The following is a 53,264-nucleotide window of genomic DNA, read 5'->3' as shown; positions in this document are numbered from 1 at the left end:
ACTGGTATATCAAGTAGGGTGGAATGGTAAATGCACCAAGGGAATCACAGTTTATGTAAGAAGGGAGTCATGTATGTGACAATTCGTGTACCTACAAACCACTGTCTTTTATATAGGTACACCATATAAAGATCAGTGGGCTAAATATATCACCCAGTATACCAATAAGCAGCCTGGTTAGACTGTACCTCTTATGTTCACCAAAAACTTTTCCAGGATCAGGCTTTCTCCCTTATGGATCATAAGTATGTACACAGAATGTTTTCAAAGACACCAGCATTACTACACAGATATAAATATCTAAAAATAAAGTTTGATCTCACCCATTTGGCCAGAGATTATCCCAAACTCAATGCTCTGCACTAGTGTCAAGCCTCCCTACATAGTTTAGTGCAGCGGGGGTTGGTGTAGTGCAACAGATAGGCAGGCACCACAGAAAGTTCAACACAGTGTCTTTATTCTCAGACTCGCATACAGGAGTGATAAAATCCGGATCGCAGACGGGTTTTAGCCAATACAGTCCATGTTCAAAACCCGTTTCCGTGGGCACTGGCACCACCATGTCTTTTTGGTGCATAAGCCGCCTTGAAGTGCCGGGCTCAGTGTTAGGTCCACACAGGCCTGGTGCACAGAGCCTCCTGCTCTGCAGCTTGCAAACTCCAAACTGACACACCCCAGACAAAACTGACAGACTTTAAATGGAATTGTGGCCATAGAGCCACTTCCAAAACCAGGAGTGGAGAGAGGAATTCGCCCCACTACCAAACGTGCAAATCCCTCTAAAAATAAAAGCCCTTTAATGGTTTTACTAAAAATCTGACTGGGTCACTACTTGGACCCAATCCATTTTCTTTTATTTTACCTTGTGATTCACAGGCGTTCTGCTGTTAGCACAAGGCCCTCCAGCGGGTTTAAATAAGCCTCCGTCCGCATCCTGGGGGACACGTCAACCCTTGCATATGATCACTCTCATGTCAGGAACGCCGCACTGCACTTGCTCACTGAGCCAGTGCGCATGTCCTGAGTAAAACAAACTGTGCCCAAAGATGCATGTGGAGCGGGGCAGCAGCAGTGAAGATGTGTGCTTCAGACAAACAGGACCTGAAGCATCTGACTGCTGGGGTCATGGCCTAAGCTCCAGAGAGCTAGGAGCTGAAGGAAAACTCCTAGAAAGGTAACTACGGGATAAAGTTACCAAGGGATTAGAGAGAATGGATAGTCAGGACGTGACACAGAGAGGACAGCACATTACAAGAGAAGCAGGCAGAGGGTAGTCAGGAAGTAGCCAAGGGGTCATATACAGAGAGGGCAGTGCAGTACAAGAGAAGAAGGCAGAGGGTAGTCAGGAAGTAACCAAGGGGTCATACACAGAGAGGGCAGCGCAGTACAAGAGAAGCAGGCAGAGGGTAGTCAGGAAGTAACCAAGGGGTCATACACAGAGAGGGCAGCGCAGTGCAAGAGAAGCAGGCAGAGGGTAGTCAGGAAGTAACCAAGGGGTCATACACAGAGAGGGCAGCACAATACAAAAAGGGCAGGCAAAACTCGTAACAGGGGCAAAGGGTCAGAGTGTAAGCGACAGGGAGTGGCCCTACAATGAGGCAATAAGAAGCCTCCCAGAATCCCAGACTGAGGCCATAGGGGTTTTGTAATACACGAATGTTCACATATAGTGATGAGCGAATATACTCGTTACTCGAGATTTCTCGAGCATGCTCGGGGGTCCTCCCGAGTATTTTTTAGTGCTCGGACATTTAGTTTTTCTTGCCGCAGCTGAATGATTTACATCTGTTAGCCAGCATAAGCACATGTGTGGATTCCCTAGCAACCAGTCAACCCCCACATGTACTTATGCTGGCTAACAGATGTAAATCATTCAGCTGCGGCAAGAAAAACTAAATCTACGAGCACTAAATATGAAATTAATTCAACTCAATAAAAATGCAATAAAATAGTAATAATTGACTTAATATTGAGCAGAATTAAGTATGCCGACATTCCCCTATGTACAGTCTGACGCACCACAAAGTCCTCTACATGCAATATGAGCTCCACACAGCCATCTTAACAACCAAAGCAACCAATCTATGAGGACTAGTGATGAGCGAGTATACTCGTTGCTCAGGTGGTCTCCGAGTATTTGACTGCTCGGAGATTTAGTTTTTCTTGCCGCAGTTGCATGATTTGCGGCTACTAGACAGTTTGATTACATGTGGGGATTCCCTAGCAACCAGGCAACCTCCACATGTACTAACATTTGAGACCACCTGAAGAAGACGGCGTACGCTGTTGAAACGCGTTGTGGTTTTACCCTAACTGGTGTCTGTGTTCTCCTTTTGCGCTCCTGAGACTGGCTATTCTGTTCCTGTTGCACCTTTTCGAAAACAGTCGGAAAAGCTTTCACATCATCCCCCAGACTCGTCTTTTGCATAGCTCATCTTACCACTTTCCGGACATACTAGTAATCACCTGGAGTTAGGAAGGAGACTGCCGGTCTCCCACGAACCGCCTCTGTGAGGAGTTCCATCTGCTGCGTTAGTGTCTCCTGTTGCTGCTGCTGTTGGAGCTGATGTGCCAACAGTTTTTGTTTCGTGTTGCACCATTTGCTGATGTTGACTTGCCAGCTGCTGCTGCTGTTGGATCTGGACCAGATGCTTGGCAAGCTCCTCCATGCTGCCGGATGTTTCCTGCAGGATGCCAGATTTTAACCAGGACATGCAGTTTGTCCACAGCCGCAACGCGTGTTTGTGGATCGTTGCCCACATTCGCAACACCAACTCAGCTGCTTGCAGAGGTAAAAACAGGAATGCTTCTTATGTAATCTATCTGCTGGTTTATTAGAGCACAGCATAAACCAAAGCAGGGTTTAGCAAAATAAACATGGCCTTTCTGGCATAATGGCAAAACAAAATAGAGTATATCGCAGTCCTTATGTGAGCGGGTTTTGCCCGCAGAGAACACCACCAGCTGGAGCCACCTTCTGGAGACCTTCCTCTCCAAACATACAACACAGCCAAACCATTGAGGTGGAGATATGGTGAGTAGGCATTCCGCCCATCTCTCACCTACACACTAAAAATCCGACCCCATTAATTGCTGGTTAACCACTTCAGCACATACAGGTGCTTCTAACAAAATTAGAATATCATCAAAAAGTTTAATTTATTTCCATTCTTCAATGCAAAAATGAAACTCGTATATTTTATAGTCATTACAGAGTGATCTATTTCAAGTGTTTATTTCTGTTGATGATTATGGCTTACAGTCAATGAAAACCCAAAAGTCATTATCTCAGTAAATTAGAATAATACACTCCCATTCCTTTTGTTGTGACATACATTCTTACACCACTAGGTGGAACCCTTACACTAGCTAAGCTGAGTAGGACTGCATTTGTGCATCAACACATATACAGTGCCTTGCGAAAGTATTCAGCCCCCTGGAACTTTTCAACCTTTTCCCAAATATCATGCTTCAAACATAAAGATACCAAATGTTAATTTTTGGTGAAGAATCAGCAAAAACTGGAACACAATTGTGAAGTTGAGCGAAATTTATTGGTTATTTTTTAATTTTTGTGGAAATTAAAAAACTGAAAAGTGGGGGGTGCAATATTATTCTACCCCTTTACTTTCAGTGCAGCAAACTCACTCCAGAAGTTCATTGTAGATCTCTGAATGATCCAATGTTGTCCTAAATGCCTTATGATGATAATTCTAAGCCACCTGTGTGTAATAGAGTCTCCGTATAAATGAACCTGCTCTGTGATAGTGTCAGGGTTCTGTTTGAAGCACAGGGAGCATTATGAAGACCAAGGAACACAACAGGTAGGTCCATGATACTGTTGTGGAGAAGTTTAAAGCCAGATTTGGATACAAAATGATTTCCAAAACTTTAAACATCCCAAGGAGCACTGTGCAAGCGATCATATTGAAATGGAAGGAGTATCATACCACTGCAAATCTACCAAGACCTGGCCATCCCTCTAAACTTTCATCTCAAGGAGAAGACTGATCAGAGATGCAGTCAAGAGGCCCATGATCACTCTGGATGAACTGCAGAGATCTACAGCTGAGGTCTGTCCATAGGACAACAATCAGTCGTCGTACACTGCACAAATCTGGCCTTTATGGAAGAGTGGCAAGAAGAAAGCCATTTCTCAAAGATATTGTAGTATAGTGACCCCTGTGGCAGCTAGGGGGCGCTGTGTGTGCTCCTTGGGATATGCATTGAGGCATATCTGTTGTGATAATGGTGGTAAAACAGTGACCGGCAGTGTTGTGAATGGCCGGTATGTGTCGCAGAGGGAGTCTGCGTGGTAAGTCTGATGCAGTGTTGTTGTTCTGGGACCTGTAGTCCCTCAAGAGTTTGTGTAGTTGTAAGGGAGACTTACTAGGCTAGTTGTGTGAGATGGGCGAGACAAACTAGCCACACATCCATGCTCCCACCTGGGGGAGTGGTTAGTACTATATAATGTGACTGAGGTCTTGTCACATGGGCTCTGAGTGTGGATCTGAATGGCCTGTGCTGGAAGGTCCTGGAGAGAGCCCCATGTGTTGGGAGTGTCGGCTCCTTGAAGAGCACATGGTGGGGGCTCTGGACCTCGCACAGACTAGACTGTGGAACGGATGGAGATCCATGTTGTACTGACTGGAGTCAGAGTGAGAATGTCTGAAGGATGCCTCTGAGGAAGAGAGGTATCCGAGAACCTGTGCAGCAATGGCAGGTAATTAATGGAGACTCGTGTTGTACTGACCGGGGTCAGAGAAAAGGAAAGACAGACTGGTGAACGTCTGAAGGATGCCTCTGGTGAAGAGAGGTATCCAAGAACCTGTGCGGCACCCACAGGTAACGGGAAGGAACCGTGTTGTACTGACCGGGGTCAGAGTGAAAGAAAGAGAGAGACATTGTGTAGAGGGCACCTCTGAGGCCAAGAGGTGTCCAGGAGCCTGTGAAGGTTGCCAACGGGTAACGGTCTGAAAACCGTGTGTAATGCTGACCGGGGTCAGAGACGAACTGTGGTGAAGTTGAATACGTTCAGTTGGTGTTCAAACTGTTACTAAGTTCCTGTGGATGTGGTTTATGTTGTGTAAAATAAGCCTAAAAGACTCTGTTTTGATAGAAAAGCGTGCCCGAGTGCGTTAATCCCGTGCCAAGCGAGTGTCCCCCAAGACACCTAGTAGGCGCTATGCTACAATATCCATAAAGAGTGTTGTTTAAAGTTTGCATCAAGCCACCTGGGAGACACACTAAACATGTGGAAGAAGGTGCTCTGGTCAGATGAAACCAAAATTGAAAATTTTTGTCAACAATGCCAAATGATATGTTTGGCGTAAAGGCAACACAGCTCATCACCCTGAACACACCATCCCCACTGTCAAACGTGGTGGCAGCATCATGGTTTGGGCCTGCTTTTCTTCAGCAGGGACAGGGAAGATGGTTAAAATTGATGGGAAGATGGATGGAGCCAAATACAGGACCATTCTTGAAGAAAACCTGTTGGAGTCCGCAAAAGACCTGAGACTGGGACGGAGATTTGTCTTCCAACAAGACAATGATCCCAAACATAAAGCAAAATCTACAATGGACTGGTTCACAAATAAACGTATCCAGGTGTTAGAATGGCCAAGTCAAAGTCCAGATCTCAATCCAATCGAGAATATGTGGAAAGAGCTGAAAACTGCTGTTCACAAACGATCTCCATCAAACCTCACTGAGCTCGAGCTGTTTGCCAAGGAAGAGTGGGCAAGAATTTCAGTCTCTCGATGTACAAAACTGATAGAGACATACCCCAAGCAACTTGCAGCTGTAATCACAGCAAAAGGTGGCGCAACAAAGTATTAAGTTAAAGGGGCCGAATAATATTGCATGCTGCACTTTTCAGTTTTTGAATTTCCATAAAAGTTTAAAATAGCCAATACATTTTGTTCATCTTCACAATTGTGTTCCACTTTTTGTTGATTCTTCACCAAAATTTACATTTGGTATCTTTATGTTTGAAGCATGATATGTGGGAAAAGGTTGAAAAGTTCCAGGTGGCCGAATACTTTCGCAAGGCACTGTATATTTATTTTTGTATGCAATATATTTTTTCCCTTCCACATGGATTATTGTCTTTATCTTATAATGTATTGAACGTTTTTTTTTTTTTTAAATCAAAGAATGCATAAATTTGTATTCATACTCCAGCCTTTCATATTCTGCAATTTATCTCTTTTTAAATGTTGTTGTTTTTTTTGCCGTTATTTAATAAACACGAGTGATTGCGCTCTCTTCGGGTGCGCACTGTGATTACAAACCACACAATGGGGTGTACCCACGCACCAGACTGGCATATGTGCAGACTAATAGCAAACATAAATACCTGGTGTACCCCTCCTGCCACTCCTTCCTTGTGTATGAAAAAGCTCTGTAGTTAATACTGTTCGGGTAGAGCTATCGGATAGCGCTATCCATGAAGAAAGTGAACGGGTAGAGCTATCCCATAACCCTATTTCTAAGGGTAATGATCGGGTAGACCTATCCGATAGCGCTATTCTTCAATGTTCCTGAGCATAAGCTAGTTCACATGGTTGAGCGCACTTGGGATCCGCCCCCGAAGCCCTGCCCATGCTCAATGTTTGGTCCGCAGACCGCGGCTAGGAGTTAATCCTGCTTTTGTGTACAACATTTTTTTTGGCTTTTACAATTGTTAAAAAGCTTAATAAAAGACTTCTTTGTACACACAGTTGACAGTAAACCATTTGTCAACATTAGGAATAAGTTTACCTTCTGTGTCTCAAATATTTTGACCCTTATTTGTTGGCTTTTCCTTCCCCTGGAGAAAGCCACATATAACTGCCCATGTGAAAACACTGGGAGAGGCAAATAAATTCCTACAATATCCAAGGACTGTCCCTGAGATTTATTGATGGTCATTGCAAAAGCCAACATGACAGGAAACTGTCGCCGTCACATCTGGACTGGCAAGTTTTTATCTTTGGAAATCAGGTCAATTATTGGAATAAGAACTGTCTGAGCCTTTGCTTTTCCATTTAAAGCAACGGCATGAATAACGTTTGCTTTTAAGCTTTTCACATAAAGCCTTGTGCCATTACAGAGGCCACACTTTCTGTTAAGATTACGCAGGAGCATAATTATAGCTCCTGGTTTCAGCTTTAGTTCATGAGGAGGCATCCCAGTGGGATTCAAAGAGTTAAGAAACTCTAAAGGGTAATCTGTGAGAATCACGCCCTCCTCTTCCGCAATTATGTGGACAGAGTGATATGTTGAGTGTTCACATTGAACTTGACTAAGAATTTTGTCGTTCAAGGCGTGAACGTCATCATTCAATGGCGTAAGAATTGCTTTATTAGCAATTTCTTCTACCATTGCATCGGTAATCTCAATTGAGTCGCCAACAATAGCTGTAATTAAATCACCCTCTTCAATAATAGAATTTGAGATTTCAATTGTGTCTTCTGGTAGACCATATACATTTTACAACTCTCCGTTGCCAAGCTTCAGTAACCATGAGTTGTACTCAACTTCATCCTGAGACGTTCTCCTATTCTGTTGCAACTGGAACCATGAAAACTGATTCCAGGATTTTGAGTATTTAATTGTGGACTGTACAATTTGGGCTCTTTTTCCACCTTCCACTATTGGTAGGGTTTGACAAAAGTCACCACCGTTTATGAAAACTTTTCCACCAAATACTATAGTCTTTTTTTTTCCACATATGTCATGGAACAAATTATCCACAGGGTTCCTATTTAAACAGGGAGTCATTGTTACTTTATCCCAAATAACCGCAGATGACTCGCTAAGCTCCTTTGAAGTGAGGTTGGCTTAATTTTTGACACTGTGGTCTCATTTGTTGTAATTCCAAGGCCAAACTTTGAATGGTAGGTGCTACCATTTTTTAGTAATGTAGCCGCCAATCCAGTGGAGGCTACTGAGCAAATAGACTTCTTTTCTGCTTGTAGTGTCTTGTGCAAGCAGTTGTACAAAAATGTCTTCCCACTGCCTCCTGGGCCAACCAGAATAAAACTGTGAGCTAGTGTGGTCTGGCTGTGATGCAGCATTGACTGCTTGCAAAATTGCATCGAAAGCTGATTTCTGAGCTTCACTAAGCATAGCTTTCAATTGCTCAGCCTCCTGCTTTATTACAGCATAATTCAGTTGGTCCAGTATTTCATCTGGAACATTTACTGGAGTTGACAATCTGTAGTCAGCACAGCACTTTTTATTGCTTAAGAGCACTTCATTAATATCACGAAGAGCCAGTTGCTCAGCAATTTCTGGAGTATACCGCCTGGTATAATCTTCTATAAATTCGGTTTTATATTTTTGCCATAATGCCAATGGTTAACTGGTTCCCCATATACACAAATTATAGCAAATAATTGGCGAAGTTGGTAGGGCATTTGGAAAGCGATTGCATCCATTTATACCGTCTTTCCATTGGGAATCGTCTTCCAAAAGATGAAGATCAGTGCACGCATTTTTATACGTGTCATGTACGACTCCATTGACAGTCCTTAAGTCATCATAAGACTTTGCTCCTCTTATGTGAAGTAAAAGGAGTCTCAGGTAATACAGCTCACCATCTGTTAAACAGACTGTATACATTCGGGCAATTGTTTTCCCAAATTGAGCCCGTCGTTTTTTCCATCCTTCTAGTACAGGTTTTCTCTCCCAGACATAGTGTTCAGGGATTTCACTGTACAAATACTGATGGGCGGAAGCGTCAACTCTGTTTAGCTCAAAATAAGCCTGCAGAGTAGAGGCTTTTGAGTCTGAAATAACCATATCCACATTACCATCTTCGAAAAATACTTGCTGCATGTTTTCAAGGTGAACAGCAAGCCTTTTAATGGTATGTGAAGCATCATGCATATTATTTTTTCTGATTCTCCACATGCCCTCAGGGGCGCTTATATACCGAGAATCTAGGTACATGGCTAGTTCATTCCAGTTTAATGTATCAAACTTGATATTGGCACAGTCATGTCCTTTGTATACATATTTGAAAAGATATTTAACACTTTTTATTGAAGCACATATCACAACATTGATATGGCAATTGTACTTGAGTAATAAATAAGGGTTGTATTGAACTACCCATCTATTGTCGATTTCTCACGTTCCTCATCTGGTTTTCCCAGTATTGTGTCGACTGTACTGTGGTAACCATCAACTTTGGGGTTTGTCTCTGTATTAAATTCCTATGGGAATTTTTTTGCGCATTGACCATCTGTCATGCATATAGCACAAGGTTGATCTTCCCCACATGGGCCATGAATCATGTGCTTCATCGCTGCCTCATGCAGTTTTGGATTTGCTGTCTCATTTGGGATTTCAGCAGAGACCAATTTGTCAATTATTTCTTTGTCCCTCGGTTTATCTTCCTCTCTGAGGATTAAGAGCATGTGAGTGTGTTAGCAGCGGGTTAATCAGCGTGATGTCCACAACGAGCAACAGAGAATGTTCATTTATTAAGAATTAAGAACATCCAGCTTACAACATGAGAACAGGATCAATCTGGTTTCTGAGAGAGAGAGAGAGAGATCTGCTGTGACCTTCAGCTTCAGCTGCACACACTAGAATGTGCTCACAGAGAAGGGGAGGAGGAACACCTGTCTGTAAATGAGGACTTTTTTTTTTTTTTTAACTTTGTTGACATGTGAACAATATGCATGCAGATATATAAATCACATCATATTAAACAAACAATAGTTGTTGCAATGCATACAGATCAATATGCATTAGGCCAACACCCCCCACTCAACAACTACTTATTCTGTCAGTTCCATAGTGGTTCTCAGTTCTTGGAACCTAGGTTGTGGCAATGGCTTGGTCAAAATATCAGCTAACATTTTATCAGTTTCACAATAAACAAACTGAATTACGCCACGATCTATTAAATCACGTAGATGATGACATCTGACGTCGATGTGCTTAGTTCTAGCACTGATCTTTTCACTGCATGCAAGTTTAATGCATCCTTGGTTGTCCTCATATATCACCGTTGGCTGATTTAACGGTTTACCAAGATCATCCATCAGTTGTCTTAGCCAAATGATCTCCTGACTTGCATAGGCTGCGGATACATACTCAGCTTCTGTAGATGACAAAGCAACAGATACTTGTTTTCTACTAGACCAGGAGATTGAACTTTCTCCAAGTTTAAATACGTATCCGCTTGTGGATTTACGATCTTGCGACTGACTTATTTTGGTTAAGCTTAGTAAAGAAGTCTCTGTCATTGGTCATGTGACTGGTTGCACCAGAATCTATACACCACGCATGCTTTGATTTAAATGCATTGACTGATGTGAATGCAGCTTCAGTATTTGCCGAATCATTGTTTCCAGATACAGCACTCTTAACTCTCTGTTGACTGTTTTGCTTTTTCAGCTGATTCATTTTAGCTTTCCAGACTCAGCATTCAGCTTTTAAATGACCTGGCTTCTTGCATACAAAACATTCACGTGTCTCTTTAGGGTGGTTTCTGCTGGTGGGCACATCATGTGTTTGTAAAGCAGTTTCCTTGTTACATATCTTGCTGCTCACATTTTCTGCATTTCTCTTATATTCATCTACAAGCTTTCCTATGACGTACTCCAATGTCAGCTCATCATCTGGGCGTGCATCTAGTGCAGTTACAAGTGTGTCATAGCTTTCTGGGAGACCACTAAGTAATAGTGCTGCTACATGGAAGTCCTTCATATCTTCCCCAATGCCCCGCAGGCGCTCTACGGTCTCCAGAGTATTTCTAATGTAGTCCTGCATGTCCTGGTCATTGTGTAGCTTAGACTGATACAGCTTTCTCATTAGATAGAGTTTATTACTTAAATTTATTCTCTCATGTACTTTCTGCAGCTGCTCCCACATTTCCTTTGCAGATTCACACTTACACACATGCACAATCTGATCATCCTCTATACTGAGTGATATGGTGTTCTGTGCTTTCTGATCCATTTCTAGCCATTCCTGTGGTACTGGGTCAGGCTTAGGGTCCTGAATGTATTTCCACGTACCTTCTCTTATCAGCAGCATCTTCACCTTGAATTTCGAGGATTAGTAGTTCTGGTTATTCAGGCTTGGCACTGTAAACTTTGTTGAGTTGCTGCTGGCGGCCATTTTACTTCTTCTCAGTTTGCTGTTGTCTTTCTATCTCTGTGCTCTGGAGGTTTGGGATTGCTTTGACTCCTGGGCCCATAACCTGTTAGCAGCGGGTTAATCAGCGTGATGTCCACAACGAGCAACAGAGAATGTTCATTTATGAAGAATTAAGAACATCCAGCTTACAACATGAGAACAGGATAAATCTGGTTTCTGAGAGAGAGATCTGCTGTGACCTTCAGCTTCAGCTGCACACACTAGAATGTGCTCACAGGGAAGGGGAGGAGGAACATCCTGTCTGTAAATGAGGACTTTTTTTTAACTTTGTTGACATGTGAACAATATGCATGCAGATATATAAATCACATCATATTAAACAAAGAATAGTTGTTGCAATACATACAGATCAATATGCATTAGGCCAACAGTGTGGTAGTCCACGCTTTTGAAATTCTATTATATGCACATAGGCAACTACATGGCCAAAAATTAGTTTTTTTCAAAATCTCGTTAAGCATGGCTTGGAGTTTGATTTTAAATACTTGTGCAACCAAATCTGGTCTGAACTCTGGCCTTTGCCATGGTTCCAAGTTTTCAGTAATTTCTTTCCACTTTGGGTTACAGGTCATCGTAACAAAAAGATCTGGCTTTCCGAATTTTTGGACAATTGTCATGGCGTCTTGATAATTTTGCTGCATAGCTCTTGGGCTTCCAGTGAAAGTGGACAGTAAAATTACTGGTGTCCCAGCTTTTAGCCCTTGGTGTAATGCAGCATTATGGATGTGATCCATAACGCCGGCATAACTGTCGACGCGTAATTCCTTTTGATTTTGTTTTATATATTCTATCCTGTTGGATTCAATTTTGATGTAACCGTCAACAATAAATTGTTGCGTCAACTTCCCAGCATTTAAAAGGGGATTGAACTCGTCACGAATGGCAAGCCTGTATGCATAGTACTGCAACAGGGTGATTTTTTTTTTGTCCATCTTGATCCACTGGTATGGATGGTAGATGAATGTCACCAATTTCTTTGTTGTTGCACACTTAGGGCAATTGGAGTTGTCAAATTTATTGTCCATCCACTGTCCCCATATGGGAATAGAAGTGGATATTTCATTGCATCATACTTTCTGTGAAGAAAGCTGATTTGAACAGTTTGGTTTTCACTCTTGAGGTGAACTCTGATTTCCCTATTAAATGGGGGTTCAACTATTGCATTTTGATAAATTATAGCTACTTCATTGCACCTTGGTGCATTGTAGCGCCTCTGATCATCATTGTAGTAATTTATAATTGACATTGGTATTTCGAGTGGATCGCGATTTTCTAATTCAGCAATCCTCTCTTCCTCTATTTCAAATTCCCTCATCACTGTGAAGGCGCTTGCAAGTGGGTTAATTGCTCTCATTTTCTCTCCAAGAGTTGATAGTAGTGCTGGGAGGCACTTTTTATTTGCTTGACTTCTTATACTTTATGCTTCTTCACTGTCCAAGATATAAATCTGGGCAAACTTGGGAGTACTACCCACAGCGGGATGCAATGGGGCAGTTCTGTGGTAAATTTGTCCATGAATTCGAAAACAGTATGGACCATGCCCAGGAGGTGGCACTACTTGTGCTCCCATTGATGCCAAAGCAGGTGAGCTATTGTATTGCCTTATATTAGCCATAAAGTTATTGGAGTGCTGATGCTCTCCTTTCATCAACTTGACTAATTGATCATCTATACGAATGGGACGTAATCTCTTGCAGCAGGAAGGGAATCTTTTGTCCTGCGTCATTTCGTCTTTGAAATTTTTAGATTGGCAGAACTGCCATCGAAATGTCAGTTTGCCAGCATAGTGCTCTTCAATACGTGTCTCATCAATTTGATTGAGAAGTCCTCTAGCGGCAAATGTCACTTGCCGTCGTCGAGTGGCTCTTGCATTTTGGACACGTATTCTATCTTGTACTCTATTTTGTGAAATATCTGTATCACTTTGTGCATTGTGTGTTGCTTGTTATCGTGCAGCATTAGATGCTCTACGTGATTCATTTACTTCATCTGTTTCTCTTGTTCTGGCCGCCCTCTGTCGGGCTGCATCAGCAGTTCTTCGACAATTTCATTCATCTTCTGTTTCATTAAAGGGCCACTGTCACCCCCTCCAGCCGTTATAAACTAAAAGAGCCACCTTGTGCAGCAGTAATGCTGCAGTCTAACAAGGTGGCTCTTTTAGTTTTTGATTCAGTTATTCCCTCAATAAAGCGTTTTAAAATTTGCCCTAAATGCCTGTCCTTAGACCTGGAGGTGGTCCGAAGCCTCCTCTGTGAATCTCCCAACGGCCGTCACTCTTCTCTTCTGGGGATGTGGTTGCCGCCCCCTTCGCGCTGTTTCTTCTTAAATCCGGCGCCTGCGCTGTGCGTGCCAGCCTGGGGCAGGCGCAGTCTTCATTGTCCTTCATAGCTCAGATCCAGGGTGCCTGACTGCACCTGTGCGGGCAGTGCGGCCACCCTGTTGCTGAATCCCCGCCCCGCACTGTGGTATTCATTATGCACAGTGCGGGGCTGGGGTTCTTGGGCATGCGCACTGCGCTGTTCAGACGCTCCCCCGCCTTCCAGCGTTATTTGCGGCTGCTTCATTCCAAACGCTGGCAAGGAAACCTGTATATTCCGGCAACGCTGGAAGGCGGGGGAGCTGGGGGAGCATCTGAACAGCGCAGTGCGCATGCCCAGGAACCCCAGCCCCGCACTGTGCATAATGAATACCACAGTGCGGGGCGGGGATTCAGCAACAGGGTGGCCGCACTGCCCGCACAGGTGCAGTCAGGCACCCTGGATCTGAGCTATGAAGGACAATGAAGACTGCGCCTGCCCCAGGCTGGCACGCACAGCGCAGGCGCCGGATTTAAGAAGAAACAGCGCGAAGGGGGTGGCGACCACATCCCCAGAAGAGAAGAGTGACGGCCGTTGGGAGATTCACAGAGGAGGCTTCGGACCACCTCCAGGTCTAAGGACAGGCATTTAGGGCAAATTTTAAAATGCTTTATTGAGGGAATAACTGAATCAAAAACTAAAAGAGCCACCTTGTTAGACTGCAGCATTACTGCTGCACAAGGTGGCTCTTTTAGTTTATAACGGCTGGAGGGGGTGACAGTGGCCCTTTAAAATGTAGGTTATGCATCCGTATGCGATTCGCTTCTCTCCGTGCAGCAGTGTCCTCAATTTGATCCATCTTTGCAATGTTGCCTCACAGTGTTGCCTCACAGGCTAACATTCAAAAAAAGCTTATGCCTTAACTCGTCACCACGGAGAGCTCCTCTCCTTAGGTATCCATGTTTACGCCCAACTGTGGATGATTCATTGTGCACAGACACACGGACATGTCCAAATTAGGTATATTGATTATTGATTTGAACATATATTGTTTTAAATGGGAGTATTCTTGTAGGTTTACATGTGTTCTACTCCCATTTAGCTGATTGACCCCTTTGTGCCCTTCAGCACATAGCATGAAGGGAAAAACGTATGGGTTTCACATCACAGAAGAACACAATCTTGCTGAGACATATCTCCCCTCATATACAGCGCCAGCGACCCTATATGCCCTGAACAGTGGTGTACTTAGCTTAATGGTATCTTCTTCGTTTCCCTCCTCTTTTGGTAACGCAGTGTTTTATCAGGGAATTCCTTCAATCATTGCAAGAAAAGGAGACCATAAGTCATTCTGCGTTGAGGATAACGTCTCACAAGCCCAAGCAATATGCCCCCAAATACAATATGAGCCTCCACATCGCCCTGTACATACAGTATGAATCCACACACAGCTCCCTGCATATAGTATGAGCCCCCCACATAGCTACCTACATACAGTATAAGCCCACATAGCTCCCTATATACCTATATACAGTATGAGCCCCCATATAGCCTTCTATATACAGCATGCACACCCACATAGCCTATTTGCAGTATTAGCCCCCAAATAGCCTCCTTATACACTATGAGCCCCCATATAGCCTCCTATATACATTATGTGCCCCCACATAGCCTCCTATATACATTTTTTGCCCCACATAGTCTCTTATATTCAGTATGAGCCTGCACCTAGCCTCCTATATACAGTATGAATCTGCACATAGCCTCTTATATAAAGCATGAGCCCACTCATAACCTCCTATATAGTGTGAGTCCCTATATAGCCTCCTGTATATAGTATGAGCCCATATATAGCCTCCTGTATACAGTGTGAGCCCCTAAATAGCCTCCTGTTTACAGTGTGAGCCCCTAAATAGCCTTTTGTATACAGTGTAAGGCTCTATATAGCCTCCTGTATATAGTGTGAGCCCCTATATAGCCTCTTATATAGTGTGAGCCCAATTGTATAGCTTCCTGTATACAGTGTGAGACCCTAACTAGCATTTTGTATACAGTGTGAGCTCCTATATAGCCTGCTATAAAAATTATAAAAAAACCACATACAGACATACTTAACCTCGCTCCTGGTCCCCTGGCGCTCCGCTGTGGTCCCCGAGGCTCTACTTCTGGTCTGACCAGCGCATACATGCTAGTGCAATGTCGTCATCGCGCTGGCACAGCACAGGTGATGGGACCTACTCTAGAGCTGCGCTGACATTCTGCATAGTCTGCAGCACAGCGCCAGGAAAGCTCCCTGCCGGGATATGTGCCGATGGCTGCGCACAAAACATTATAATGGGAGCAATCTGGCGATGGGCCCCAGGTAATATCCCAGATTGCCCTCATTATAATCCGCCTAGGTATGTATGTAAATATATAGACTATTTAAAACCCTTTCTCTGCCAAGGAATAATATCAAATGTATCTACAGGTTGGCACTTAGTGACCAAGGATGCTTGAGATAATTCCTGGTTACTATGGCCATATCTCTTCCAATTAATAAGAGACCAGAGTAGTCACCGTAAAGAGCTCTGGGCTCTCAGCTTACACTCCTGAATCTCACTCATGAACCGTTAAATCTGGAATAGGAAGCTATGTGGAGAGGGCGGGATTGATTTCCCTTGGTCACATCTTTGTAGCTGGGGCCCATAAGAGCTTCCAGAGGCTAAAAGAGGAACGGTTCTTCCAAACAAGTTCCTTTCCCCCAGTCCCCCTTGTTCTGCAGAACTTCGCACTTTCTACTTGATCCTACCGGTGCTGGGCTTATATGCTATTTACATGCCCTTTTCCTGGCAGGGAGCACAAAACCGTGAGAGACGAGTGGCAAGTAATTGTAGGACAAATGAGCGATGAGCACTTGGAGGTCTACTTGTAAACCCCTAAGCAAATTAGTCCCATATATGCTGAAAAAGTCACATAGTTGTATATTATTAGTTATTGTTGGAGAACCATTGATGCCATGGTGCTGTACATGATGAGGGGTTACATATAAACCACAAATATAAATTACAATGAACACACTAACAATGACAGACAGGTACAGAGCAGAGAGGGCTCTACCGTCTGGTCTATATCAGTCATCGTATGTATTACACCACATCCACAATACACAGGGTACAACCAGTTCCTGCATGAGTACCCCAAATGTCACAGGGGTCCGAGGATGTTTTTTCTCTCTTTTATGGTGATGAGGGTATCCTGGGCCCAGGTGGCTACATTCTCACACAACCGGATGTGGTGGCATCATACTGTGTGGAGCACCATATTGTATACAGGGGAATGGACACTATTCTGTGTGCGCTACTCTACTGTAGGGGCCATCATACTGTGTGTGAGGGGAATTGTACTGTGTGATGGGAATCATACTGTGGGGGGCAGCACGGTGGCTCAATGGTTAGCACTGCAGCCTATCAGCGCTGGAGTCCTGGGTTAAAATCCCACCAAGGACAACATCTGCAAGGAGTTTGTATGTCCTCCCCGTGTTTGCGTGGGTTTCCTCCGGGTACTCCGGTTTTCTCCCACATTCCAAAGACATACTGATAAGGAATTGAGATTGTGAGCCCCATTGGGGACAGTGATGATAATGTGTGCAAACTGTAGAGCGCTGCGGAATATGTTAGCGCTATATAAAAAAAAGTGTGTGAGGGGAATTATACTGCTTGTGAGAGGAATCATACTGCGTGTGGGGGAATCATGATAATGTGTGCAAACTGTAAAGCGCTGCGGAATATGTTAGCGCTATATAAAAATAAAGATTATTATTATATTATACTGTGTGTGGGGGAATTATACTGCGTGTGAGGGGAATCATACTGCGTGTAGAGGCAAAGAATACCTTGCTGTATTATACTGAAGCATTAATGAGCATGGATCAGCTCCGTACACCTCCTACACACATGGCTCAGCTTCATACACAAGGCTCCGCTCCGTACACCTCGTACACACACGGCTCCGCTCCGTACACCTCGTACACACACGGCTCCGCTCCGTACACCTCGTACACACATGTCTCCGCTCCGTACACCTCGTACACACACGGCTCTGCTCCGTACACCTCGTACACACACGGCTCCGCTCCGTACACCTCGTACACACACGGCTCCGCTCCGTACACCTCGTACACACACGGCTCTGCTCCGTACACCTCGTACACACACGGCTCTGCTCCGTACAGCTCGTACACACACGGCTCCGCTCCGTACACCTCGTACACACACGGCTCTGCTCCGTACACCTCGTACACACACGGCTCCGCTCCGTACACCTCGTACACACGCGGCTCCTCTCCGTACACCTCGTACACACACGGCTCCGCTCCGTACACCTCATACACACACGGCTCTGCTTTATCCACACTGTAAACCCCTCCTGACCCCACACATAAACTTCCCCTCATCCAGCACCATGACAACCAGCACAGCAGAGTCCTGCATACACTGAGGCCCCTGATCATGTGACCCCTGACTCCTCCCCTCCTGTGACCTCATCACAGGTCCTGTGCGCACAGAGCAGCCATATATGTGGTGTGCGGCTCTGCAGGTGGAGGTAGGTGCTGGAGATTCCCTATTAATGGGCACCGGGGAGACATTAACCCCTTCAGCAGTGAGTGTGTAGAAGGCCTGGTTATAGACTGACACCATGGCTACTATAGAGGAGCACAGGAATTGGTGGTTACTGTGCCCCCTGCTGTACAGAGAGAACAAGTGCAGGCAGGGCCGGAGTCAGCACCCGGGCAAGTATGCACTATTGGGGCCCACTGCCGGCACCCGCGAGTGGGTCCCCCCACTTGCTCCGGGCCCAGTACTTGCAATACTTACCTCTATATGGGGCCCATCATATACTGTATGGAGCATTATTTGGGCCCCATCATATACTTATGGAGCAATATAGTGGGTCCATTATTCTGTAAGGAGCATTATATGGGGCTCGATATTCTGTATGGAGCAATATAAAAGGCTCATTATTCTATACTAGACTGTGGCCGGATTCTAATGCATCGGGTATTCTAGAATATGCATGTCCCCGTAGTATATGGACAATGATGATTCCAGTATTTGCGGCAGACTGTGCCCGTCGCTGATTGGTCGAGGCAACCTTTATGACATCATCGTCGCCATGCTGTGCCCGTCGCTGATTGGTCGAGGCCTGGCGGCCTCGACCAATCAGAGATGCAGGATTTCCAGGACAGACAGACAGAAAGACAGACAGACAGACGGAAAAACCCTTAGACAATTATATATATAGATAGATGTAGCAATATATGGGGCTCATGATTCTGTATGGAACAATATATTGGGTCCATTATTCTGTATGGAGCAATCCATGGGGCTCATTATTTTGTATGGAGCAATATGCACCATGTTACAAATTATTAGGCAAATTACATTTTCCTCTGATTTTCCTAAATGGTTGGTGCAAATGACAGTCAGTCTAATAAAAGTCATCACCCGTTAGAGTATACATTGAATTTTATTGAAGAAACCTCCCAGTGATAACATTATAATCTCCAAAATGAATAAAAACTCAAAATGCACTGTTCCAAATTATTAGGCACGGTAGAATTTCTAAACATTTGATCTGTTTTAAAGAACTGAAAATGCTCATTTGTGGAATTTGCAGCATTAGGAGGTCACATTCACATGAACAAAAAAGCTATTTAACTCCAAATCATCCTAACAGGCTAAGTTACATGTTAACATAGGACCCCTTCTTTGATATCACCTTCACAATTCTTGCATCCATTGAACTTGTGAGTTTTTGGAGAGTTTCTGCTTGTATTTCTTTGCATGAAGTTGGAATAGCCTCCCAGAGCTGCTGTTTTGATGTGAACTGCCTCCCACCCTCATAGATCTTTTGCTTGATGATGCTCCAAAGGTTCTCTATAGGGTTGAGGTCAGGGGAAGATGGTGGCCACACCATGAGTTTATCTCCTTTTATGCCCATAGCAGCCAGTGACTCAGAGGTATTCTTTGCAACATGAGATGGTTCATTGTCATGCATGAAGATGATTTTGCTCCTGAAGGCACATTTCTGCTTTTTATACCATGGAAGAAAGTTGTCAATCAGAAACTCTATATACTTTGCAGAGGTCATTTTCACACCTTCAGGAACCTTAAAGGGCCCTACCAGCTGTTTCCCAATGATTCCAGCCCAAAACATGACTTCTCCACCTCCTTGCTGATGTCGCAGCCTTGTTGGGGAATGGTGGCCATCCACCAATCATCCACTACTCCATCCATCTGGACCATCCAGTGTTGCTCGACACTCACCAGTAAACAACACTGTTTGAAAATTAGTTTTCATGTATGTCTGGGCCCACTGCAACCGTTTCTGTTTGGGAACGCTGTTTAGGGGTGGCTGAATAGTAGGTTTATGCACCACAGCAAGCCTTTGAAGGATCCTACACCTTGAGGTTCGAGGGACTCCAGAGGCACCAGCAGCTTCAAATATCTGTTTGCTGCTTTGTAATGGTATTTTGGCAGCTGCTTTCTTAATCCAATGAATTTGTCTGGCAGAAACCTTCCTCATTATGCCTTTATCTGCATTAATTCTGTCTGTGCTCTGTTTCAGTCACAAATCTCTTCACAGTATGATGATCACTCTTAAGTTTTCGTGAAATATCTAACGTTTTCATCCCTTACATAGTTACATAGTTACATAGTTATTAAGGTTGAAAGAAGACTGTAAGTCCATCTAGTTCAACCCATAGCCTAACCTAACATGCCCTAACATGTTGATCCAGGGGAAGGCAAAAAAAACCCATGTGGCAAAGAGTAACTCCACCATGGGGAAAAAAATTCCTTCCCGACTCCACATACGGCAATCAGACTAGTTCCCTGGATCAACGCCTTATCAAGGAATCTAGTGTATATACCCTGTAACATTATACTTTTCCAGAAAGGTATCCAGTCCCCTCTTAAATTTAATTAATGAATCACTCATTACAACATCATACGGCAGAGAGTTCCATAGTCTCACTGCTCTTACAGTAAAGAATCCACGTCTGTTATTATGCTTAAACCTTCTTTCCTCCAGACGTAGAGGATGCCCCCTTGTCCCTGTCTCAGGTCTATGATTAAAAAGATCATCAGAAAGGTCTTTGTACTGTCCCCTCATATATTTATACATTAACATAAGATCACCCCTTAGTCTTCGTTTTTCCAAACTAAATAGCCCCAAGTGTAATAACCTATCTTGGTATTGCAGACCCCTCAGTCCTCTAATAACCTTGGTCGCTCTTCTCTGCACCCGCTCTAGTTCAGCTATGTCTTTCTTATACACCGGAGACCAGAACTGTGCACAGTATTCTAAGTGTGGTCGAACTAGTGACTTGTATAGAGGTAAAATTATGTTCTCCTCATGAGCATCTATGCCTCTTTTAATACATCCCATTATTTTATTTGCCTTTGTAGCAGCTGCCTGACACTGGCCACTGAATATGAGTTTGTCATCCACCCATACACCCAGGTCTTTTTCATTGACGGTTTTGCCCAGAGTTTTAGAATTAAGCACATAGTTATACATCTTATTACTTCTACCCAAGTGCATGACCTTACATTTATCCCCATTAAAGCTCATTTGCCATTTATCAGCCCAAGCTTCTAGTTTACATAAATCATCCTGTAATATAAAATTGTCCTCCCCTGTATTGATTACCCTGCAGAGTTTAGTGTCATCTGCAAATATTGAAATTCTACTCTGAATGCCCCCTACAAGGTCATTAATAAATATGTTAAAAAGAAGAGGGCCCAATACTGACCCCTGTGGTACCCCACTGCTAACCGCGACCCAGTCCGAGTGTGCTCCATTAATAACCACCCTTTGTTTCCTATCCCTGAGCCAGCTCTCAACCCACTTACACATATTTTCCCCTATCCCCATTACTCTCATTTTATGTAACAACCTTTTGTGTGGCACCGTATCAAAAGCTTTGGAAAAGTCCATATATACTACGTCCACTGGGTTCCCTTGGTCCAGTCCTGAACTTACCTCTTCATAGAAGCTGATCAAATTAGTCTGACATGAACGGTCCCTAGTAAACCCGTGCTGATACTGGGTCATGAGGTTATTCCTCTTCAGATACTCCAGCATAGCATCCCTTAGAATGCCCTCCAGGATTTTACCCACAGTAGAGGTTAAACTTACTGGCCTATAATTACCGAGTTCAGTTTTTGCCCCTTTTTTGAATATTGGCACCACATTTGCTATACGCCAGTCCTGTGGTACAGACCCTGTTATTATGGAGTCTTTAAAGATTAAAAATAATGGTCTATCAATGACTGTACTTAGTTCCTGCAGTACTCGGGGGTGTATCCCATCCGGGCCCGGAGATTTGTCAATTTTAGTTATTTTTAGACGCCGCTGTACTTCCTGCTGGGTTAAGCAGGTGACATTTAATGGGGAATTTTTATCACTAGTCATTTTGTCTGCCATGGGATTTTCTTTTGTAAATACTGATGAAAAAAAGTCATTTAGCATATTGGCTTTTTCCTCATCCTCATCCACCATTTCACCCAGACTATTTTTAAGGGGGCCAACACTGTCATTTTTTAGTTTCTTACTATTTATATAGTTAAAGAATATTTTGGGATTATTTTTACTCTCTCTGGCAATGAGTCTCTCTGTCTCAATCTTTGCTGCCTTGATTTGCTTTTTACAGAATGTATTTAATTTTCTGTATTTATTTAATGCCTCCTCACTACCTACTTCCTTTAATTCTCTAAATGCTTTCTTTTTGTCCCTTATTGCGCCCCTTACAGCTCTATTTAGCCATATTGGTTTCCTCCTATTTCTAGTATGTTTATTCCCATACGGTATATACTGTGCACAGGTCCTATCCAGGATGCTAATAAATGTCTCCCATTTTCTTTGTGTATTTTTGTGTCTCAGGATATCGTCCCAGTTAATTGCACCAAGATCCTCTCTCATCCGTTGGAAATTTGCCCTCCTGAAGTTTAGTGTCCTTGTCACCCCCCTACTACCCATCTTATTAAAGGTTACATGAAAACTTATTATTTTGTGATCACTATTCCCCTTGACCAAGGCATTGCACTATTTGATGCTTTTTGGCAGCAGAGAGATCATTTTTCTTTCCCATGTCACTTGAAACCTGTGGCCTGCTTAATAATGTGGAACATCATTTTTAAGTAGTTTTCCTTTAACTAGACTCACCTGGAAAACTAATTATCACATGTGCTTAAGATTGATTTCAGTGATCCACTGAGCCCTGAGACACAATACCATCCATGAGTTTATTTGAAAAACAAAACAATTTAATCTTTGACACTTAAATCCAATTTGTATAATAATTTGGAACACGGTGTATGGGGCTCATTATTCTGTATGGAGCAATATATGGGGCTCATTATTCTGTACGGAGCAATATATGGGGCTCATTATTCTGTATGGAGCAGTATATGGACTTATACTGTATGGAGCAATATATGGGGCTCATTATTCTGTATGGAGCAATATATGGGGCTCATTATTCTGTATGGAGCAATATATGGGGCTCGTTAGTACACAGCAATATATGGGGCTCGTTATTCTGTATGGAGCAATATATGGGGCTCATTATTCCATATTGAGCACAATGCGATGCCCATAATACTGTATGAAGGACTATACTGTTCGGTTTCTGAGCTATTGATATCACTCATGTAATGTAAGACTCCAGGACTCAGGACAGCAGAAAGTACCTTATACACCGGAGGCCGGTAACATTTCAGCGGTTTCCGCACACACAAAGTGCCATTGACACTGTGTAGGCTGATAACTCCACCTGTTTTAGGAATACCTGGAGAAGAAACGGTCTGACACTGGCTGCACCAGACAGTAGTCCGAGAGGACAGCTGTTCCAGAGGGCAGCATTCATTGTGTCCAACACAGTATGGAGGAGGCCCTATCTTTCTCTCAATGTACCTAATATAAAATGCATAATGATCACCCACTGCCCTCCCATACACAGTGATGTTTCCAAAACTCCACAAACAGTATGCTCCTACATTTTCACACACAGTATGATGCCCCCCCACAGTCCCACACACAGTATGATGCCCCCACATTCCCACACACAGTATGATGCCCCCCCACTGTCCCACACACAGTATAATGCCCCTACATTCCCATACACAGTATAATGCCCCTACATTCCCCCACATAGTATGATTTCACCCACAGTACCTCGCATGCAGTATGATGTCCCAACACGTCGCATTTGAATGTGTCAACCCTGCTTGTGTTACTGTTCTTTGCTGCCATTGCCTTTGTGTGATATACTTAGGTTACCGTATTTTTCGGACTATAAGACGCACCGGACCATAAGGCGCACCCCAAATTTGGGGTGAAAATTGCAGAAAAAAAGATTTTTTATAAGATGGGGGTCCGTCTTATTGTCCGAATTTACAGTATCTTACCTGAGGGCTGGCAGTGGCAGAGCAGGGTCACAGGAGGCATGGTGTCGGCAGAGGTGGGGTGATGCGGTACGGCGTGCACCTGAGCAGGGTCCCTTCCTGCTTAGGTGGGCGATGCCACGGCCTGGTGTCCATGGGAGGGTTGCAGCAGTGGTTACCGGCGGAGGTGCTGGGATGAGGAGGTGCTGGGATGAGGAGGTGCTGGGATGAGGAGGTGCTGGGATGAGGAGGTGCTGGGATGAGGAGGTCCTGGGATGAGGAGGTCCTGGGATGAGGAGGTGCTGTAATGAGGAGGCGCAGTGAGAGGTATGGCATCAGAGGGGTCCCTTTCCCCCGTGAGGTGATGCAGCAGCCCGGTAAGCAGCAGAGCCGGGTGAATACTGTTGTTAGCGGTGGTGGCGGCCATCTTCCCGAGACCGCGGGTGCGCAGATGAAGCGCTCTGCTTCCCGGGGCTTCAGGAAAATGGCCGCGGGATGCCGTGCGTGCGCAGATGGAGATCGCGGCAGCCATTTTCCTGAAGCCTTGAACTTCAGGAAAATGGCCGCCGCGATCCCCATCTGCGCACGCGCGGCATCCCGCGGCCATTTTCCTGAAGCCCCGGGAAGCAGAGCGCTCCATCTGCGCACGCGCGGCCTCCGGAAGATGGCCGCCACCACCGCTAACAACAGGATTCACCCGGCTCTGCTGCTTACCGGGCTGCCGCATCACCTCACCGGGGAAAGGGACCCCGCTCACTGCGCCTCCTCATCCCCGCACGTCTGCTGCCGCACCTCTGCCACCACACCTCTGCCACCGTACCTCTGCCGCCACGGTAAGCCTGCATTGCGACTATTAGACGCACTCCCCATTTTCCCCCCTTTTTTGGGGGGGAAAAAGTGTGTCTTGTAGTCCGAAAAATACGGTATTTGCAGGACCTTCAGGTTTTACATAGAAGGGATTGTGAAATAAGGACCTGTCATATCCTTGCTTCACTATTGTATCTATGCTGTGAAGACACAGATGCAGTTGAAATTGGGACATTATATAGCACTTACTTATTTTCTATGGCAGTAATGCAGTTGCAATTTTCTAGATTTACTATTTTTAACATTCCAGAGTGTAACTATATTATTTCTTGAAATTGGGACATACTCTCAGGAGAGTGGTATAGCTCTCCAAATTTGGCATGGTTGGGAAATATTATCTACTGTTCTGTCTTCATACACGTTGATACGGTGTGTGATCCAACATACAGCATAAACCACTTCTGTCTTCCAAATTAAGCAGACTGTTCTCTGTAGTCTAACTTGTTTATTGGTAACAGGTATTGAAATGCGGTAAAACTATAAGAATACAAATGATTCGGGTAAGTATTGGGCAAATAACAGCACAACTGATACTTATAACTAGCAGGGAAAGCATACAGGATGATGCAACTTCTACATGCAACTACATACAGTAACTGACAGATAATAGATTTCCCAGGTACTTGTTGCTATACAGTAATCACATTCTATAGAACACTATATTACAGGAACAGGGATAGCAATCTTACCGGATAAACTAACCAGGGTGGCAAGTAAGTGAAGTAGTTCCAACACAGCAGATTAACACGAGTGTACAGGAAATACACAGAGAGAGAAATGGGGGATTCCCCTATCCCATGATGCTTTGGTGCAACCCAGAATGCAACACTCTAATGATCACTAAGAAAAACACAGGTAGTAAATTTATCCACCACTGGGTGGTGCTATAACACAGCAAAACCAAACTATAGCAGTGAAACTTTAATGCTTGGACGAACCCCTGTCCTTCATTAGGAAGGGCAGAACAATCCCTGCTTGGCATCAACCGATGCCACCTACAGGTTCCTTTGGCGAAAACAGCAAGACAAGTTCCGCCACCGGTCTGAGGAATAGTTTACTTTCCCCGGACTTGCCTACTTTGACCTTGACCTTACGGACCTTCCCATCTTTGCTTGGGAATACTTTAGTGATGAGGCCTAGTGGCCACTCATTACGGTGAGACTGGCTGTCTTTCATGAGAACGACATCACCGGTTTTGATGTTTGGTCTGTCGGTCTGCCACTTCTTCCTTGGTTGTAAGGTGGAGAGGTACTGCTTCCTCCATCTGTCCCAAAAGGTATTGGAGAGACTTTGGACTTTTCTCCATTGCCGTCTGTAAAGGTCCTTGTTGCTAAATTCTCCAGGTGGAGTGCTGAAAACGCTGGCTTTCTGAGTAAGTAACATGGCAGGAGTGAGAATGGTCGGATCCTCAGAGTCACTAGAAAGCGAAGTCAATGGTCTGGCATTAATGATGGCCGAAACTTCTGCCAGGAATGTGGTCAAACTTTCATGTGTGAGTCTTGCGTTACCTGCTTGCAAGAGAATGGAATCAAGGATTCTGCGTACCATTCCTATCCTCCTCTCCCAAGCACCTCCCATGTGAGAAGAGCGTGGCAGATTGAAAGTCCAGGTACACCCCTGCTCACTCAGGTATCTTTCCACACTGGTGGTGTCTAGGTTGGAAGGAATTTGAAGTTCTTTCACTGCTCCTACAAAGTTGGTACCTCTATCGGAGCGAATGTGCTTCACGGGACCTCTGATGGCGATGAAGCGTCGGAGTGCATTTATAAACCCTGAAGTGTCCATGGACTCAATTACTTCGATGTGGACTGCTCTGATGGACATACAGGTGAACATAACCGCCCAGCGTTTGGCATTGGCCTGGACTCTTCTAGTGTTCCGTGCAACCACAGACCATGGCCCGAATACGTCCAGTTTGACGTTGGTAAAAGGAGGTTCTGTACTAAGTCTGTCTGGTGGGAGATTGGCCATCTTCGGCTTTTGAGTCCCGCCACGGAGTTTGCGATAAATCACGCAATTGTAAATGAGTTTACTCACGCATCGCTTTGCTCCGACTATCCATAGCCCAGCAGTTCGTAGATTTCCTTCGGTAAACAGTCGGCCCTGATGTTTCACCAAGATGTGGTGGTGTTGCACAAGCAGGGTCGTGACATGATGATGTCCAGGAATTATTATAGGGTGTTTCTCCCCAAATTCCACTTCAGCTTCTTGAAGACGACCTCCAATTCTTAACAGCCCATCCTGGTCAATGATTGGATCAAGCTTCCTCAAGACACTATCTCTAGAAACAGGTTGGCCTTTATTGAGGTTATCTAATTCTTTGGCATAACACTCACGTTGTATGGTGTGAATTATAACGTTCTTGGCATTTTCCATGTTTGGAACGGTAAAGGCAAGCTTGCAGTGATGCCAACCCTTGCAAGGTTTTTGAATGGCGGGTGACGTTGACTTATAGGACCGAGCCACATGAATCAAACGAGGGCACGAACAAGCAAGTTCCAAGTTGAGAACTTATTGAAATGGTGGGATTTGAGGTGATTGTCTTTAGTCACCGTACGTAGAACGGATACCTGAGGGCGGATTTCCTCATCTGCCTCTGGATCTACCAGTTCAAAGATGTTTGACTCGTCCATGTATGGCGTCGAACGGTATAGAATGTAGGGCCAGTAAACCAGGTCGTGTCCTTAAGGAGACTTGCTTCAACGGATCTGGTTGCGTGGTCCGCAGGATTGTGGTTTGTGGACACATAGTGCCACTGTTTAGGTTCGGTGGGTCTCCTGATCCTTAGCACCCGATTGCTGACATAGACATAGAAGCGACGAGTTTCATTGCAAATATACCCCAGCACTACCTTGCTGTCAGTGTAGAACTCGACTTCTTTGATTTCCAGGTCCATTTCTGTCGAGATAAGCTCAGCTAACTCTACTGCTAGCACAGCTGCACAGAGTTCCAGTCTGGGTACTGTGTGTTCACGGAGTGGGGCCAGTTTTGTCCGGCTCATAACAAGCCTTACGTGGCATTTTTCATTGATGTCAGTTGTTTTCAAATATGCCACTGCCGCAATTGCTTTGGTTGAGGCATCGCAGAAGATACAAAGCCTTTGCATCTTGATTTCTGTTGATGGCACAGAAGCATATGGTCGTGCCACGTAGAGACTTGACAAGGCTTCTAAAGAGTTCTTCCATCTTACCCACAAGTCTCTTTTTTCGCTGGGAAGCGGATCATCCCAATCGGACGTCTCTCGGGTGAAGTCTCTCAACATCATTTTACCTTGGATAGTCACAGGGGTTACAAATCCCAGAGGATCGTACAAGCTGTTCACAATGGACAGGACGCCTCTACGCGTGAAGGGTTTCTCTTCTTCGCTGATCTGGAAGGTGAATGCATCCTTTTTCAAATCCCAGAGTAAACCCAGGCTCCGCTGCATGGGAAGGGAGTCCGTGCTTAAATCCAAGTCTTTTAAATCGGTTGAGTAATCTTGAGAGGGAAAGGCTGCCATTAGTTTCTGGCTGTTGGAAGCAATTTTGTGCAACCTCAAATTGGATGAAGCGAGCATTTCTTGTGCCCTTTTCAGGAGACTGACTGCCGACTCCTCTGTGGGTGTGGATTTCAGGCAGTCATCTACGTAGAAATCCTTTTCCACAAAAGATCTTACATCCGATCCATACTTTGCTTCACCCTCTCTGGCTGAATGTATAAGGCCATAGATAGCGTTCTCCCAGAAGTCTGTTGTTGAGGTTTGGACAAGACAGGAAGACGTCGTTTAAAGAAACACCTTCGTATCTGGCACTTGAGTCAAATACCACTCTTATCTGACCTGGTTTCTTCGGATGATACACGCCGAAAATAGGTAAGTACCAGCATTCCTCGGAATCTTGAAGTACAGGTGCAATTTCCACGTGGCCACTCTGGAATATTCTCTCCACGAAGGTAAAGAAGTGTTGTTTTGTTTCTGGTGCCTTCTGCAGTTTGCGCGTAAGGGAGACAAATCGACTGTAGACAAGTTCTCTGTTGTTGGGTAAGCGTTGCCTCTGTGGTTTGAATGGTAAAGGTGCAACCCAACTCTTTGATTCGTCTCTTACTATCTCTCGCTCCATGATGTCCAAGAACAGTCTGTCCTCTATGGACGTTGCTACCTGGTTGTCTTCTCTTGTCCTGTGGAAAACTGTGCACCCTATATGATCTTGCTCACCGTCGCATGCATGGTCTTCACAGGAAGGATCAGCTAACGGACAAGGTGGAGGGGTGTGGTGTGGCAATTCTTTAATCAAGAAACTGCTCTCGCATGGCTGGAAGAGAGACGGGCGTCCATTCGCGAGGGTATTGGTGAGCATGCTGTTGACTGATGTCGGCCTGTGTACTCCACCCAAACAGACATCTCCCACAATGACCCATCCTAGGTCAAGTCTCTGAGCGTATGGGGCGTTTTGTGGGCCGTTGATCTGTCCTCTAGCCTTGTGGACCTGTAGTATGTCTCTTCAGAGAAGTAAGATGATAGGAGCTCCTTGGTCAAGCTCTGGTATCAGGTGAGCTATACATCTCAAGTGGGTGTGATAAGCTGCTACCTCTGGTGTAGGTATCTCAGACTAGTTGTCGGGAATCTGGTTGCACTCCAGTATTGATGGCAAGGATAAGCAGGTTTGACCGTCCATAGACTCTACTTTGAATCCAGTTGCTCTCCTCCCCGCCGTCTCGACAGTACCTGCACATGTCTTCAAGGAGTACGGAGAGCCGGGACCAGCAATGTTGAAGGTGTCGAAGAGAAAGGACTTAGCTAGAGACCTGTTGCTCTGATCGTCCAAGATTGCATATACCTTGATTGCCTTATCCCGTTGGCTCGCTGGGAATACTCTGACAAGACAGATCTTTGAGCAGGATCTTCCTGCTACGAGTTCCTTGCAGATCTCTGTGCACTGAGAGGTGACCACTGGGGTGTCCATGTCAGTGTCCATCTGTTTTTCGGCAGACTCTTCTACTCGCGATGATACCCCTGAAGGTGGTCCAGGATGCAAGGCCGTGTTGTGCTCCACACTACTACATTCTGTGCATTTCACACTGGTTTCACAGTTCTTGGCGAAGTGTGAGGTTGTCGCGCAGCATCTGAAGCATATCTTGTTTTCCTTTAGGAAACTCTTACGGTCTTCTAGAGACTTCTCCCTGAAGGCTCTACATTTTAGCAGAGGATGAGGTTTCTTGTGTAGGGGGCAGTGTTTGCTGAGATCCTGCGGTTTGTCCTCTTCTGGAGAAGACTTACTTGCCCTGTAAGGAAAACCCGTGGAGGTAACAGTAGTTTTGTGGACTGCCACTGGTGTTTTACTGGGTTTTACACCAGAGGCAGTGGTACATGACATAGTGAAATCGAAACTAGGGTCATTTCTAACTTTAGCCTGCTGAGCAACAAAGTCTACAAACACCCTGAAAGGAGGAAATGGTACCTTATGAGCCTGTTTGTAACGGGACCCGTGACTGACCCACTTTTCTTGTAAGTTGTAAGGGAGCTTTTGGACAATCGGGTTGACACCTCTGGCAGTGTCCAGGAATGCCAACCCTGGTAGATCACCTTCTGCCTGAGCAGCATGTACCTCCATTAACAAGTCGCTCAGTTCCCTGAGCTTTTGATAACCCTTATTTGCTATCTTGGGGAAATCATCAATTCTTTTATACAAAGCATTTTCTATAGCTTCTATTGACCCATAACATTCTTCGAGTCTCTCCCACACCATACGAAGTCCTGTGTGTGGGTACTTTATGTTAATGTTCCTGATTCTTTTGGCGTGTTCAGCTGACTCGCTCCCAAGCCACTTAACCAGTAGATCTAACTCTTCACTACTGGAAAGATGCAAGTCTCTGGTGACATTCTGGAAAGAGGCTCGCCATGCTCTGTAGCTTTCAGCTCGATCAGTGAACTTTACAAGTCCCTTGGTCACCAGCTCCCGGCGGGTAAAGAACCTTGCAAAGTTCATAGTGGCTGAGTCAGTGCCAACGTGAGCTGGTGTGCTGTTGTCATGCGGTGTATGTGGTGCATCCTCATACCTGGTAGGAGCTTCTGGCTTAGGAAAGTCTGTATAAACCCGTTCAGTGGAGAAGGGTGTACCTGTCAGTCTGGGCGGAGGCCGTACCTTCTGTTCCGTAAGACGGTAGTGGTGATCAATGTCGTTTCGCAATATACCTTCCTGCTTCCAGTACGGTGTTTGGAGGAAGGATCTCTGGGAATCTGTATAGGCTGGTTGGTGTAACGGATCGGAGTTTTCTTCTATTTTGGGATGTTGGCGGACATATTCTGAGACGCGTTGAGCAGGGTCCTGATGATCAAGGTCTGGTCCGCGTATGTCGCTGCCTCGCTCAGATTCAGGAAACTCCACGGCTTCTAAAAACTTAGCTTTGGCTATTGCGGCTGCTACTTCTTTTTCAGCGGAAAGCCTTTCTAAGGTCGCTTGCAGGCGGGCTCTTTCTGCTTCTTGCTCTGCTTGCAGGCGGGCTCTTTCTGCTTCTTGGCGGGCTCTTTCTGCTTGCAGGCGAGCGCTTTCTACTTCTTGGTCTGCTTGTCTTAACTTTAACTGCATCTCTTGTGCAGCGAAGGAGGATCTTACTTTCGCCGCCTCAGCTTCTGCTCGGGCGAGGGTGACAGACCTTTTCGAGGAAGACTTGCTAGAGCGGCTTGTTTGGGACCTCGTCCTGAGTGAAGATGTTTGACTTGCAGACATTTTATGTCCGTTTGCAGGCTGTAGGACGTCTCAGAGCGGGTAGGGGTGACTTCAGCGTGGACTGAGACGTGTGGTGCTTGGTGGGCTGCACTCTTGGTACTTGTGACTGTATGGCGGCCGCTGCGGTATCTGCAGGCAGTGCGGTGTGGTACAAGCGGCTGCGTAAGTGGTATTTGCTATCGCTGGCGTCTAGCCTCCCTTTACTGTCATCCCGGCGTCTAGCTTCCGTTTTACTGTTCTGTCTTCATACACGTTGATACGGTGTGTGATCCAACATACAGCATAAACCACTTCTGTCTTCCAAATTAAGCAGACTGTTCTCTGTAGTCTAACTTGTTTATTGGTAACAGGTATTGAAATGCGGTAAAACTATAAGAATACAAATGATTTGGGTAAGTATTGGGCAAATAACAGCACAACTGATACTTATAACTAGCAGGGAAAGCATACAGGATGATGCAACTTCTACATGCAACTACATACAGTAACTGACAGATAATAGATTTCCCAGGTACTAGTTGCTATACAGTAATCACATTCTATAGAACACTATATTGCAGGAACAGGGATAGCAATCTTACCGGTTAAACTAACCAGGGTGGCAAGTAAGTGAAGTAGTTCCAACACAGCAGATTAACACGAGTGTACAGGAAATACACAGAGAGAGAAATGGGGGATTCCCCTATCCCATGATGCTTTGGTGCAACCCAGAGTGCAACACTCTAATGATCACTAAGAAAAACACAGGTAGTAAATTTATCCACCACTGGGTGGTGCTATAACACAGCAAAACCAAACTATAGCAGTGAAACTTTAATGCTTGGACGAACCCCTGTCCTTCATTAGGAAGGGCAGAACATCTACTATATAATTGTCTAAGGGTCACTTCCGTCTGTCCTTCTGTCTGTAACGGTTATTCGTTCGCTGATTGGTCTCGGCAGCTGCCTGTCATGGCTGCCGCGACCAATCAGCGACGCGCACAGTCCGGAAGAAAATGGCCGCTCCTTACTCCCCGCACTCCCTGCCCGGCGCCCGCATACACCCCCCCCGGTCTGCCGCCACACAGGGTTAATGGTAACGAACCGCGTTATGCCGCGGTGTAATGCAGTCCGTTACCGCTGCTATTAACCCTGTGTGACCAACTTTTTACTATTCATGCTGCGTATGCGGCATGAATAGTAAAACCATCTAATGTTAAAAATAATTAAAAAAAATAAAAATCGTTATATACCGTATATACTCGAGTATAAGCCGAGATTTTCAGCCCATTTTTTTGGGCTGAAAGTCCCCCTCTCGGCTTATACTCGAGTCATACCCGGGGGTCAGCAGGTGAGGGGAGGCGGGGGCTGTGTAATTATACTTAACCGCTCCCGGCGCGGTCCCTGGACGTCCCTGCTTCTTCCAGCGCTGCAGCTTCTTCCTGTACTGAGCGGTCACATGGTCCCGCTCATTACAGAAATGAATATGCGTCTCCACCTCCCATAGAGGTGGAGCCGCATATTCATTAATGTATGAGCGGTAACGGTGACCGCTCAATACAGGAAGAGGATGCAGTGCCGGGGAAGAAACAGGGACACAGCGCCAGGAGCAGGTAAGTATACGGGAGGGGGAGCGCAGCGCAGCGTGATATTTACCCCTCCTCGTTCCAGTGCGGCTCTGTCTTCATCGTCCTCTGGCAGTGACGCTGAGGTCAGAGGGCGCGGTGACGTAGTCAGTGCGCGCCCTCTGCTGAACGTCAGTGCCGAAGACAGAGCCGCACGAGGAGCAGGTAAAAGTGCCGGGGTCCTGAGCGACGGAGAGGTATGTGATTTTTTTTTTATGGCAGCAAAAGCAAATGGGGCAAGTGGCTGTGCGGAGCATCTTATGGGGCCATAACACTTGTGCAGCACTATATGGGGCAAGTAGCTGTGCAGAGCATCTGTATGGGGCCATAACACTTGTGCAGCACTATATGGGGCAAGTAGCTGTGCAGAGCATCTGTATGGGGCCATAACACTTGTGCAGCACTATAAGGGGCAAGTGGCTGCGCGGAGCATCTTATGGGGCCATAACACTTGTGCAGCACTATAAGGGGCAAGTGGCTGCGCGGAGCATCTTATGGGGCCATAACACTTGTGCAGCACTATATGGGGCAAGTGGCTGTGCGGAGCATCTGTATGGGGCCATAACGCTTGTGCAACACTATAAGGAGCAAGTGGCTGTATGGAGCATCTGTATGGGGCCATAACACTTGTGCAGCACTATATAGGGCAAATATCTCTATGGAGCATCTTATGGGGCCCTTATTACCCTTTATGCAGGATTATATGGGGCATATTTTAATATGGAGCATCTAATGGGGCCCATCAAACTTTATGGAGCATTATATGGGGCTCCTGATTCAATATGGATATTCAAAAACACTTAAACTACTAATGTCTCAATTAATTTTACTTTTATTGGTATCTATTTTAACTTTTGAAATTTACCGGTAGCTGCTGCATTTTTCACCCTGGGCTTATACTCGAGTCATTAAGTTTTCCCAATTTTGTGTGGCAAAATTAGGGGGGTCGGCTTATACTCGGGTCGGCTTATACTCGAGTATATACGGTACTCACCATCCGTCGGCCCCCTGATCGACAACAGGCCTTTCCCGGTCGCGGAGCTCCGCTGTCCGCTCCATGCTGCAATCTCGCGAGATGATGACGTAGCGGTCTCGCGAGACCGCTACGTCATCATCTCGCGAGACCGCAATGCACTCTTGGGACCGGAGCGCACCAGCAGCGACGGTAACCGCTTCGCCGGAAGGTGAGTATATAACTCTTTTTTATTTTATTTCTTTTTTTTAACAGGCATATGATACCCTTTTTAAGCTGTGTCATACGTGGATGGGCAATATACTACATAGCTGGGCAATATACTATGTGGCTCTGCTGTATACTACGTCCCTGGGCAATATACTACGTAACTGGGCAATATACTATGTGGCTCTGCTGTATACTACGTCCCTGGGCAATATACTACGTGGCTGGGCAATATACTACGTGGCTGGGCAATATACTACGTGGCTGGGCAATATACTATGTGGCTGGGCAATATACTATGTGGCTGGGCAATATACTACGCGGACATACATATTCTAGAATACCCAATGCGTTAGAATCGGGCCACCATCTAGTCTTATATATAATGGAAGAGACATGACCGTAATATATAGTGAAAAAAATGGGTGCAAGAAAGTGAGGTTTGAACTCATTAATATACATAGGAGAGTTAAACTAATGTGTATAGTGTTAGTGAAATATAATATAGTATTTACAGAGGAACACACTGAAATTACAGTCAGGTTATTGAGGCAAGATATTGAGACAAGGTATGAAGGAGTTAATCTGACCAAGAGACCCAAGGAACAGAATAGAAACAAAGGTGGGAACCAAGCAGTGGAAATATTGGTCTGCAGTGATGAGAAAAAGTTCATATGGTTGGAGCAGGCTCCTGTAAGAGACCACACTGGCTAAATGAGGACCTATCATGAGACAGGGAGGAGGCAGTGTAATTTGAAAAACCTGGTTTGCTTTGCCAGAGTGAATGCCATATGTGTTATCTTACGTGTATAAAAACAGCTTGTGTACCACCTTTTGCGCTAAAAACCCTTTAACAGATGTACGTCAGCAGGAAATTGGACAGTCGTGAATGTCTTAACCTTCAAAAAACCAAGAATCAGACAAGCTTATGTGTGGTTCTTATTTTTTATAGTATTTTCAAGAGTAGGGACTTTAGGGCTAATGAAGAGGCTGGGGCAAATGGACCTTAGCTGTTTGGAAGGGGTGTTGACATGTACAATAACTGGAGGGACAGTGCTGAGCAGACAGCAGATGGTGATGTGTTCTAGTCTTGTACAACCTCTCTGGTTTGTTTTAGTTCTTTCTTGTATCCTCCATGCTGTGAAGATGTAGATAATGGTTGGGAGTATGTTGCAAATAAAACTGTTCATTCTCATAAAAATATTGTCATTGATTCTGCTGAAAGCTGTAGTCTTCAACGTGTTACCCTCCTTGATAGTCTGCTGCAGTCATGTGTTGTACACATTAGCATAATTTCTGCAACCAGTAACTACATACAAGTCTCCATAAATTGTATTATTACATTGGATTCGCTATGATTTTACATCATCTTCTGCCCATTCAGGTCCCACACTATTTTATCCTCTCAGTGGAAATCTATATTAGAGAATTCCTGATTGACTGTAAAGGATGGATACGGACAGGGACAAGAAGGCGGAGAGGGTATTACAACTCACCCTAGAGATCCTCTTCCGGCTTACTGGAGAGGTGAGAGATTCTGAACTGGAGAGGTGGGAAATCTGGAAATGTCTATAGGAAGATTTAATAATGTGTCTCTCCATAACCAGGATTACACAGTAGTGAAGAAGACCTCTAGTGAACGCTGTCAGGACCCTGTGTCTGAGGGATGGGGAAGACTCCTGAGCCCAATCATGGGGCCTCCACCTCACCCCCTGATACATAAGGACATCAATGACCAGAAGATCCTAGAACTCACCTACAAGATGATTGAGCTGCTGACTGGAGAGGTGACACCGCTGGGAATGCTGGGACATTATACAGTAACGCTATGAAGGGATTGGGGTGATGACGGTATCATTGTATGTATCAGGTTCCTATAAGGTGTCAGGATGTCTCCGTCTATTTCTCCATGGAGGAGTGGGAGTATTTAGAAGGACACAAAGATCTGTACGAGGACATCATGATGGAGGTTCCCCAGCCCCTCACATCACCAGGTAATAGACAGGACTAAATACACACGGCCTATGATTATCTGTTTGTAAAGAATGAATTAAGTCCCTGTATGTGTTTCCTCCAGATCTATCCAGTAAGAGGACAACACAAGAGAGATGTCCCCGTCCTCTTCTTCCACAGGACTGTAAACAAGAAGATCCTGATGTTCCTCAGGATCATCAGGTAGATGGAGAGAAGGTGACATGAGATCTCCCCTATGATGTGTAGACGACTGTGAAGGTCTTGTGCTCAGTCTTGTTTTATCCACCAGTATTATCTGTTTTATATTTGTGTAATGAGAATGGTGGAGATGGCAGGATTAGAGCTGATCATAGATGTGACTTCTCCATCTGTCTGTGACTTTTACAATATTTGTTTCAGGGTCTGACCCATGTTGATACTACAGAGACATATGTGAAAGGTGAGGAGCAGTGTAAAGAGGAGATTCCTACATATGACTACCCAGGTGAGTTTTATCCCTTAAATTCCACTCACTCATTGGACATATCATCACTGTTGACAATTAATGGCCACAGAAAAATTGTGTTGGGCACCTGCACCATCAGCCATTGGCTACATCGGTCACATGCTTGTCTGGCAGGAAAGATATGTACTGAAACAGGCATTGGACCGAGGCAGCATAGGAAAAAGAGTGCCTAGGGATCAGTAAGGGAAGTATGATAGAATATATCTTTTTAAATCATGCTGGAAGGTTTTTGAATTAAAAAAATAGGGGTGGACATCTTTAATAATTTTTACAGGTTTCTAAGATATTTCCTCTGTATCATGATTTGTTCAATCTACAAAATAAACTTGTTTTTCTCATTTAACATCTAAATTTCTTTAAAGTTCCATTTCATCATCAGAACCTCTAGGGCAGGGCTGGCTCCAGGTTCTCGTGGGCCCGGGCAAAAGAGTCTCAGTTGGCCCATTTAACACATACCACAACTCATGACACATCGATACAGCAGAGAAATATAGGTATAGTACAATGCCAAAGATTTCAATTAGTTCTTATATTACGAGTGATATCAATAGCTCAGAAACCAGACAGTATATTTCTCCATACAGCATTATGGACACCATATAACGCTCCATAAAGGATAATGAGCCCCATATACAACCCCTGGCAAACATTATAGAATCACCGACCTTGGAGGATGTTCATTCAGTTGTTTAATTTTGTAGAAAAAAAGCAAATCACAGACATGGCACAAAACTAAAGTAATTTCAAATGGCTTTTCTAGCTTTAAGAAACACTAAAAAAAATCAAGAACAAAAAATGTGGTAGTCAGTAATGGTTACTTTTTTTAACCCCTTCCCGACCTGTGACGCTACGTAGGCGTCATGAAAGTCGGTGCCAAGCCGACCTGTGACGCCTATGTGGCGTCATGGAATGATCGCGTCCCTGCTGATCGGGTTAAAGGGTTAACTCCAATTTCACCCGATCTGCAGGGACAGGGGGAGTGGTACTTCACCCCCCCGTGGCTACGATCGCTCTGATTGGCTGTTTCACTTTCAACAGCCAATCAGAGCGATTTGTAATATTTCACCTATGAAAATGGTGAAATATTACAATCCAGCCATGGCCGATGCTGCAATATCATCGGCCATGGCTGGAAACCCTGATCTGCCCCCCCCCCACCGCCACCGATCTCCTCCCCAGTCCTCTGTTCTGCCCCATACTGTGGTCCGCTCCCCTCCGTCCTCCTGTCCGCTCCCCCGTCCTCCTGTCCGCTCCCCCCGTGCTTCGATCCACCCCCCGTGCTCTGATCCCCCACCATGCTTCGATCTCCCCCCCCCCTCATACTTACCGAGCCTCGCGGTGTCCGTCCGTCTTCTTCATGGGCGCCGCCATCTTCCAAAATGGCGGGTGCATGCGCAGTGCGCCCGACGAATCTGCCGGCCGGCAGATTCGTTCCAGGTAGGTTTTATCGCAGTGATCAAAATGTATCACAGTGATCAAAATAAAAAAAATAGTAAATTAACCCCCCCTTTATCACCCCCATAGGTAGGGACAATAATAAAATAAAGAAAATATTTTCTTTTTCTTCCCCCACTGGGGTTAGGGTTAAGGGTAGGGGTAGGGTTAGGGTTAGGGCTAGGGTTAGAATTAGGGTTAGAACTAGAGTTAGGGTTAGATTAGGCTATGTGCACACATGGTGTGGATTTGGCTGCGGATCCACAGCGGATTGGCCGCTGCGGATTCGTAGCAGTTTTCCATCAGGTTTACAGTACCATACCGCGCGGAAACGCTGTGCTGTATTTTCCGCAGCATGTCAATTCTTTGTGCGGATTCCGTTTTACACCTGTTCCTCAAAAGGAATCCGCAGGTGAAATCCGCACAAAAAAAACACTGGAAATCCGCGGCAGTGCCTTTTACCTGCGGATTTTTCAAAAATCACACGAATCCGCAATGTGGGCACATAGCCTTAGGGTTAGGGTTGGAATTAGAGTTAGGGTTGGAATTAGGGCTAGGGTTGGAAATAGGGTTAAGATTAGGCTTGTGGTTAGGGTTACTGTTAGGGGTGTGTTGGGGTTAGGGTTGTGGTTAGGGTTGGGATTAGGGTTAGGCGTGTGTTGAGGTTAGGGTTGTGGTTAGGGGTGTGTTGGGGTTAGGGTTATATCTAGAGTTGGGATTAGGGTTTGGGGTGTGTTGGGGTTAGGCTAGGTTCACATTGCGTTAATGTGTGCACGCTAACGGACAGCGTTGCACGGCGAAAATGTCGCAATTAACGCCGTGCAACGGGTCCATTAGCGCACCCATTGACAGCAATGTGAAGTTTCCCTGTAGCGCATCGCTAGCGCGTGCCTTTTTCGGCTCGCGCTAGCGATGTGCCATTCTCCTGTGGCGCACCTCGGACGCTGCTTGCAGCGTCCGCGGCGCGCCCGAGGTCCGTTCCCCGCTCTCGCAGATCGGGGATGTTAACGCGACCCCTAACGCGGCCCCTAAAAAAACATTGCGTTAGCGCAATCCGCTAGCGCTAGTGCTAAACGGATTGCCCTAACGCAATGTGAACCTAGCCTTAGTGTTGAAGATAGAATTGAGGGGTGTCCACTGTTTAGGCACATCAGGGGTCTCCAAACGCAACATGGCGCCACCATTGATTCCAGCCAATCTTGTGTTCAAAAAGTCAAATGGTGCTCCCTCCCTTCCGAGCCCCGACGTGCGCCCAAACAGTGGTTTACCCCCACATATGGGGTATCAGCATACTCAGGACAAACTGGGCAACAATTATTGGGGTCCAATTTCTCCTGTTACCCTTGCGAAAATAAAAAATTGCTTGCTAAAACATAATTTTAGAGGAATGAAAAATTATTTTTTATTTTCACGGCTCTGCGTTATAAACTTCTGTGAAGCACTTGGGGGGTTCAAAGTGCTCACCACACATCTAGATAAGTTCCTTGGGGGGTCTAGTTTCCAAAATGGGGTCACTTGTGGGGGGTTTCTACTGTTTAGGCACATCAGGGGGTCTGCAAATGCAACGTGACGCCCGCAGACCACTGCATCAAAGTCTGCATTTCAAAACGTCACTACTTCCCTTCCGAGCCCCGACTTGTGCCCAAACAGTGGTTTACCCCCATATATGGGGTATCAGTGTACTCAGGACAAACTGGGCAACAACTATTGGGGTACAATTTCCCCTGTTACCCCTGTGAAGATAAAAAATTGCTTGCTAAAACATCATTTTTGAGGAAAGAAAAATATTTTTTTATTTTCACGGCTCTGCGTTGTAAACTTCTGTGAAGCACTTGGGGGTTCAAAGTGCTCACTACATATCTAGATAAGTTCCTTGGGGGGTCTAGTTTCCAAAATGGGGTCACTTGTGGGGGTTTCTACTGTTTAGGCACATCAGGGGCTCTGCAAACGTAACATGATGCCCGCAGACCATTCCATCAAAGTCTGCATTCCAAAACGTCACTACTTCCCTTCCGAGCCCTGACGTGTGCCCAAACAGTGGTTCCCCCCACATATGGGGTATCAGCGTACTCAGGATAAACTGGTCAACCACTTTTCGGGTCCAATTTCTCCTGTTACTCTTGTGAAGATAAAAAATTGCGGGCTAAAAAATAATTTTTGAGGAAAGAAAAATGATTTTTTATTTTCACGGCTCTGCGTTATAAACTTCTGTGAAGCACTTGGGGGCTCAAAGTGCTCACCGCACATCTAGTTTAGTTCCATGGGAGGTCTAGTTTCCAAAATGGGGTCACATGTGGGGGAGCTCCAATGTTTAGGCACACAGGGGCTCTCCAAACGCGACATGGTGTCCGCTAACGATTGGAGCTAATTTTTCATTCAAAAAGTCAAATGGCGCTCCTTCCCTTCCGAGCCCTGTCGTGTGCCCAAACAGTGGTTTACCCCCACATGTGAGGTATCAGTGTACTCAGGAGAAATTGCCAAATAAATTTTAGGATCCATTTTATCCTGTTGCCTATGTGAAAATGAACAAATCGAGGCTAAAAGAAATTTTTTGTGAAAAAAAAGTACTTTTTCATTTTTACGGATCAATTTGTAAAGCACCTGGGGGTTCAAAGTGCTCACAATGCATCTAGATAAGTTCCTTGGGGGGTCTAGTTTCCAAAATGGGGTCACATGTAGGGGAGCTCCAATGTTTAGGCACACAGAGGCTCTCCAAACGCGACATGGTGTCTGCTAACGATTGTAGCTAATTTTTCATTCAAAAGTCAAATGGCGCTCTTTCCCTTCCGAGCCTTGCCGTGTGCACAAGCAGTGGTTTGTGACCACATATGATGTATCGGTGTATTCAGGAGAAATTGCCCAACACATTTTAGGATCCATTTTATCCTGTTGCCCATGTGAAAATAAAAAATTGAGGCTAAAATAAATTTTTTGTGAAAAAAAATTACTTTTTCATTGTTACGGATCAATTTGTGAAGCACCTGGGGGTTCAAAGTGCTCACTATGCATCTAGATAAGTTCCTTGGGGGGTCTAGTTTACAAAATGGGGTCACTTGTGGGGGGGCTCCAATGTTTAGGCACACAGGGGCTCTCCAAACGCGACATGGTGTCCGCTAAAGATTGGAACCAATTTTCCATTGAAATAGTCAAATGGCGAATTGGCGATCCTTCCCTTCCAAGCCCTGTTGTGCGCCCAAACAGTGGTTCCCCTCCACATATGGGGTATCGGCGTACTCAGAACAAATTGTACAATAACGTTTGGGGTCCAGTTTCTCTTTTTACCCTTGGGAAAATAAAAAAATTGTTGCTAAAAGATCATTTTTGTGACTAAAAAGTTAAATGTTCATTTTTTCCTTCCATGTTGCTTCTGCTGCTGTGAAGCACCTGAAGGGTTAATAAACTTCTTGAATGTGGTTTTTAGTACCTTGAGGGTTGAAGTTTTTAGAATGGTGTCACTTTTGGGTATTTTCAGCCATATAGACCCTTCAAACTGACTTCAAATGTGAGGTGGTCCCTAAAAAAATGGTTTTGTAAATTTCGTTGTAAAAATGAGAAATCGCTGGTCAAATTTTAACCCTTATAACTTCCTAGCAAAAAAAAAATGTTGTTTCCAAAATTGTGCTGATGTAAAGTAGACATGTGGGTAATGTTATTTGTTAACTATTTTGTGTCACATAACTGTTGTGAATTCTGTTGTGGGTTCTGCTCTTGGGCTCCCTCCTGTGGTTATAAGTGGTAGTGCTGCTGTTTGTCCTTCACAGCAGTCATCAGGTGCGAACACTTTGGACGGGGCTATTTAGTCTGGCCTCACCCTTTGGTGCGTGCCAGTTGTCCATTGTTTTCTGGAGAATTCACATCTCTGCTTGGTTTCTCCTGCTGGATTGTCCAAATCATCAAAGATAAGTCCTGGCTTTGTTTTTGCAGTCCACATGCGGTGGACTTTATAGTTCAGTGAATTGCTATGTTTTTTCTTGTCCAGCTTTGTCTGTGTAAGGATTTATTCAGCCAAGCTGGAAGCTCTGGAGTTGCAGAGTTACCTTCCATGCCTTTAGTTAGGTGTGGAGATTTTTGTATTCTCTGTGGTGGATTTTTGTAGTATTTTAATACTGACCGCACAGTACTCTGCCCTGTCTTTTCTTTCTAGGTAGCGTGGCCTCCTTTGCTAAATTCTGTTTTCAGTCTGCGTTTGTAATTTCCCTCTCCTCTCACAGTCAATATTTGTGGGGGCTGTCTTTCCTTTGGGAATTTTCTCTGAGGCAAGATAGTTTTCCTGTTTCTTTCTTTAGGGGTAATTAGTCCTCCGGCTGTGACGAGGTGTCTAGGGAGTGACAGGAACATTCCACAGCTACTTCTAGTTGCGGTGTTAAGTTCAGGGTCTGCGGTCAGTATAGAGGCCACCTACTCCAGAGCTCGTCCATGCTGCTCCTAGGCCACCAGATCATAACAGTACAACTGGCCAACAATGAGTTAACCGCCTCTCAAAAGAAGGGAAAGAAAGTGCTGAGCCATTTTTTTTTCTGTACTCTGTGTTTTTTTTTTTCTCTTCCCTCTTTACCTCTGGGTGGCTCAAGAGTTAAGCGCTGATATGGATGTTCAGGGACTTGCTTCTCATGTGGATCAACTTGCTGCTAGAGTGCAGGGTATTTCTGATTATATCGTGCAGACTCCTGTTTTGGAGCCTAGAATTCCTACCCCTGATCTGTTTTTTGGGGACAGGTCCAAATTTCTGAGCTTTAAAAATAATTGTTAACTGTTTTTTGCTCTGAAGCCCCGTTCCTCTGGTGATCCCATCCAGCAGGTAAAAATTGTCATATCTCTGTTGCGTGGTGACCCTCAGGATTGGGCATTTTCCCTGGAATCGGGGAATCCGGCCTTGCTTAATGTAGACACCTTTTTTCAGGCGCTTGGGTTATTGTATGATGAACCTAATTCTGTGGATCATGCTGAGAAAACCTTGTTGGCCCTGTGTCAGGGTCAAGAAGCGGCAGAATCGTATTGCCAGAAATTTAGAAAATGGTCTGTGCTTACTAAATGGAATGAGGATGCTTTGGCGGCAATTTTCAGAAAGGGTCTTTCTGAATCTGTTAAAGATGTTATGGTGGGGTTCCCCACGCCTGCAGGTCTGAGTGATTCTATGTCTCTGGCCATTCAAATTGATCGGCGCTTGCGTGAGCGCAGAGTTGTGCACACTATGGCGTTGTCTTCCGAGCGGAGTCCTGAGCCAATGCAGTGTGATAGGATTGTGTCTCGAGCTGAACGCCAAGGATTCAGATGTCAGAATAGGTTGTGCTTTTACTGCGGCGATTCTGCTCATGTTATTTCTGATTGCCCTAAGCGTGCCAAGAGAATCGCTAATTCCGTTACCATCAGTACTGTACAACCAATTTACCAGTAACATGAAGCCCAATATGTCACGAAAAAACAATCTCAGAACCGCTAGGATCCGTTGAAGCGTTCCTGAGTTATTACCTTATAAAGGGACACTGGTCAGAATTGCAAAAAACGGCCAGGTCATTAAGGTCAAAATAGGCTGGGTCATGAAGGGGTTAACCAAGCATAGGGAAAAAGTTATGGAATCACTCAATTCTGAGGAAAAAATTATTGAATCATGAAAAACAAACAAACAAAAAAAAACTCCAAAACATCACTAGTATTTTGTTGCACCACCTCTGGCTTTTATAACAGCTTGCAGTGTCTGAGGCATGGACTTAATGAGTGTCAAACAGTACTCTTCATCAATCTGGCTCCAACTTTCTCTGATTGCTGTTGCCAGATCAGCTTTGCAGGTTGGAGCCTTGTCATGGACCATTTTCTTCAACTTCTACCAAAGATTTTCAATTGGATTGAGATCCTGACTATTTGCAGGCCATGACATTGACCTGATGTGTCTCTTTTCAAGGAATGTTTTCACAGTTTTTGCTCTATGGCAGGATGCTTTATCATCTTGAAAAATGATTTCACCATCCCCAAACATCCTTTCAATTGATGGGATAAGAAAAGTGTCCAAAATATCAACATAAACTTGTGCATTTATTAAAGATGTAATGACAGCCCTCTCCCCAGTGCCTTTACCTGACATGCAGCCCCATATCATCAATGACTGGAAATTTGCATGTTCTCTGCAGGCAGTCATCTTTATAAATCTCATTGGAACGGCACCAAACAAAAGGTCCAGCATCATCACCTTGCCCAATGCAGATTCGCGATTCATCACTGAATATGACTTTCATCCAGTCATCCACAGTCCACGATTGCTTTTCCTTAGCCCATTGTAACCTTGTTTTTTTCTGTTTAGATGTTAATGATGGCTTTCGTTTAGCTTTTCTGTATGTAAATCCCATTTCCTTTAGGCAGTTTCTTACAGTTCGGTCACAGACTTTGACTCCAATTTTCACCCATTCGTTCCTCATTTGTTTTGTTGTGCATTTCCTGTTTTGGAGACATATTGCTTTAAGTTTCCGGTCTTGACGCTTTGATGTCTTCCTTGGTCTACCAGTATGTTTGCCTTTAACAACCTTCCCATTTTGTTTGTATTTGGTCCATGTTTTAGACACAGCTTACTGTGAACAACCAACATCTTTTGCAACATTGCATGATGATTTACCCTCTTTTAAGAGTTTGATAATCCTCTCCTTTGTTTCAATTGATATCTCTTGTGTTGGAGCCTTGATTCATGTCAGTCCACTTGGTGCAACAGCTCTCTAAGGTGTGATCACTCCTTATAGATGCAGTATAACGAGCAGATCTAATTTGGTGCAGGTGTTATTTTTGTGTATGAAAATTTACAGTAATACTATGTGTCCAAAAAATTATTCAGGCATTAGACACTTCAATCAAATGACAACAAAAGTGGTCTATTTGTGGTACATTTGCCACTAGACCTGAAGTGATTCCCACAGACAATTATTTAATTAAAAAATACAAAATTTATCAATATTTGCTTAAAATCAATGTTCAGCAAAAAAATAGACAAGGCTTAGAAAAACCTCCAAAATGAGAGAGAGCTACAGTACCGTAATTATGTTGGCAGCATGGAGTGGTAATTATTATTTCCATAAAGACATGTATAATAAAATCAACTATCAGGAACCTCAGCAGTTGTACAAACCAATATATAGACCGTGCCGCAAATTATTATTATAAAAATATAATATCTAGTGATAAGGACATAAATAGAAAAAAATTCTATGCACAGGCATGAAGAAGCAGACATATCTCAACATTAACTGTCCAGAAGAGACTGTGAGAATGAGATCTTTATGGTTAAATTGCTGGAAAGAAACCACTAGTAAGGACCACAAACACAAGACCAAGTAACACAAAAACTGGACATTAAATTAGAGGTCTGATGAGCTGAAATTTGTGCTTTTTGGTGTTAACCCGGGGCCATGTTTTTACAAGAACCAGAAAATGTGAGTGGATGGCTTCTACATGTTTGGTGCCCCCTATGAAGCATACAGGGGGATGTGTGGGGATGTTGGTGATATTCAAAATACAGGAGAACCCAGCATGACAAGGACATAATTTCACAACCATCTCCTATCCAATATATTTTTACTTAGAGGGACCATTACTTGTGCTGCAACAGGACAATAATAAAAATCACACTTGCAGGCTATGTGACCAAACAGGAGGGGGATGGAGTGTTGCGTCACGTGACATGGTGTGCATAATCACCTCTATTCAATTAAGATGTTTTGGGATGAGGTGAACCACAGATGAAGGCAAAGCAGCCAACAAGTGCGAAACCCCTCAGGAAGCACATTCAAGACTGTTGGAAAGCCATAATATTTGATTACCTGATGAAGCTGCTTGAGAGAATGACAAGGGTGTGCATAGCAGTCATCATGCTCAAAAGGGTGTACTTTGAAGAATCTATGTTGTAACACAAGCTACTAACTATGGTTGGTTTCACACATGTTTCTTTACTCCTTTTCAATTTAATTTTATTGTGTATAAATGAGTATACAAGATTCATTAATCTCCTACTAAATAAAAAACGTATATGTACAAAGACACATGTTTAAACTAAAACAGTAATCAAAAGGCACAATTTATGTATTAGGGCGGAGAGCATACTAGGGTCAAGATCTCCCAACATGTAACCAAAATATAATCACAAAAGTGGAGTACTGCAAATAATGTACCAAAACTAGAAACTAAAAGGAGTAAAAAGAGACCACTGAAAAGAAAATATACAAATAATATTTATTAGATAATCACATAAAATCAAACTAAATATCATACATGTAAACATAAGAGAACAAATGGAGGAGACATGAAGGTAGGCAAAGAAAAGGCTAAGGATCAATATAGAACCTGGGGGAGTAGGGTAAATAAGAATTACAATAATGGTGGATATACCATATGATATAGGATATATCTATGTGTCAATGGCATGAGATGCTACAAGAACAAGCACCCGCTTACCCATGGTAGGTCCAGACCACTGCAGCCTTCCTTGCGGCCCCTTACGCCGCGTTTCGCATGCTTGATTTATCAAAGGTGAGCTATGCACAAGTGGTTCTATTTACCCTGCTCCCCCATGTTCTATATTGATCCATAGCCTTTTCCTTGCCTACCTTCAGGTCTCCTCCATTTGGTCCATTTGTTCTCTTATCATGTTTATATGTATGGTGTTTAGTTTGATTTCATATGTGATTCTAATAAATATTATTTGTACATTTACTTTTTAGTGGTCTCTTGTTACTCTGTTTTGTTTCTAGTTTTAAAGACACACAGAAAGGCAGCATTTTTGAACAACTTTTTTTTTTTTTTTTTGCAGATGACTGTATTGGAAGCTCAGAGGATCTGGTATTTTCAGATTTTAAAGATGACCATGGTATTACACCAAAAAAATATGAAGATCGTGCCATTATTCAAGATATACCTTTAGTCCTTCACAGTAAACATCTGTCATCTGACACTTTTCAACATATCCTATGTTCTGACTCATTACAGACTGTCCAAAATAAAAATAGCTGGAGGAATGTTGAACATCAAAGAGCTCATTCAGGGGAGCAGCTATTTTCATGTTCAGAATGTAGAAAAACTTTTAAGCAGAAATCAAGTCTTGTTACACATCAGAGACTTCATACAGAGGTGAAGCCATATTCGTGTTTAATATGTGGGAAATGTTTTCTAGGAAAATCAGATCTTGTTAGACATGAGAGAAATCACACAGGGGAGAAGCCATTTTCATGTTCAGAATGTGGGAAATGTTTTAAAAGAAAATCATGTCTTGCTCGACATCAGAGAATACACACAGGGATGAAGCCATTTTCCTGTTGGGTGTGTGGGAAATGTTTTATTGGAAAATATGATCTTGTTAGACATCAGAGAATTCATACAGGTGAGAAGCCATTTGCATGCCTAGTATGTGGAAAATGTTTTACTTACAAACCCGATCTTGTTTCACATGAGAGAATTCACACAGGGGAGAAGCCATTTTCATGTTCAGAATGTGGGAAAAGTTACAGCATTAAAACAAAACTTGTTAGACATCAGAGAAGCCACACAGGGGAGAAACCATTTTCATGTTCAGAATGTGGGAAATGTTATTCCCATAAATCAACTCTAGTTGTGCATCTAAGAACTCACACAGGGGAGAAGCCAATTTTATGTTGAGCATGTGGAAAATGTTTTATATTATCTAAAATGTCAGAAAAAACACATAGAAAAAGCCTTTTTACATTATTTTAAATTTTTCCATTGACAAATTGTACAAAACTTAAGGACAAACTTAAGGTCAAACTTAAATCACAAGACTAAAAGAGAAAGGGAAAGCAATTTGGAGGATTATATGATGATTAGGAGATTGTCATGGGTGTGACAGACAGTCATCCTGGATCCGGCTGTGGAAGGTCATTGCGATTTAGCTCTACAAGCATCTTTTTGATTTTTGCATCTCTGTTATGGAGTGATATCCTCCAAGACCCAACAGTTACCTCCACCTTCTGTTGCTAATTAACACACCTTTGCAGAAGGTTTAAATACATTCAGTTTCTTCAGCATGTTGCTGGTGTTAGCTCTATTTCCCTCTCTCTTGATGGAAGTACTAGCAGTTGGCTAGTGTTTTCTTGAAGTACTCTTGGAGGATTGTTGGCGTGTTATCTCGGTTGCCTTTTTAAACTAAAGGTACCTTCACACTAAACAACTTAACAATGGTATCGCTAGCGATCCGTGACGTTGCAGCGTCCTGGATAGCGATATCGTTGTGTTTGACACGCGGCAGCGATCAGGATCCTGCTGTGACATCGTTGGTTGGAGCTAGAAGGCCAGCACCTTATTTCGTCACTGGATCACCCGCTGACATCGCTGAGTCGGCGTGTGTGACGCTGATTCAGCGATGTCTTTACTGGTAACCAAGGTAAACATCGGGTTACTAAGCGCAGGGCCGCGCTTAGTAACCCGATGTTTTCCCTGGTTACCAGTGTAAATGTAAAAAAACCCAAACACTACATACTTACATTCCGGTGTCTGTCGGGTCCCCCGGCGTTCTGCTTCCCTGCACTGTGTCAGCGCCGGCTGGCCGTAAAGCAGGGCACAGTGGTGACGTCACCGCTCTGCTTTACGGCCGGCACTTACAGTGCAGGGAAGCAGAACGCCGGGGGACCCGACAGACACCGGAATGTAAGTATGTAGTGTTTTTTTTTTTTTTACATTTACACTGGTAACCAGGGTAAACATCGGGTTACTAAGCTCGGCCCTGCGCTTAGTAACCCGATGTTTACCCTGGTTACCCGGGGACTTCGGCATCGTTGGTCGCTGGAGAGCTGTCTGTGTGACAGCTCTCCAGCGACCACACAGCGACGCTGCAGCGTTCGGCATTGTTGTCTAGATCGCTGCAGCGTCGCTAAATGTGACGGTACCTTAAGTGTATCCCCTTGTTGGTCCACCATCTCCTTAGTTCTAGTGTGGGCTGACGAGCGCTAACTCCGCCCCTTACCTATCCAGGGCCTATCGCTAGGGTCAGGCATGGATTTGGTTCCTGCTTGGCGGTAGGTACCAAACCTATTTAGGGACATTTAGGGAAGACAGTGTGTTAGATCTGTCTAGGGGTCTCTCCACTCCCCCCTTCCCTAGTGTTTGGACTTCCACCTTCCACTCCCCGTTGTGCACCTTACATCTCCCTCACCCGGCGTGACAGATGTATTCAACTATCAATAAACAGCAGCAAACGGAATCCAGGGAACACTCCTAGATATTTCACCATGTATATAGAATTCTTTACATTTATGTAAACACTATGGCACTGATTCATTAAATCTGACGTTGTGCACAATAAAAGGGTGTAGTGGTAGAGTATGAGGCACCTGATTCATTAACAGGCGTACACCATTTAAGGAATCAGGTGTATCGTACAAGTGGCATGCAACTCCTCGAAAAATCTCATTGCAGTCAATAACTTTGTGTTGCACCAAAAATTTGTGACTTTTATTCGAGTTTTCTGGCAAAAAGACTTTGATTTATTAGCCCCTAAAACTGTGTTTTATTGTGGTGGATTATTTTTCCTGTTATACAGTGCCAGAGGGGAAGGTGTAATGGTGTGCGGATGCTTTGCTGTTGACAGTGTTGGTGATTTATTCCAAATTCCAGACACATTTCCCTAGCATGCCTACTACAGCATTTTGCAACGACATGCCATCCCATCTGCGTAGGTATAATGTGAGAATTTGTTTTGCCTCCGGTTAATGACCTAAACCACAGCTCCAGGCTATGTAATCACTATGTGCTAAGAAGGAAAGGGATGGGGTGCATCATAGGACATGGCCTCCTCAATCACCCAACGTCAACCCATTTGAAATTGTTTGGGCAATTTATATCACAGTGTGAAGGCAAAATAGCCAACAAGCGCTCATTCAAGACCTTTGGAAAGGCATTCCTGGTAACTACCTAATAAAGCTCCCAAATAGAATGACAATGCTGTGTAAAGCTATCATCAGAGTAAGGGCTCCTTCTCACTTGCGAGAAATACGTGCGAGTCTCACATGTTAAAACCAAGCTCTTGTGCCGACACTCCAGAGCGGAGCGTGCGGCTCCATGTATTGCTGTGTAGCCGCATGCTCCGCTTTGGAGTGCTGGCTCCAGACCAGAGCTGGGTTATCACCTGCGAGACTCACACGTATTTCTCGCAAGTGAGAATGAGCCCTTAAAGGAACTTCCTTGAGGTATCTAAGGTTTAACACGCCATTATGGTTTCTTTACTCCTTGTTTCCCTATGTGTTACTTTCTGGGTTTTACAGCATTCTGTCTGAATCTACAATTTCAGTACAAGAACAGATTTCTTATTATAGCAAAACTGGACCCTACTTCTAACAATATACAGATTTATCATCAATATTGAGTAGGCACAATGTAATAAGTCTACATCTTAATATGGAGCTTAAACAAAAACACCGACCCTACAAGACTGAGAGAAGGGGGAGGGGAATGAAGTAAAACCTACACTTAATATATGACTCATAACAACTAATTTTAGCTGCATTTATTAGTAGACCAATACGTGTCCAAACTGCATTGAAACGATCAATATTGTTCAATATAGCCGTGAGATATTCCATACTTGTATTCGCGACTGAAGTTCAGTGTTCGATGAGGGATGAATCAACTTCCACTTACAGGCAACAATCTGGCAGCCATTGTTATCTGTAATAAAAGCTGTTTGACTTAATGACCTAGTTGAAATGGTGATATATTGAGTAAATGAAAATTTAGACCCAAGGGGATCTGATGGCCGGTGACTTTACAAAATCAGAACCTTGACATATTCCCAAACTACTAGAATATTTGGGCATGACCAGAACAAATGGGGCAGGTCACCGTCTGGATTTCCACATCTCCAACAACAACTAGGGATGGTAGGGTTGAGTTTATGCAGGAAGGAGTATGATACCAGAATATGAGTAGTTTATATTGGTTTTCCCTGTAAGTGTAAAATTTCGAAGTTTTGACTGTGTTTTTCCAGATCTTCTGACAAATACAGGGTGGAAGAGATTCTCCCAAAAAACTTTCCCATTTACTCATAAGAATATTTAGGGAGCTCATCTGGATAAGGATTAATTAATATCTTGTAAATATTCTATATAAGGCCCTTAGTTGAAACACCTGCTCTACACAATCTTTCAAAATATGTGGGATAAGAGACATTAAAAGTAGCATAATGGGAGTGCATATAGTGTCAGATATGCAAGTATCTGTAGTGAGAGTTAGCAGGTAGATTATGCCAGGTGTGTAACGTGTTACAAGGTAATAGGGTTGTGGAGTGCATATCCACTAAATTTGCAAAGCTGAAAAGTTGCTTGTTATACCATGGCTTTGTCTGACTATTATTCAAGCTATCCGATATCCCTGGATTAAATAGGAATGACGTCAAATGAGAATGTTCTGATATTAGTGGGAGTTTTTTTGCGCAATGATCCCAAATCGTTTTGGTAAAGGTTATTGGGCCTTGGACTTATTGGAAGAGGTTCCCCAAAGGTTTCCCAACTTCCATCTCTGAGATTAGACCACTCTGAGATAAGCCAAAGATGAGCCGCCCAATAAAACTTGGTGATATCAGGGACACCCAGTCCTCCTCTAGATTTACTCGCAAGCATAATTTGATTTTTAATACTATGCCTTTTGTGTCCACAAATAAATTGAAGAATAAATGATTGAACATTACATAGTTCCCTATAAGGGACACAAACGGGGAGGGTTTCAAACAGGTATAAAACTTGTGGATATGGTAATTTTGACAGCTGTGATTCTTCCTAACAGGGATAGCAGAATCTTGTTCCATATATTAGAGGATATTTGAACCCCTAGATATATTCCCTTGTAGATTGTGAGTCCTCGCAGGCAGGAACCTCTCTCCTCCTGTACCAGTCGTAATTTGTATTGTTTAAGATTATTGTACTTGTTTTTATTATATATACTCCTCACATGTAAAGCACCATGAGATAAATGGCATTATATTAATAAATAATAATGTAAGGGAGGTGTCCTTCCATCTGTAATACTAGTTTTCCTTTAGTGGATTTAATGTATAATCTGAGACATTTAGAGGAAGCGCTTCTGTTTTGCTATTTTTAACTTTGTAGCCTAACAGTTGACCAAACTTTCCCAAAAGAGCATGTAGGTTAGCAAGGGTGATATGTAGTTGTGTTAGTGTCAGTAGAACATCGTCTGCAAATAGAGATACCGTATATACTCGAGTATAAGCCGAGAATTTCAGCCCATTTTTTAGGCTGAAATTGCCCCTCTCGGCTTATACTCAAGTCATACCCAGGGGTCGGCGGGGGGGAGCGTCAGCTGTGTAATAATACTCATCTGCTCCTGGCGCGTGTGTCCCTGGTTCTCCGGCGCCGGCAGCTTCTTCCTGTAGTGAGCGGTCACATGGTACCGCTCATTACAGTAATGAATATGGACCTGACTCCACTCCCATAGGGGTGGAGCCGCATATTCATTACTGTAATGAGCGGTACCATGTGACCGCTCAATACAGGAAGAAGCTGCCGGCGCCGGAGAACCAGGGACACCGCGCCAGGAGCAGGTGAGTATAACGCAGTGCGCGATATTCACCTGCTCCCCGTTCCACCGCCGGCCGCCGCTGCGTCTTCCGCGTCCTCTGCAGTGACGCTCCGGTCAGAGGGCGCGAAGACATGATTAGCGTGCGCGCCGCCCTCTGCCTGAACAGTCAGTGCAGAGGACGGGGAAGACACAGTGGCCCCCGTCGGTGGAACGCGGAGCAGGTGAATATAGCAAGTGCCGGGGCCTGAGAGGTGAGTATGTAATTTTACAATTTTTTTTTCAATCGCAGCAACACCATATGGGGCATCTTATGGGGCCATGTGCAGCATTATATGGGGCAAATATCTGTATGGAGAATCTTATGGGGCCATGTGCAGCATTATATGGGGCAAATATCTGTATGGAGAATCTTATGGGGCCATGTGCAGCATTATATGGGGCAAATATCTGTATGGGGCCATGTGCTGCATTATATGGGGCAAATATCTGTATGGAGCATCTTATGGGGCCATAATCAGCATTTGTGGAGCATTATACGGGGCAAATGTGTCTATGAAGCATCTTATGGGGCCATAATCAGCATTTGTGCAGCA

At 44.3% G+C, this 53,264-nt stretch overlaps 1 protein-coding gene across 1 annotated transcript; it reads left to right on the top strand.

The window, feature by feature from the left end:
• The first annotated feature begins 18,002 nt into the window (after positions 1-18,002).
• Positions 18,003-48,584, top strand: LOC143766266 (uncharacterized). The gene is made up of 7 exons (XM_077253797.1): positions 18,003-18,044; positions 35,629-35,771; positions 35,852-36,031; positions 36,115-36,238; positions 36,322-36,419; positions 36,618-36,702; positions 46,943-48,584. Exons 2-7 carry the CDS (start codon positions 35,694-35,696, stop codon positions 47,782-47,784), a joined length of 1,407 nt encoding a protein of 468 aa, XP_077109912.1. The 5' UTR covers positions 18,003-18,044; positions 35,629-35,693; the 3' UTR covers positions 47,785-48,584.
• The last annotated feature ends 4,680 nt before the right edge of the window (positions 48,585-53,264 follow it).

The sequence above is a fragment of the Ranitomeya variabilis genome, chromosome 4, assembly GCF_051348905.1.
Source record: "Ranitomeya variabilis isolate aRanVar5 chromosome 4, aRanVar5.hap1, whole genome shotgun sequence".
Classification (NCBI taxonomy): domain Eukaryota; kingdom Metazoa; phylum Chordata; class Amphibia; order Anura; family Dendrobatidae; genus Ranitomeya; species Ranitomeya variabilis.
Note: the sequence above shows the minus strand (reverse complement) of the source record. Positions and strands in the feature narration are given on the sequence as shown.

What these genes read in the sequence shown, in the direction of transcription:
- LOC143766266 (XM_077253797.1), top strand. Translation starts at nt 35,694, where the DNA reads ATGGATACGGACAGGGACAAGAAGGCGGAGAGGGTATTACAACTCACC. An exon ending in TCTTCCGGCTTACTGGAGAG is followed by an intron (nt 35,772 to 35,851) that starts GTGAGAGATTCT and finishes CTCCATAACCAG; the next exon opens with GATTACACAGTAGTGAAGAA. An exon ending in TTGAGCTGCTGACTGGAGAG is followed by an intron (nt 36,032 to 36,114) that starts GTGACACCGCTG and finishes TGTATGTATCAG; the next exon opens with GTTCCTATAAGGTGTCAGGA.